Source organism: Ictalurus punctatus, chromosome 3, assembly GCF_001660625.3.
Source record: "Ictalurus punctatus breed USDA103 chromosome 3, Coco_2.0, whole genome shotgun sequence".
NCBI lineage: Eukaryota > Metazoa > Chordata > Actinopteri > Siluriformes > Ictaluridae > Ictalurus > Ictalurus punctatus.
In genome coordinates, this window is record NC_030418.2 from 36,764,932 (window position 1) to 36,837,020 (window position 72,089).

The 72,089-nt window shown below is 40.8% G+C and overlaps 6 protein-coding genes across 8 annotated transcripts; 1 reads left to right on the forward strand and 5 right to left on the reverse strand.

Annotated features, from left to right (window-relative positions):
* The first annotated feature begins 5,521 nt into the window (after positions 1 to 5,521).
* On the forward strand, positions 5,522 to 12,695 carry cdkn2a/b (cyclin-dependent kinase inhibitor 2A/B (p15, inhibits CDK4)). The gene is made up of 2 exons (XM_017464968.3): positions 5,522 to 5,933; positions 11,610 to 12,695. Exons 1-2 carry the CDS (start codon positions 5,793 to 5,795, stop codon positions 11,859 to 11,861), a joined length of 393 nt encoding a protein of 130 aa, XP_017320457.1. The 5' UTR covers positions 5,522 to 5,792; the 3' UTR covers positions 11,862 to 12,695.
* On the reverse strand, positions 12,460 to 23,463 carry mtap (methylthioadenosine phosphorylase). Its single transcript, NM_001201320.1, is given in 8 exon segments — positions 12,460 to 12,833; positions 14,102 to 14,224; positions 14,600 to 14,839; positions 15,021 to 15,123; positions 20,968 to 21,135; positions 21,248 to 21,306; positions 21,410 to 21,496; positions 23,436 to 23,463. Coding segments are annotated over 8 exon segments (843 nt in total). The 5' UTR covers positions 23,460 to 23,463; the 3' UTR covers positions 12,460 to 12,794.
* Positions 23,464 to 24,851: 1,388 nt separating this feature from the next.
* On the reverse strand, positions 24,852 to 31,548 carry toporsa (topoisomerase I binding, arginine/serine-rich a). Of its 2 annotated transcripts, none has more exons than XM_017464913.3 (2): positions 31,478 to 31,548; positions 24,852 to 27,509 (listed from the first exon to the last, which is right to left on the reverse strand). In XM_017464913.3, exon 2 carries the CDS (start codon positions 27,507 to 27,509, stop codon positions 25,245 to 25,247), a length of 2,265 nt encoding a protein of 754 aa, XP_017320402.2. In that variant the 5' UTR covers positions 31,478 to 31,548; the 3' UTR covers positions 24,852 to 25,244. The 2 variants fall into 2 exon arrangements, with proteins under 2 accessions (XP_017320402.2, XP_017320403.2); XM_017464914.3 differs by having other exon boundaries at positions 31,484 to 31,504.
* A 2,422-nt stretch (positions 31,549 to 33,970) lies between these two features.
* ndufb6 (NADH:ubiquinone oxidoreductase subunit B) lies at positions 33,971 to 36,372 on the reverse strand. Its single transcript, NM_001200616.1, is given in 4 exon segments — positions 33,971 to 34,112; positions 34,635 to 34,679; positions 34,854 to 34,946; positions 36,090 to 36,372. Coding segments are annotated over 4 exon segments (390 nt in total). The 5' UTR covers positions 36,270 to 36,372; the 3' UTR covers positions 33,971 to 34,040.
* Positions 36,373 to 39,208: 2,836 nt separating this feature from the next.
* mxd4 (MAX dimerization protein 4) lies at positions 39,209 to 50,795 on the reverse strand. The gene is made up of 6 exons (XM_017464964.3): positions 48,752 to 50,795; positions 47,008 to 47,137; positions 46,871 to 46,900; positions 44,638 to 44,752; positions 42,243 to 42,393; positions 39,209 to 42,033 (listed from the first exon to the last, which is right to left on the reverse strand). Exons 1-6 carry the CDS (start codon positions 48,813 to 48,815, stop codon positions 41,936 to 41,938), a joined length of 588 nt encoding a protein of 195 aa, XP_017320453.1. The 5' UTR covers positions 48,816 to 50,795; the 3' UTR covers positions 39,209 to 41,935.
* Positions 50,796 to 50,947: 152 nt separating this feature from the next.
* Positions 50,948 to 58,310, reverse strand: si:dkey-56e3.3 (zinc finger protein 271). Of its 2 annotated transcripts, none has more exons than XM_017464939.3 (6): positions 57,913 to 58,310; positions 55,868 to 55,968; positions 55,537 to 55,648; positions 55,358 to 55,404; positions 55,039 to 55,108; positions 50,948 to 53,737 (listed from the first exon to the last, which is right to left on the reverse strand). In XM_017464939.3, the coding sequence occupies exons 1-6, from the start codon at positions 58,145 to 58,147 to the stop codon at positions 53,046 to 53,048; spliced, it is 1,257 nt and encodes a 418-aa protein (XP_017320428.1). In that variant the 5' UTR covers positions 58,148 to 58,310; the 3' UTR covers positions 50,948 to 53,045. The 2 variants fall into 2 exon arrangements, with proteins under 2 accessions (XP_017320428.1, XP_017320427.1); XM_017464938.3 differs by having other exon boundaries at positions 50,948 to 53,797.
* Between the last annotated feature and the right edge of the window lie 13,779 nt (positions 58,311 to 72,089).

Below are 72,089 nucleotides of genomic sequence, written 5' to 3' on the forward strand. Positions count from 1 at the left end.
CCTAAAAATTGGGTGTTCTGATACAAAATGTGCCACGTTCTAAATCGTTTAACACGTCCAGATGTAAATATCAGATTATAGATATATCAAATTAAATATCAAACTAAAGATAAAGTTCTGATCTATCGTCTCATATTGTCTTCAGCCTACAGCACAAACAAAGAGCTGGCCTTACTGTTCCAGTACTTTCAGAGGGGACTGTATATAAAACATATAAACTCTTCACGCATCTGTGAAGCCTTGCTAATTACTCGCTATCGTACAAGTTCTGAGCTCTTTGTGCTATTGTCTGTTTTTCATGTATGACTCCTGCTTCCTGTTCCTCTAGTCCTGTTATCAGCGTATTTCCTGTAGACCGACTGCTGCCTGCTTTTGACTATTAGCTCATATTGAAGATATTTTCACTTGATAAGATATCATTTTCTGCAGTAATGATGTGATCTCAAAGCTTCAAATGTGTACATACTGTAGTTCTCTTTATGGCCAGGTTTTCTTAAAGACTGGTTTTTCAAAATTCTTTGGAATTTTCTTTTATCTTTTAATCAAAGTAAGATTGTTAATGCATTCTACTTTCATGTATGATGATGAAGTTCCTCCTGTTCCATAGTGGTCATTACTACTAACCATGTGTCTCAGACATACAAAAACATCTAAATATTTAGCTTCAGTGCTGGAATAAAATGCAGTATTAAAGCTAAACCTGTAGGTTTTATTATTTTAATAATCTCACACAGCGATAATAAGCAGTTTTGTAAATATCTAAATCATGAATCATTCGGTTTTACTAAATCTCGTCATACAAAAACATTATTGTGCTGAGGTACACCTGATGTACTGACTGCATTCCACGGTGTCTGAATCTAGTACTCACTCACAGAGAGAGAGAGAGAGAGAGAGAGAGAGAGAGAGAGAGAGAGAAGACATGAGGCGATCTGTCCATCCATTCCCAGAACAGAACAGTGAGAACGTCAGGAGATCACTCTAACCGTTTACTGCCATAATTACACCACACTGTTTCATACGTCCTTTTCCTCCATGGAAACTTCTGGAACTTAGTGTTTCCCATTCACTCATTTAGTACCTCATTGAGGGTCTAATGGTACTACCTCCTGACTGGTTACTGTCCACACACCTGGTGTGTCAAATATACAGGAGCGGCCTCATCATTTAAAGTGAAATTTTAAATAAATTTAGAATTTAAATTTAAATCGTCTTGTGTACTATAAGTGTGAAAGATCTGAAAAAAGAGCTCTCTGTTACTCCACTACAGGGCAAAACCCAGCGACAAACTCACACCTGCAAACTCGCAGCCGCAAACTCACCGCCGCAAACTCGCACCCGCAAACTCGCAGCCGCAAACTCGCACCCGCAAACTCGCAGCCGCAAACTCGCAGCCGCAAACTCGCACCCGCAAACTCGCAGCCGCAAACTCGCACCCGCAAACTCGCACCCGCAAACTCGCAGCCGCAAACTCGCAGCCGCAAACTCGCACCCGCAAACTCGCAGCCGCAAACTCGCACCCGCAAACTCGCACCCGCAAACTCGCAGCCGCAAACTCGCACCCGTAAACTCGCACCCGCAAACTCGCAGCCGCAAACTCGCAGCCGCAAACTCGCAGCCGCAAACTCGCAGCCGCAAACTCGCACCCGCAAACTCACAGCCGTAAACTCACAGCCGTAAACTCAGCTACTGATAAAATGTGCTAATGATGTCATTCTTCTTTAACTTGATAAAAAAAAAAAAAAACCTGACATAAAATTCCCAAAAAATCCATTTCACTTCCACTACAAAATAGGGGGGTAAATACTTATGCACAGCTTAAATACTTATGTATATATAAAAACCATCATTTAGGGAAATGGTGCTAAATGAACACTACATGTAAGAGGAGCTGTTCATGTGTTATTTGGTCACTAAACTGATTTTTTTGGTCTGAGGTTTACACCCTGAGTTAAACACTGACAAAAATAAAAACAAAGCATGAATGCATGAACGTTTTGGTTTGATTTCTTAATAATTATAGCAGAATGAACGACAAGTTTCACAACCCAAAGGCAAAAGTAAAACTGTTCACTGTTTAAAAATCTTTTATTAGTATTTCAAGTTGTGTGGAAATGTTTTTGGACTAAAATCTAAAGACCTAAAAAGTCCCACCAGAAACTCCACAGATTTTCTTCATACTCACAGCAAATGTTAATAAACAACAATCAGCGTAAATTACAGAGCACGTTCACAACATTTACATTTAGCCACACCCACAAAACTGCATAAAAGAGCCGAAAATGACAAAACAATGACTAAACGATAAAAAAGCTCCTAACTTTAACAAGAAGACTGTTCAAATGAGCAACCTGTATTCCAAATGTACTTATATTATATAATTTTATATATATATACAGTATAAGTTATATTATCTGTTTCATGTTTTATTTATGTATTCATTTACATCATTCTTTAGTGTGTGTGTGTGTGTGTGTGTGTGTGTGTGTGTGTGTGTGTGTGTGTGTGTGTGTAACCTCACCCTGGTGTTGATTTGTGTATACTGTTTACATTATTGTCCATATGGTGCACCTGAAAAAATTAGAATATCATGGAAAAGTATCTTTTCCGTTATTTAATTCAAAAAGTGGAACTTTGATATGTTCTAGATTCATTAAATATAAAGTGAAATATTTCGAGTCTTGTTTTGTTTTAATCTCGATGATTACGATTTACAGCTCACAGAAATCAAAAATCCAGAATCTCAAAATATCAGAATAAAGAATTTATAATACAGAAATGTGGACCCTGTGAAACGTATGTTAATTTATGCGCTGATACTTGGGCAGGGCTTTAGTCCGTCTGCAGGAATTACTCCATCAGTGCGGCGTGTCGTGGGTAATGTGTAATGAATTACCCAGTTAATCTAGAATATATGAAAGTTACACTTTTTAAATTAATTTACAGGAAAAATGAACTTTTCCACGATATTCTCATTTTTTGAGATGCACCTGTAGATATAAAAACACCTTGTTTTGTTATGCTTTGCTTTCATAAATAAAAATAGTCAAAATCACAGCCTACGCTAAATCTTACTAAAGCCACTGCAGAGTGTCGACTACCGTAGATACACACTACAGCTGCTGTTGTAGGGTGCCATTACTTTTTGAACTCGTTCCTGTTTGAACTGTTAGTATTATTTGTCTTAATGTATGGATTTGTTTTGAAATCACTTTGTTTCAGAGCATTAATACAAGATGACAAAATCAGATTTTCACAAAATGTTCATTAAATTGGTGTGTAACAAATAAATAAGTGATTTAAAAGTGACGGTGTAATACGTGTATAAATATAATTATATATATATATATATAATATAACATCACAGGAACTCCTCCTCTGTTATACGACATGAAGACGATCACGATGTTCACATTACTCTCTGTATACGCAAATTTACTCAACACTCAGGACACCAACATTTTCCCAACTACCATTTCCATGTGTAAAAATAACACAAACTTTGTTTATGTTTTGTAACTACGTCATTATAATCATCCACAATCTGCATGTTATAATTACAGATAAATTTATTTTTCTAATAAAAACATCAATTTCTCACTTCCAGTAAAATGACTTTCATTTAAATTCTGATTCTGCAGAATTTACAACCTTTTTAAACTGCCTGTGTGTGTGTGTGTGTGTGTGTGTGTGTGTGTGTGTGTGTGTGTGTGTGTGTGTGTGTGTGTGTGTGTGTTCATTCATGAGCAGCAGGAATATCAGGGGATTTCCATAGTCTCAAAGCTAAACACACACACACACACACACACACACACACACACGCATACACACTTACAAGTAAATGTACACAGTAAATTATAGATTTACAACATCATTTAAATAAAAAAATGAAAATAAAAAAGGTAAGACCGAAAAACCTGACTTCGCTCTAAAAACACCACACACACACACACACACACACACACACACACACATACACACACACACACACACACACACACACACACACACATACACATACACACACACACACACACACATACACACACCATCAGAATAACACACCATTTTGCAAAAAATACAGTGGTGTGTGCGTGTGAGTGCGTATTTGTTTAGAGAATAAGGGGTGAAGTTAAATAAATCAGGACAGTTTCTGAATTCTCACATTTTCTAAACTTTCTTGACATTAATGAAACAGGTGATATATTTGTGAACTCTTAAAGCGTTATCTCTGTAGCTGTGAAGTATAAATGTTCACCTGGAATCCTACAGAAGCAGCTCAGCATTCCGACTAGAACCTTGTTAAAGACACTCCGTAGTTCAGGCAGCATGTTTCCTCTGACGGCTTTAAAACATTATTCATTATAGAATACTTATTTATAGCATCGATAAATCACATTTCAGTAACAGGACTGTAAAACGTCATCTCCAGGTTCATCATCTCCAGACTGGAGCACTGTATGGACACAGAAGACTCAGTAAAACTGACTACACATGAAGATCAAGTCGTCCTGAGGAACATGCTATCATTCATCTCTTACAGCAATAACAACAATAACAGGGTTTATAAAATAACACATTCAAACTCTTCTAAACTTCAGTACAAAGAGAAGTGTAAATGAGTCAAATGTGTTCGAAATGTAGGGAACGTTTATCATTTATTTCCTGAAGTAACTCAGGATTTTAAAAATAAACGTTGACATCAGTGTGAAATTTAATATGAATATTATGATTTTGTTCTCTACCCCAATACTATGTAGAGCTTTGAGAGTCTAGAAAAGCAATATATATATATATATATATATATATATATATATATATATATATATATATATATATATATAAACTGTAAGTAGAGACAGAGCAACATGCAGCACCGACACACCTCTGAGCAAATACCATCTTTAATCAAATGCTCATTTACAGTTTTACCAGGTGCATACACACAATTCCCAAAACTGCACACATCTACCCAACATACACACACACCCAAAAAATTCCCGAGAATTGTGTGTAGTTATGAATTGAGTGTAGTTTTGGGATTTGTGTGTAGTTTTGGGATTTGTGTGTAGTTTTGAATTGTGTGTAGTTTTGAATTGTGTGTAGTTTTGAATTGTGTGTATATCCACCTGGGAAAACTGTAAGTGAACATTTGATTCCAGATCTGTTCAGAGTTGTGTAGGTGCTGCATGTTGCTCTGTCTCTGGTAATCTAACTAAAGAAAATAACCCACGCCCTCTGATTGAACTGCGCATGCGCCTTGCATTTATTTCCCTTATTACACCTCATGACTGATGACTCACTGATGATTAGCGCACTGCAAAATGATGATGAGTGCCCTTTATTACTTATAATTACACCTCAGATTGCTGTTATAATCACTGACCTACATTATTACTTTACTGTTTTATTCCTGCACCGGAATGATAATGAAACAGAGCGCAGCACTGAAACCGCTGAGTAAGTTAGTGTTCTGCGCATGCGCACTGTGCTACAGCTGGAGTGACGTAATGACACAAACACAAGACAAGTCCGAACATATATCCCGGGCACGCGCTGCTCGGGAGAGAGAGAGCGAGAGAGAGCGCGTATAAAGGCATCTATTCTGCATGCGACGACACACACACACACACACACACACAGACAGAGTATTTAATATAATATAGCACAGTGTCGCGCGATGCGCCTGGTGTAAAGTCCTCGCGCACACCTGTCCTGTCTGTGACTTACCTGTCAAACAGTACGCAGTCCGGGCTCGCGCACAGGTGAGAGCAGGTGAGGGAGACGGCAGGATGCGCGCGGCAGAAGCGGACAGACTGGCGAATGAACTCACGAGCGCGGCGGCGGCGGGAGACACGGCGCGCGCTGAACTCCTGCTGCAGAATGGAGCTGAGATCAACCGCGCGAACCGCTTCGGGAGAACACCTGTACAGGTAAAAGCGCTGTGTATTATATTATCATACTCCAGCTGTCTGTCTGTCTCCCTACCTGTCTGACTGCCTTTATATGCAGTGAGAGCACATTAACTATTATCATTAATAATTATATATATATATATATATATATATATATATATATATATATATATATATATATATATATATATATCATTGTTTAATGTAAAGGGTTTTTTTGTTTTAGTATTTATTTTGTCATTTATTTCAGTCTCAAAGTTTTAAAGGTTGTAAAAGTAGAATTTCGTTCGAAAGTCAAAATGTAAACTTTAATAAAACAGCTGATATTAAACTGATCCTCCTGCTCTGATCTCGAACCCAAACTGACATCATTTACCATCTAAAGCAGCAGGAAACATTCAGTAGATTCAGTAGATTCTACTGAAATAAACCAATTCATCAAATCAGTCTTGTGATGAAGCTGTAATGAAGCTGTAATGAAGCTGTAATGAAGCTGTAATGAAGCTGTGATGAAGCTGTAATGAAGCTGTAATGAAGCTGTAATGAAGCTGTAAGTGCTGATCAACTGTGATAAACCTGCAGTTTTATATCACGCTGGACTTTAAAATGTTTATAAACTAATAAAAATATATAATAATCTATAATCTCTCAGTAGTTTCATATAAACGAAAATGAAAGTGAACATTTCGTCAGAATAAACTCACACATTAAACACACACGAAAAAGATTTAAATAAAATAAAAACAACAACAAAACCAATTGAAAACACACTGGAGGATGAAAGTGTGAGAGTTTAATCTAAACACTGAATTTATCGGCTGCGTTAAAAAAGAGCCGGCAGCTAACCCAGCGGCTGGGTTACACAACACTACACAACACTACACTACACTACACAACACTACACAACACTACCACAAAACTACACAAAACTACAACAAAACTACACAAGACTGAGAAAATAACCTAATTAAGTGACCCAACGGCTCAACTCAGCGATTTTTGGAGTGTAGCAGGAAGTGTAATAATATCCGTTTTTATTAATATTATTATTATTATTATTATTATTATTATTATTATTATTATTATTATTATTGTTGTTGTTGTTGTTGTTGTTATTGTTATTATTTACGCAATCGTTTGTTCAGTCATGTTTCTGTTACACGGATTCAGAGCTGAGAGAAATAACCCGCAAATTAAAATGTTCTTTTATAAAATAAAATAAGTAGCTGGTGTTTTTCAACACACACACACACACACACACACACACACACACACACACACACACACACAAGTAAATTTACACGCACAATTTTAGATTTAAGAGATCATTTAAAGATGTAAAGTTTCATTTTAAAATGAAATCAATCAGTAAGGACCGAAAAACCTGACATCTCTCTGAACACACACACACACACACACACACACACACACACACACACACAATAAACAAGTTAAATAAATAAATGAATGATGACCGCGCGCTAATAACACGTCAGAGTTTATTATAAATCAGTAAATAACACTTACAGTTTATTTCTATTTCTATTCAGTAATAATGTTGACTGAAACTCACAGATTAAAATCTGTTCATTAAAACCCGGATTTATTAATAATCTAAACCGTGTTTTAGATTGAACAGATAATAAAGTTTATAATCACTTTATTTAAGTTTTATTTTAATTAATCAGGGCTTTGTTTCGGTTTAGTAGGTTTTAACTGAAAGAAGAAGCAGAAGTGTGTGTGTGTGTGTGTGTGTGTGTGTGTGTGTATGTGTGTGCGCGCGCGCGCGCGCGTATGTGTGTATGTATCTGAATTCTACACCGAATTATTTTTATATTGCAGAGAAAATAAAATAAGAGTTTACAAACCAGCGCGATCCTCGTGCGGATTAAAAAAGTGGGCGTGGCCTCGCGCGCTGATTTAAATAGAACAGAAATCAGCTTTAAATGAAATGAATATTTTACACTTTCCTCTAGAAATGAAAATAAACAGAAGCAGAGAACATGTTTAATGCATTTCAGAAAGATGAAAGCATTATTTAATGAATTCGCTTTGATCCTTCTGTAAAATTCACACACAAAATAAATACATTTAATGATCTAATAAAATAATATGTGTGTGTTTTGTACATTTTGAGGTATATTACATAATTATATAGGTCTACATTATTATATCAATATATTCTTAATTATTACAAATAATTAAAATAGTAAACATATTTATAATTTTACAGCTGCATTATATTACACAGACCTGTATGAGATGTATGTAAATATAGCTGTGCACACACTCACACACACACACACACACACACACACACACACACACACACACACACACACTCGTCAATAATATAATTTATAAAAAAGTGCTCTGTAGTTTTTAAATTAGTATTTGCGGTTATTTGCATAAATTATTACAATTATTATGCAACTATTTACAACAGTGATAAAAATAATAATAAAGTATTATAAACTTATTTTTTGTTGTTGTTGCTCTACTGAAGATATTTTCACAATACACACTATACACTCACCGACCACTTTATTACGAACACCTCTACGTTCAGGCGATGATCATGTGCCAGGTGCATGGTGTGTACAGTCCTGTAGATACGGGTGATCATGTGATCTCAGGACTGTTAACGTGGCCCGGTGTGTGTACAGTATCTCATCATATTTCCTTTGTTTTAATGCTGACGAGTGAAACAAAACATATAAAAGCTTTTACAAAAAAATATAGTATTACAGATATAAAAATATGACATTCCTCAAGGTAAAAGTACAATACTCAAGCTAATGTAAAAATATTACCAAAACAAGCAGCTGCTGAGTTTCAGTGGTGTGAGTCAGAGACGTACTGATCATAATCACATTAAAATATATCAGAACTTTTATCACACATCACATCACAGCCGCGGGTCGCGTCTCACATTCAGCCGGGTGAATATAACACTAATGTAACACTAACGTCAGTATACTTCAGAGTGAACTAAAATACCCCCCCCCCCCCCCCCACACACACACACACACACTGTGAGCTCTTTCTGCTCTTAAAACATTTTCATTCATAACGAGAAACTCTTAACATAAAGTAATATTTAGAATAATATTTACATATTTAAATGAGTTGAAGATGGTGGGTTTTTTTGTGGATGCTCTGAAATTAATCTCGATATCAGATACAAGAAAACATTAAACAATAAAAATCAGCCAGAAACATTAAAGCTGATGATATAATTCTGATTCATTAACATTTATATTTATCTTTTATATTATATGTGCACACACAAAATGCAGATTGCCACAGTGTCTATGTCTGGGTATATAACATACACTTATTAATATTCATTGCACACTTCAATATTCATAAAGCTATTTAAGTACTTAACATTATTTAAGAAGTAATTAAAATTCCAAATACCAAGTTTAAAGGAATTTGGCCGCTTGAGATAATTCTTTCACCAAAAATCTTTCATATTAAATGTTTAAATAAGATCGTGAGATTAATCAGGTGTTAAATATGCAAATGATTTTAAAAGAGATTTCTCTTTTGAACACATAAAAAATAACTGGAGAGTAAATAGTTGATTTTCCGACATGAATAACACGTGGTGTTCAGTTTCTGACATTTTCACCCAGAATTCAGCGCTGTGCATAGGGTTTAATACCGTACCATTTCTTAAGATTAGACCTCAGTGTGTCAAGAAATGATCTTAAACTGTTGATTTTATAATAACTGCAGTAAATTTGGGGTTGTTGGATATTCATGTCATGTTCTCAGCTCTGATATGAATAACACGTGCTGTATAAACACGTTTATTTCATCTGGATCACTTTTTCAAGTCGTTTTTAAAGTTTCTCAGTGAGAAGCTTTTTCCTCCGGAACAGCAGAGGGCGCTGTGGGGAGAGTCCGCACAACAGTGACGTGTTTCTGGTTTAAATTAAATTAATCAACAATGATTTAGATTACAGAGCACAGAGCGGCACGGGGATGACGTCACTGTGTACGAGTTAGTGTTTTAGCTCTTCTGGGTCCATCGTCCCGAATCAGTGGGTTTTTTAAAATGGGATTTTGGTTAAAAGCCTGAAATAAAGTCTGTGGTGAACACAAGCTCGAAATATTTTCACATTTTATTCTACGACACAAAATACACCAGTAAAACCCCACTCGTGATTCTCTGAAGGAGGCTCCACCAAAGACAAATAAGCATTGCAGACCATAACACAGAATTTTCTTAGCCACGTAACACACTCGTGTTGAGGCCACGGTTTACACCCTCTCACACCCTGTCACACTCTCTTCACCCTCTCACACCCTCTCACACTCTCTTCACCCTCTCACACCCTCTCACACCCTTATTAATCATCACTTTCTACAGATTTCTGCAGGTTATTTGTACATATAAGAAAAGAAACAATCAACTATTGCAGTTTTAACTAACATAAATAACATTAAAACTACTGTGCTGACGGCTACGTTTACTGAATGTCTATTTTTAATTATATACAGTACATAATAATAATAATAATAATAATAATAATAGAGTGTTACAGTTAAATGAATGGAAGTAGGTGTGTACTGATGGTTATGAAATATATTTAGTTTTAGTTTTCAACATTTTTGAATGGATTTCCTTTTTGATTTTTTAAATGATTTACTTTGTGATATTTATTTACTAATTACACTTCTATTGTCATCACTCCATCATCTCATCCTTCACAGTTAAAGAGTTTTAGAGTAAAACACTGCTACACACTCGTAGGCCGGTCATGATAACTTTTATTGTCCCATAAACAATATTAATGTCATTTTAACACCATTTTATGCCACTGATATAATAATAATAATAATAATAATAATAACACACGCACACCTTTCACAGAGCAACAAACTCTTCATTCTTATGAATATCCAGACGTTGGAATACAATATTGTGGAATTCTTTATGTTTTAATTATTTATTCACCGTAAAACATGATCGCCTCATGAAGTTATGTGAACTTATTTCTTCTGTTTAACTCTGTTATGAGAAGTTTTGAAAATTGAAGTTAAGTTTATACATTCTCACAAATTACATGTAAAATTTAATGTTGAAAAAAAGTTTATTTTAAGTTGAGTTTATTCACGTTTTTACAGAAGCAGGTAAACTTTCGTGTCCAAGTTTAACCGCCTGAAATGTTTTAGTGCGTTGTTACGGAAACAGCGTTTTCACAACCTGACACGTTCCCCTGTGCACTCGCGTCATCGTGTGCAGAAGCGGGTTGTAATATTAGATTAATGTTGTGTATAAGTCTGATTAATCTCATGTGTGTATAGGATGTGTTTGGCTGAGTTTATTAACCCGCTAGTAAAGTGCTTCAGTTTACCGCCGTTCACTCTTACATTTTTGTGCATTTTATCTTAAATTCGATGAATATTTGAAGTTTGGATTTTAATATAACAGCACTCGAGCAGACGAGAGGACCGACGCAGCCGAACGGCTAAAATGTTGTTGACGTTCATTCTTATGTAAACAAACACGCATGTAAACACAACGGGTGATATCATCAAGGTCAGAAAATATTATCGAACTCACGTCCATAAATATCGCACGATAAATCAATAACGTAATAATGTTGACGAGCCTAAACACTCGTTAATAAGGGTTTGGTTAATCCCTGTGTGTGTGTGTGTTTGTGTGTGTGTATGTAGGTGATGATGATGGGCAGCGAGCGCATGGCCAGCCTCCTGCTATTGCACGGTGCGAACCCGAACATACTGGACGCGAGTACGGGCGCGACGCCGCTACACGACGCAGCGCGTGAGGGTTTCCTCCTCACCGTACAGCTGTTAGTCAGAGCCGGAGCTGACGTCACCGCACTGGACTACAGTGGGCGGAGCCCGGCCAAGTACGCACTGCAGGCTGGCCACGCTCACATCGCCAAGTACTTACACACCCTCTGACCAACCTTATGAACTGCTGTTCCAGTGTTTTATTAGTCTCTAATAATGTTTATAAACATGATGACGACACAGACACTGAATGCACTTTACACCTTTTCTCTATTTTATTAAAATTATATGTGTGTGTGTGTTTGTGTGTGTGTGTGTGTAATACTACGATGTATTGTAGATCTGATGATTAATGTTTCTGTGCTGGAACACTGAAATATCAACCAGATTATTAAATAAAGATGAAATATCAGGATATTTAAATAAATAAATAATGAAATAATTATTCAGCATGTTTGTATTTGTTCAGATTTGTGTCATTTCTGCTGTGTTGATTTAAATATATTAATATAATAATATAATGTTAATAAATTATAGACATATATTATTATTTATTTATGTCCGTGTCTAAATTTGTTGTTGTAATATTTCCCATTACAAGTGAATTTATTTTAGAAACATTAATAATTTAGAAAATAAAAAATAAAATAAGAATAATTTAAATGAATACGATTATGAATATTAATAATGTTATATTAGTATTTCCTCTGTAATTCAGTGTACCAAAAAAAAACACTTTATATTTTATATAATCTGAGTAAACACACAATGAGAGAAAAGTTTTATTTGTTTATTGTTCTGATGACTGACACGACTGTAAATTATTAAACACAAATCATCCACAGGATTTACATTTTACTGCTATAAAAGTGAATACAGTAAAATTATGTAAAAACAAAACAAAAAACCAACAACACATGAACACACTCTTGTGCCACTTAGCTAGTGTGAATGTACCTTAAATGTTTGTGTGTGTGTGTGTGTGTGTGTGTGTGTGTGTGTGTGTGTGTGAAATGCTAAATGACCTTTTGTCCTTGCTGAAATGTGATCAGGCACTTTGCTCATTACAGAAGAGTGCAGTGTGTGGGTCCATCATCAGGAGATTCAGTGTTTGGGCAGCATCACGGAGGAGACAGCCATCGCCTACACGCACACACACACACACACACAGAGCAGGGAGATGAAACATACTCGAGGAATTCATTACTGAAGTGAAAGTGAAGGTCTGTTCACACCAGGACGTTTTTTAACGCCCCGTGTTTAAATTAATGGCCGTCACTGTGGGTGTGTGTGTGGGTGTGTGAGTTCACACAGGCGTAAAACACGTGGCGTTAAAGCGGCAATTTTTTTAATGTCAAGGGGTTCACTATTTTGGACACACCACGTTTAAAACGTTCAACCAATGAGACTTACGCTTTTGCTCACATGCTTGGAGCCGCTGAAGTTACAGAAAAATACGACTTGATGGCGCTCAAGTACAAAACTGTCTTACTGATGAAGATGAAGAAGAAGCAAGCGTCCACCATCTTAATGAGTGTATAAGTGACATGCCCATATATTATATTACACACACTAAAGTGTATTTAAAATGTTGTGGCTTTTTTTTGACGACACTAAAATGCAAGTATATATTCTAAGTGCTCCTACACTACACTACACTTTCTACACTAAATAGCAATATCATTTACCCCCCCCCCCCCCCCCCCCCCACCTTCAAATCATTACTTATTTAAAGAGAGTATACTGTTTAAAATTTACTGTAAGGAACTTTAACGATTTAGCCTTAAAGGAGTATTTGTTACTGTTGTGGATAAAAAATGTCATAAAATAAACATAAGGGAGACCTAGCATCCAGCAAAGGGAGAAGAAGAAAAAACGGGCACCTAGACACATGGAAGCAGGATTAGGCGGACATTGACAGATTGGAATTACGAGCAATTTAAGAGCAGTAATAGTCAAAAAAGTCAAAAAGAAGTGTACGAGCTGAGGAGTGCTAAAAACACACACACAGATGTGAGTATTGGCTTCTAAGTTGAGTTTTAAATGTTTTTGGGTAATAGGCTAAATTTGAGCCAACATTACAATTCACAAAAGTACATATGTGCTTTAGTGAGTTCACAAAAAGACGTAAATACTGACTCTCTTCTTCTCAGTGATAAGTAGGTGTCAGACACGGAAAGTCGTGCAACGACGTTGTGTACTGGAGTATTTCTGCTTTTCAATAAGCGCCACCTACTGTCAGGGAGTGAAATTACACTTTCATTCAGCGCGTCACTCGAAAAACATCCCCGCGTGAACGGGCCTTAAATGTGTGAGTGAGTTTCATGTCGATTTACATACACAGCCTTGTGTGTGTGTGTGTGTGTGTGTGTGTGTGTGTGTGTGTGTGTGTGTGTGTGTGTGTGTGTTACCCGGTGCTGGCTAATGGTCTCCTCCCAGTTCACTTGGCTGATCAGTGGGATGGTCGTCAGTAAGATGCTGCTCGCTTTGTTTGCATTTTCTTTCATGGTTTTCAGCACGTTGTCCACACACACCTGCAAACATCACACACAGAGTTATCATATATGTCCAAGTAAATAATCAACAGAGTGTGTGTGTGTGTGTGTGTGTGTGTATGTGTGTGTGAGAGAGAATGTTAAGTTTAATAATGGTGTATGTGTAATAACGACTGTGTAACTGCACATACTATAACTATAACTATTAAAACAATTATTATTAAATATTTACTACACATGAATAATACGAATACATCAGGATAGATTAATTAAACTAAATAAAAAAAATCGAATTAATAAAGAAATACATAATTTAATAAATAAAGCATATAAACAAGGTGCTGTTACACTGAAGGAGATAAACGTCAACCAAAGAACTGAGATCAACACTGGAACTCTGAACGACGCTCTCACCGCCTCCTCGTGCTGCTTCCAGCAATCGTAGTCGGTTGCCATGGCAACGGCGGCATAGCAGAGCCCCGCCTCCTTGGCGAGCATCACCTCGGGGACGGTGGTCATGTTGATGACGTCAGCGCCCCACTGACGAAACATCAAAGACTCGGCACGCGAGGAGAACCGCGGACCCTCGATACACATCATCGTGCCACTAGCATGGAAAGACACGCCCAGAGACCTCGCTGCCTCATTCAGAACCTGAAGACAGACAGACAGAGAGAGAGAGACCGACATAGAGAGAGAGAAAGACAGAGAGAGACAGAGAGAGTGATAAACATGGCTAGCAAACTCGCTAATCTACTCATATGAAACTGAACAGTATACAGGTGTTTATCAAACCTCCCTTCCGAACCTGTAAATAAAATGATAATGTTCTAACCTCTCTGGTTCTGGAGCAGAAGGGTTCCGCCATGGGAATGTGACTCACACCAGGAGGACTGCTGAGTTCACCATCATAAAACGTCTGCGCTCTCTTAGTTGTCCTTCAGTTCAAAGAAAAGAAGAAAAAGAAAGGAGAGAAGATGGATTCATACAGCTCTCAATGCACAGAGTTCTCTTTGGGGATAAATATCAAGTTTGTCTGAAGTTGTTGAACTTGCTCTTAGTGTCCTCCTCCAACTGGTTTTACCAGGACGCACTTTTAACATTCCGATAACAATATCATCCGTCTTCATTTAAACTCCAGCGGTGTTATGTTCTGGACTGTGATTGGTCAGAAGGTGTTGATGAGTTCTCTATAACAGCGGCTCTGACAGTAGCACAGGTTTATATTAATGCATCGCTCTAATACGTTATGGTTTCTATAGTAACGGCTCGTTCACAGGGACTCGTACAACATCACTGATAATAAAACAATTAAAAAACACGTGTGATCATTAATATGGTGACGTTTCCCGTAAGATGTTTATGTAACGTGTATGGGAGGAGTCTCCAGTGTCAGTGCTGTGCAACAATCGGAGGTAAAGCTGTAAGTTTAAGGTTTCCCACGTCTTCAGCACAGAGGAGTTCTTTTGTGTGGTTTCTGCTGTCATTTTTGTGTTTTATTAACTTCAAGACAGCGAATAAAGAGATGCTGCTGAAGGAGTGACTGTTTTAAGCTGCTATAACACACGTGAGAATGAAATAGAACAATAAACATACAAAAAATACAGCATGTCATTCTTTAATAAATAAAAAATACCTGTATGGTATAAGAGGATTAAACACCTGAGGACCTGGTACTACAGACAAATCAGCAACCTTGTGATGGTAACAGTAACTCGGCTTCACGCCGCCCTGCTGATTATTTTCCCGTAACAGCACGACCCCACTTGCTTTATTCCTTACAGAGCAGCCTGTTCTAAACTGCGGCCCCTTTCATGTGCTGATGTAAACGATGGGCCATCTTACTGCCTGGAGGTGCTCACTTCTGGCTAATGTTACTGTAACTAGTTTCAGCCATCACCTTTGGCACCTGGTTATGACACCAACAGGGGGGCATTCACTTCATGCTTTCTGGCACCTACTAAAGATTTGTTCTGAGATATCAGCATGCTCATTGACATTCTTGAGAGGGTGTTGGGTAGGTAGGTAGGTGGAAGATGGATGTACTTTATTGATCCCCAAGGGGAAATCTGGGGTTCTTGTACTGATCACAGAAGAACTTGCACTGGGTGTCTATCTACTAAAACTCCAAACATGTAATCTTCATGTTTATCTTGTCCTTGCCATTCCATTAATACATTGCGCCTCCAGTATGTATGCACTGGTTTATGGCGGTCCTTATCTAAGGCTTGTTGGGCCCAAACCTGCCCAAACCTGTCCTACTACAAGCAACTCCAACAATCATCCTTAAGCCTGTTTAACTACCACACCTAAACTCTAACTTCTACCATCCTCACACAGTTTATTCTTCTTCCCCTACAAAACAATGCTTCTGGAACATTCTAGAAGACCAAGCCACCATTAGAGGTAGCTAGCTGATCTTTATTAAAGCTCTCCACAATGCTAACTGGAATATCATAAATAAAAAAAGAGCAAAGGCTATTTCCAGGATGATGTCATCGTGGTAAATTCATACCATGACTTGCCTGGCAATTCAGATTTCTCTTCATCTTCTAATTTTTCTTATTCATCTTTAACGTCAACACCAGAGACCTTTAACCTGGTTGACTATCCATGCTTAGATGAGAAATCTCTAAATCCTGGGGATGATTTTAAAACGCTCTCCTGGAGGTCTGTCAGATACCTGACCTGGTCAAGTGTCCTCCAGACTCCACTTCCACTGACTCAAACAATATGTTAATGTCCACAGCACAGAGATCGAGTCAGTCCAATACAATTTTATGCATATACGTAGCACTTTAAACAATGGACATATTCACAAATAAACATTACAGAATTCTGGATATATAGTCTTCTTCTTCTTCCTTTGGAGAACCTAAAACCATAATAGGGTGTAATAACCAAGGATCATTACAGGTCCCTGATCTAACCTGGGAAAGTCCAAGTTATAAGGTATAGAGACAGACCCTCTATAATCAGCAGAATTATCATCCAAGTGGGTTTAATAAAGCCAGAAATGCTAGCAGCACCTTCCTTCTACACCAATCTCACGTCTATACTTTACCACGGACAGTAATGAAGCTTCTCTTTGATGGCAAAACAAAGCTTTGCAACTTCAGGGACCACAAATTTCACCTTTTTGGTCCATGATTTCTGGTACTTGGCCATCAGCCTCCAGGATAAACAATAATCACCATCATTGTTTAGACGTCCACACAGTCCTTCGGCTCTGCCTTGATCAGGTGAGGACATATCAGTAGTCCGGACACTCGAGACTAGATTTTGTGTCTGGAGTATTCCTCTTTCTTTCATAGTTCAACAAACAAAGAAAAAAGTAATCCCCACTTCCTTTTCACATTTTCAAAATAAAAAACCTCTCATTAGCTGTATATCTGAAGTTACAGGTTCACAGTGGTGTGATGCACCTCAACGCTGAAGCTATCAGAATCCCAACACCTGTGTTTACTAGGTGGATTAACTAACATGCATCGATGACGGAAGATCTTTTCAGAATCAGGCACGTGCAGGTGTGTAAACTGATGAAACCGAGCAAAACCTTTACATTTGAACGTGTATGTTTCATCTTGGCTTGGTGGACCATCAGACCATCTTTATACTATATTTATACTATATTTGTTTCCAAAATAACTCGGTACTAGTCTCTCTGTCTTCCTCCCTAAGGATTTCCCATAACCCTTTCACACCTGGCGTAGCATGCTGAGTCACGCTGAATGAATTCCTGAATCTCTGACTAAACCTGTTCAACAGAATGAACGTTTGAGTCCAGACGTTATTACACAAAAGAGGCAATATACGCTCGCTGAAACAGTGCCATTTTTGTATAATTTTTTTGGTGGCATCCCTAATATACATTCAGGTCCACAAATATTTGGACATCTAAATCATGTGTAGGATGTATCACCTACAGTACTTCTTATATGTGGTCCACCCTTTTTAACAGACTAAGTCATTGAACAAGTAGCTGCTCTGCTGTTCCATGGTCAAGTGTGTGATATTCCCCTTATTTCACCCACAAGATAAAAGGTTTAAAAGTGTGCATCTGCATTCTGTTGCTGTTAACTCTCAATATCAAGTCCAAAGAGCATCACTGCCGGTGAAATAAACCATCATTAGGCTAAAACAGTCTAAACAAACCCATCAGAGCGATACCAAAAAAAATTAGGTGTGGCCAAATCAATTATTTGGTACATTCTTAAAAAATTAAGAACACACTGATGAGTTCAGGAACACCAAAAGGTTCCATGAAAAACCATGAAAAACAACTGGGGTGGAAGACAGAAGAATTCCTTCCCCTTGGTGAGGAAAAACCCCTTCAGAACAGCTGGCCAGATGAACATCCTCCAAGAAGTAGGTGTACCTGCGTCAAAGTCAACAATCAGGAGAGTAATAAGGAGGGTTTACCACTGGGTGTGTGTACGGCTGGCAGTGGAACTGCTTCTCTTGTATTTCATGCTTCAAAACTCACTGGATGTCTCTGGGTTCCAGACTTTAGGAAGTCACTGACTGGAAAGCGTCAATTATGATTAATTTTTTCTGTCCAATTACTTTTGGTCCCTAAAAAAGGGGGGGTGGCATCGAAGATTCATTTGTTTCTACTCAAATGAAAGCTTTTTAAATTGAAGATTGGCAGACAGATCATCTGAAAAAACCTGAATGTTCCGGGAAATGGAAAAAGCAGCTGCGTAACGTGACTCTGAATACAAAGAACTTTTAAATATTGAAGTAACTTTTGAACTTATATTCTGAAGACGAGCTAAAATACAAAGAGCTAATGCAGGATAAGCTGAGAAATTAATTCATAAAGATGATAAAATCAAAGCCACAAACACTTGACTGCAGTCACGATCGAATATCACACACACCAACAGCAGAAACCGACATCATTCCATCTACATGATATACACTCGTCTAACCACATTATTCAGTTAGATAACAACAAGAACAAGATCCTGTTACTCTGCTATGAGGAAATGCAGACTTACATTTCAAAACGAAACTGAAACGCTGAGAAATGACGATGGTTTGGTGGTCGGAGCCCCACAGTGCCCCCTGCTGCCCCTCAGAGCCTCGCAGCGCCCCCTGCCACCCCGCAAAACACCCCTGCTGCCCCTCAGTGCCCCCTGCTGCCCCTTTAAGCCCTGCAGCACCCCCTGCCACCCCTCTGAGCCCCGCAGTGCCCCTGCTGCCCTTCAGAGTCTCGCAGTGCCCCCTGCTGCCCCTCAGAGCCCCCTGCTGCCCCACAGAGCCATGCAGCTCAGGTTTCCACCGTGGGTGCGTAGAAAAATAAACACAACACCCTACACATAAACCATCATAAACGATCACAGGCATAGAGGGGAGAAGGGAACAAAAAGAAAAACATCAGGATCATACAACAAATGCATCTGACATCACAATGGCTGAGTACCAATGTGTTTAACGCTCGTATAGCCATAGGAACAAAACTCCTACCATAGCTGGCCTTTCTGCACATGGGTAGGCTTAAATGACATAAATGTCATTGACGCTGATCTTCATTTCTAATTTAACATAACATTTTTACATTTTACAGGTACATTGAAATGAAATTTAGAGAATATAAGTGAATTTGAACTTTATTTAACGTACATGCGTACTTCAAGGCCTGCGTGCTTTGTGACAGTCAACAAACAGGTAATAATGGAGAGATCCGGGCAGTGGCACACAGACAAGAGGAAATTTAAAAAGGTTTAGCATGATGACTTTTTATTTACTGAAATCAATTCAAAGGCAGTGTGTCTAGTTTGCAAGCAGTCAGTTGCTGTTTTGAAAGAGTACAATATCCGTCGTCGTTATGAAACAAAACATTCTTCAGCTTTCTCAAAGGACAGCGGCGAGGCGCGAAAACAGAAGGCTAACGAGCTGCTTGCTAAACTTCGATCTGAGCAGAGCGCGCTGCTACGTCCTTCATCAGCTCAAGAAAGTGCCACACGGGCCAGCTATCAGATTTCCACACTAACTGCTAAAAGTGGAAGAGCCTTCACTGGAGAGTTTGTCAAAGAATGCCTTGCAGTGGCTGCAGAAGCAGTGTGCCCTTCTCAGACATGCATGTTCTCACAAATCAGCTTGTCAAGGAACACTGTTACCCGACGCATAGAGGACATGGCCCAAGACATCGGTGAGCAAATCAAGGCAAAAGCAGCTGCCTTTTCAATAGCTTGTGACGAGAGCACCGATATATCTGATTCCACACAGCTGCTGGTATTTCTGTGTGGAGTAAATGAACATTTTGAAGTGAAAGAGCTGGCTGGCACTGAGACTCTTTCTGGTACTACTAAAGGAGAGGATCTTTTTTTCACTGCTGAGAGAGTGTTAAAAAAGAATGAATTAAAGTGGGAGAATATGGCTGGCATTACAACTGATGGAGCCCCGGCGATGGTAGGGAGGAAATCTGGCCGTGCTACGTTGGTGTCTCAGAAAGTCACTGATCAGCGGTTCACATCTTGTGGTGTGTCCTCTATATTTCTGCTCCCGAAGTCTTCTTTGAACGCTGGATTGTGAGACCTTCACCCTGCCCTGTGGAGGATGTCGGTGATGTCACTGACTGGTGCTTTTGGGTTTTTCTTCACAGTTCTCACAATGTTTCTGTCATCAGCTGTTGTTGTTTTCCCGTTCTGTGTCTGTTCCTCAGTACACCAGCGGTTTCTTTCTTTTTCAGGACATTCCAGAGTGCTGTATTGACTTTACCCAGTGTTTGTGCATGTTTATGAAGTGTGTGTGTGTTGTTTATGAAGCGTGTGTACCTGTCGATGAACTGGTCGATGAGGACGATGTCCCCCGGTCTGATTTCGTCTCTCAGCGAGCCGCATGCCGTGGTGGCGAGGATGTGAGTACACTTCTCCTCCTTCAGAGCCCAGACATTCGCACGATAATTCACATTAGACGGCATGATGGTGTGTTTCCTGCCATGTCTTCACACACACACAAACACACACACACGATCAGAACTTTGTGTTCTCTTTATCTTTATTAAAGCACAAGTGTGTGTGTGTGTGTGTGTGTGTGTGTGTGTGTGTGTGTTACCTCGCGAGCAGCACACACTCCACGTCTCGGATCTTACCCAGAATCAGAGCATCTGAAGGCTGTTACATGAACCGTGTGTTTTATTAAAGCATTTAAATAATATTAATGTGGTATTACTAATTATTTATTGATCAACTCTCTCACTCACACACACACACACACCTTTCCAAATGGCGTCTCCACATAGCGCTCAGTTCGGTCCTCCAGGATGTCGGGATCATCAAGACCAGAACCACCAATGATCCCAATCTACACACACACACACACACACACACACACACACACACACACACACAATTATTTTAACAACTGGATTTGTCTCAATTCATGATTTTTGGTCTCAATTAATTCAGCAGTGGTTATTAATTTAAAACATAAATAAATAAATGTGACTAAAATAATATTCTGTTTTATCAGTCAAACAAATACGGGATTATTAAACAGTATAAAAATTTGAAAGAAAGAAAGAAAGAAAGAAAGAAAGAAAGAAAGAAAGATTATCAGATGGAGATACGGCCAGAAAGAGACAAAAAAGTAAAACATTAAAAAGTAAAATGCCAGGGTCGTCTAACATACAGGACCGGCCCAAAAAGGTTCTAATCATCCAGCAGCACCATCACATGGAGATAAATTTGTGCCAAAAGTAAACAATTAATTACCATTTCACAAACAAACACAATCTGCTTTGCAAAAGATAACTCGAGTCTCAAACAAACAGCAATTTGGGATAAAACGCAAAGGCGCAACCAATACATGTCCTATGTTTACATTATATATATATATATATATATATATATATATATATATATATATATATATATATATATATACATACATATACACACACACGAGCCTACATCATATTTCACAAATAAATACAATCCATTCTACAAATTTTTTGAACAAATAAAAAATCCAAGGCATTCAAATGCACACCTCTCCATTATGTTTGTGAGAAACCTCCAATTTTAACATTTTAACAAGGGTGTGTAAACTTTTTATATCTGCTGTAGGGTTGCTCACAAGCTCCAAGGAAAACCCCCGCTGAAAGACTTTCAGGTGCGTTGAGTATGAAGTCTTTACAAAGCCTCCATGTTTTTCAAGCGTTTATGAAGCGTTTATAAAACGTTTATGAAGTACATATTAAACATGTATGAAGCATAAATTCTGTATCACTTGTGTATAAAGTGTGTACAAAGCCTATATGAAGTGTGTATAAAGCGAACAGTATAAGTGTGTATTCTTTAATAAATGTGTATGAGGTGTGTGTGAAGCATGTACATATAGTGTGTGTGTGTGTGTGTGTGTGTGTGTGAAGTGTAAAGTCACCACCAAAAGTATTGGAACAGAAAGGTAGTTCTTTTGTTTGTGCTGTAGACCAAAGACATTTAGGTTTGAGATCAAAAGATGAATATGAGACAATAGATCAGAATTTCAGCTTTCATTCACATTACCATTTGTTACTCAAAGGGTCGGTGGTCTTAGTCTTTTTTTATTTTTGGAAGCATGTGAGATTTGATGCACAATAAATGATTACTCCAGTTTAAAATGTTCTGCTTCTGTTTAGGAACTGCACCTTCAGGGGCTTAACTGGGAGGATTGTAGGAACCCACAACATCTCACTGTTCCCACAGCTGACAACCTATTAAACCCTGAAGAACTAACAGCACTACAAGCAGCCAGTGATTCCATGAGACCTTCACCATCATCCATCCATCCACCCATCTCCCTCACTGCTTATCCTGCACAGGGGTGCACCTCCGAAATGATCTCCGGGCACAAGGTGGGAGACACCCTGGACAGGGTTACAATCCATTGCAGTGCACAATCACACACACAATATAATATATATATATATATATATATATAATGTAAACACAGGACATGTATTGGTTGCGCCTCTGCGTTTTATCCCAAATTTGTTTGAGACTCGAGTTTTCTTTTGCAAAGCACATTGTGTTTGTTTGTGAAATGTAAGTTTATTTGTGTACTTTTGGCACAAATTTATCTCCATATTATCACGTGACACTAAACATCTCGCCGCATTAGATGGCATCGCTCTGTATCAGACGAGATCAGGTCGTAAAAGTTCATCGCATAAAAATACAAATGTAAAAGCCGCAGATGAAGTGAAATCTCCGGATGTTAAACTACACACGCTATAAACACTAAAGAAACATAACTTTACCTTTACTGGAGCTCGCGTGGCCATTTTCACTCCTAATGAAATGATGAACGTTCAGCACCGCGTTTCCTACACGTGCGCGTGATGACGTCAAATGCGACAGGCGTTGCGTCATGACGTCAAACCCGGAAGTGAGTTATGCCGATTTATTGACGTTCGATATATATACACATACAGTACTGTGCAAAGGTTTTAGTATAAACTTTGTTATAGATTTTTATTTTATTTTATGACTTCTCCATTATCGTGATAGCACAAAAACATTTTAGATTCCCCAAACATTAGTTTTCCAGCACAAAATGAAATGTTACAGAAAAATGTACCTCAGTAAAGAAAGCGGGTATTGAGTAAGAGACACTTTTCAGACTGTTTTACTGCCAGAGGACCTGGACATTTTGTTAGGACACATGGCATCATGGACTCTATCAAATATCAACAGATATTAAATGAAAACCTGACTGCCCCTGCCAGAAAGATTCAAATGGGCCGTGGTTGGACCTTCCAGCAGGACAATGATCCAAAACATACATCAAAATCAATACAAAAATGGTTTACTGACCACAAAATCAAGGTCCTGCCATGACCATCCCAGTCCCCTGACCTGAACCCCATAGAAAACCTGTGGGGTGAACTGAAGAGGAGAGTCCACCAGCATGGACCTCGAAATGTGAAGGATCGGGAGAGGTTGTGTATGGAGGAACGCTCTCAGATCCCTCACCATGTATTCTCCAACCTTATCAGGCATTATAGGAAAAGACTCAGAGCTGTTATCTTGGCAAAGGGAGCTAGCACAATATCTTGACTAAAAGGGTGTCAATAATTAGTGCACACCTATATTTAACCAAAATTTTCTTTGGATAAACCTGTGTTGTGTTTGTAATTGTTTGATATCCATGAGAGCTGAGTATTTTTGTGAAGTTTTTGAACAAAAGATCAAAAGGTTAAACAATAAAGACCATTTTGACACCCTTCTTTGCTCATATTTACCAAGGGTGCCAATATTATTGAAGGGAACTGTATGTCTCTTTATCTGATGTAGTATACATGTAGATTTATGTTTCAGTATTTGAGCATGGTTTGTTGAGCAGGCAAACTATTTATCTCCTGTGGTGTGACTTAGATTTTTTTTACCTTCTCACTGCTCAGGTATAAATTCACATTCTGAATTTGCACTCGGGACATTTTTCATAAACCATAACATGACCTTCATAATGCTAAAATGAAGAAAAATGTAAAATACACAAACAGCTATAAGTCATTGTAACATGAAGTGATTTATACCAATTCCTCTTATAGGATACATGATATTTTGTGTTAATTATCCAGTGTTGATTTTAACTTTGGAATAAACTGCAGCGCTGCACAGCGCCCTCGTGTGGTTACACTGTGCAATCGCACCAACAACAATAAAACAAACTCTGAAATTCAAATCATCTTTAATATTTACAGGCAGTCTGAAAAATAAGTGCTTCATCCGACTTTAAAAACAGATTTCAACAGCACTGTAATGTTCGAAGTCTCAGTTTGAAAATAAGGCGATTTTAACACAGATCAGTCATTTGTTTGTTCACTTGTTTCCATAGAAACACATCAGAAAATACATGACGTCATTAGGATGATGTAATTAGCATATAAAATGGTTTGAACACTTTAATCTGGATTGTCCTGCCACAATTTATAGGATTTTATGCCTTAAATCTGTTTGACACAATAATGACGGCTCTGCAGGTATTAAAGGGGGAGCTCGGCTTGGCTGCTCTGTGCAGGTGCAGAGAGGTGACGCGGGGAGTCTGTGTTTGAGGCTCGGCTGGGTCATGGGGAATTATTTGGAGGCGTGATGTTTGATGGGCCGTATGGTGGTGACTCTTTCAAGGGAGTTTTATCACATGCACAGTTTAAAGCTGTGCTGTTATGAGTTGTGGTGTTGGCGCAGGTTGGACAGGAATTCAGAGGCTCGCTGTGTGGTGTTGCAGCATCTCTAAGGGACGTGGCCTCTTCAGCAGACTCTGGGTCAGTGTGGATTGTGAGGACAGTGGGGGAGCTCGCCCCGGAGCCCCGCCCCATCCTCTTACTCCTATTCCTCCTTTCTCTCTTGTGTTTTTTCTTATGACGATGCTGCTTCCTACGCTCAGCACCGACCACCATGCTGGAGCTCCGCCTTCTCTTCTTCTTCTTCTTGTGATGATGACGCTTCTCTCTGCTCCTCCTCCTCCTCCTCCTGCTCTCCCCATGCAGGGATTTATGCTGCTGCTTTCCACAGAGCTTGTCATGGCTCAACCTCCTGTGTGAGGAAGGGGAGGGGCTTACTGAGCATTTCCTGTTCTGGAGAGTAGCTTGCATTCTCCAACTTACACTGTAGAAGCGCGCGCGAGTTCTTGACCGTGAGCGCGCGCGAGTTCTTGACCGTGAGCGCGCGCGAGTTCTTGACCGTGAGCGCGCGCGAGTTCTTGACCGTGAGCGCGCGCGAGTTCTTGACCGTGAGCGCGCGCGAGTTCTTGACCGTGAGCGCGCGCGAGTTCTGGACCCCGAGCGCGCGCGAGTTCTGGACCCCGAGCGCGCGCGAGTTCTGGACCCCGAGCGTGTATAAGATCTTGACCGTGAGCATGCACGAGCACTAAACCTAGAGAATGGACGGGTTCTAGACCTTGAACGTGAATGAGTTCTAGATCGTGATCGTGCATGTGCCGGTAGCGGTGTGTCTCGGCTGTAGTGTGTATCGGTGTATCTGCTGTGTCTGTGGGGTGTGTGTGAGCACATGTGGGATGGAGAGCTGTGAGTGGTTTCTCTGCTTCTTCTTCTGTGCTTATAGCTGAGTGAGCGAGAGCGCCGCCTGTGGCTGCGTGAGGAACAGTCCCTGCCCCTGTGTTTACTCTTTGAGTTGTGTTTTGTACCAGAGTGGGCGGGGGCATCGTCTGTATTCTGGCTTCTCTGATTGGTCAGATCTCTGGAGGTAGCCGGTTCTGGCTCTTCCTGCACCGAGGCGTCAGAGTCAGAAGACAGCTGGACGAGCTCGGGAGTCCGCTGGGCGGAGGGTTTGATGAAGCCTATGATGACGCAGTCTCCATCGCTGCTGTGATCGTCCTCATCTACTGCAGCGTTAGCGACATTAATGTTAGCGGTAGCATTAGCATTAACACTTACAGTCTCCTCTTCGTCATCACTCACGCTGTCTACATCCGAGTCACTAACGGTTACGGTAAACATACTTTGCGTGGAGCTGGAATAGCTTGGACCTGGAGTTTCATCATCCCAGGGTGAAGGAGCGGAGCTAATGTCTGCATCATCCTCTGAAACTACAGACATGTGTAAGGGGGCGGGGCAATCGTAAACAGCGTGGTGATCGTACGCTTCCATGTTGAACGGTGACTTTGCGAAACTCAGGAACTCGTGCAGGAAGTGCTCGGTTCGTGATGACAGGAAGGGGCGGAGTTCCCGCAGGAAGGTCTCATCTTGCATATCGAGACGTGTGATCAGGGACAATATCACCTGAAGAACGACATCAGCAACTGAGTCATGTGACCCGTAGAGCACTGCCAGCTCCCGTTTCAGCCATGGAACTAGTCGGTGCAGACATGCCGGGTTTTTCCGGAAGAATTCAGCAGACGTGTCCCGGGAACGACCACCATCTCGCACGCCGCGCACCCGCACACCACGCCGGTACAGCCAGCGCCGGAAACGCATCACTTCCTGTCGGTGAGAGCTGCCGCGTGTCCATCCGTCCCTGCGGCGCTGGTGCGTTAGAGTGGTCCGGTAGCGGAACCTCTGACCCTGCACGCTGCCGAAGGAGCCGTTCTGGGACGGACGCAGCTGGTGGAGTTTGAAGTCGTCCTCGGAGCGGACAGAGTGGTACACGGAGCTGAAGGGCTGTTTACACAGCGGACACTCGGCTTTGTTCTTCCCCCACTCCAGGATGCAGCGGAAACAGAACCGGTGGAAGCACCTGTCCGCGTACGAAACGTTCCTGAAACGGTCCAGACAGATCGGACACTTAGAGTCCGGAGACGTTTCCTTACACGCCGCCTCTGCTGCAGCACCAACCTTCTGCAGCTCCACGTCCTGCTCTGAGGAGGCCATCATCTGGAACATCAAAGGGGAAAGGCATCAGCATCAGGTATAAAGGACCATTACACACACACACACACACACACACACACACACACACACACACACACACACACACAGACAGACATATACACACAGACAGTTACACACACACTACACAGAGACACACAGACATACACACACACAGTTACACACACTACACAGAGACACACAGACACACACACAGTTACACACACTACACAGAGACACACAGCCATACACACACACAGTTACACACACTACACAGAGACACACAGCCATACACACACACAGTTACACACACTACACAGAGACACACAGACACACACACAGTTACACACACTACACAGAGACACACAGCCATACACACACACACACACACACACACACACACACACACACACACACAGAGACAGTTACACACACACACAGACAGACAGTTACACACACACACACACACACACACACACACAGACAGACAGACAGTTACACACACACAGACAGACAGACAGTTACACACACAGACAGACAGTTACACACACAGACAGACAGTTACACACACACACACAGACACAGTTACACACACACACAGACACAGTTACACACACACACAGACAGTTACACACACACAGACAGTTACACACACACAGACAGTTACACACACACACAGACAGTTACACACACACACAAACAGTTACACACACACACACAGACAGTTACACACACACACAGACAGTTACACACACACACACAGACACACACAGACAGTTACACACACACACACAGACACACACAGACAGTTACACACACAGACAGTTACACACACACACACACAGACAGTTACACACACACAGACAGTTACACACACACAGGCAGTTACACACACACAGGCAGTTACACACACACACACAGACAGTTACACACACACACACAGACAGTTACACACACACACAGACACACACAGACACACACAGTCAGTTACACACACACACAGACAGTTACACACACACACACACAGACAGTTACACACACACACACACACACACAGACAGTTACACACACACACACAGACAGTTACACACACACACACACAGACAGTTACACACACACACACACAGACAGTTACACACACACACACACAGACAGTTACACACACACACACACAGACAGTTACACACACACACACACACAGACAGTTACACACACACACACACAGACAGTTACACACACACACACACAGACAGTTACACACACACACACACAGACAGTTACACACACACACAGACAGTTACACACACACACAGACAGTTACACACACACACAGACAGTTACACACACACAGTTACACACACACACAGACAGTTACACACACACAGTTACACACACACACAGACAGTTACACACACACACAGACAGTTACACACACACACACACAGACAGTTACACACACACACACACACACAGAGTTACACACACACACACACACAGTTACACACACACACACACACACACAGACAGTTACACACACACAGACAGTTACACACACACACAGACAGTTACACACACACACAGACAGTTACACACACACACAGACAGTTACACACACACACAGACAGTTACACACACACACAGTTACACACACAGACAGTTACACACACAGACAGTTACACACACAGACAGTTACACACACAGACAGTTACACACACACACACACACACACAGACAGTTACACACACACAGACAGTTACACACACACACAGACAATTACACACACACACAGACAATTACACACACACACAGACAATTACACACACACACACAGACAATTACACACACACACACAGACAATTACACACACACACACACAGACAATTACACACACACACACACAGACAGTTACACACACACACAGTTACACACACACACACACACACAGACAGTTACACACACACAGACAGTTACACACACACACAGACAATTACACACACACACACAGACAATTACACACACACACAGACAATTACACACACACACAGACAATTACACACACACACACAGACAGTTACACACACACACAGTTACACACACACACAGTTACACACACACACAGTTACACAGTTACACACAGTTACACAGTTACACAGTTACACACACACACACACACAGACAGTTACACACACACACACAGACAGTTACACACACACACACAGACAGTTACACACACACACACAGACAGTTACACACACACACACAGACAGTTACACACACACAGACAGTTACACACACACACAGACAATTACACACACACACACAGACAATTACACACACACACAGACAATTACACACACACACAGACAATTACACACACACACACAGACAGTTACACACACACACAGTTACACACACACACAGTTACACACACACACAGTTACACACACACACAGTTACACAGTTACACACAGTTACACAGTTACACAGTTACACACACACACACACACAGACAGTTACACACACACACACAGACAGTTACACACACACACACAGACAGTTACACACACACACACAGACAGTTACACACACACACACAGACAGTTACACACACACACACAGTTACACACACACACAGTTACACACACACACAGTTACACACACACACAGTTACACACACACACACACACACACAGTTACACACACACACACACACACACACAGACAGTTACACACACACACACACACACAGACAGTTACACACACACACACACACACAGACAGTTACACACACACACACACACACACAGACAGTTACACACACACACACACACACAGACAGTTACACACACACACACACACACAGACAGTTACACACACACACACACACAGACAGTTACACACACACACAGACAGTTACACACACACACAGACAGTTACACACACACACACACACAGACAGTTACACACACACACACAGACAGTTACACACACACACACAGACAGTTACACACACACACACAGACAGTTACACACACACACACAGACACAGACAGTTACACACACAGACACACAGACAGTTACACACACACACACACACACAGACAGTTACACACACACACACAGACAGTTACACACACACACACAGACACACAGACAGTTACACAGACACACAGACAGTTACACACACACACACACACAGTTACACACACACACACAGTTACACACACACACACACAGTTACACACACACACAGACACACAGTTACACACACACACAGACACACAGTTACACACACACACACACAGTTACACACACACACACACAGTTACACACACACACAGACAGTTACACACACACACAGACAGTTACACACACACACACACACACACACACAGACAGTTTTACACACGCAGACAGTTTTACACACGCAGACAGTTTTACACACACACACACACACACACACACACAGACAGACAGACAGTTACACACACACACACACAGACAGACAGACAGTTACACACACACAGACAGACAGACAGTTACACACACACAGACAGTTTTACACACGCAGACAGTTTTACACACGCAGACAGTTTTACACACACACACACACACACACAGACAGACAGTTTTACACACAGACAGACAGTTTTACACACAGACAGACAGTTTTACACACACACAGACAGACAGTTTTACACACACACAGACAGACAGTTTTACACACACACACACACACACACACACACACACACACACAGTTACACACACACACACACAGTTACACACACAACATACATATACACACACACGTTTTGTTAGCTAAACCAGCTAAAAACAACTCGCCGTCTTACTGACATAAACAATTTAAAGTGTATTTACAGATAAAAATGTTAAACATTAAACACGGATTTTAATTATAAACCCGAATAAAGTTCCGGACCGTAACGTAACAACAACAACTTATAACTTACACACACAATCTTATAGCTGTACTCGGCTCTCCTGGCCGGAAATGACTCCCTGGATATTTTTTCAATAATACTTCCGGTTTTGACGGCATGTCAAAATAAAAGTCATCAGGCTCTGCGTTGTTAAATTTGTACGACAAAAAATATCTTAAACATATTTTATTATTTTTTTATAAATGAATTGAAATGTTTTTAACAGAGTTACTACACGGTTTACTTTAACTCATTCCATTAGTGCTGTACATAAACCTAATTTTATATATCTACATTTACATCATAATTCTTTTTAACACAAAACATCTCATTTTATATAAGTATATATCACACTCTCTTGAACACAAACACTGCCTGTAAAAAGCTGTTTATGTACTTTTAAACAATTGGATGTGATAGAAATTCTATCCTACCGAATACTTTGCAACAGATATTTGTTTGTAAATGTATTGGTTAATATGAATTCAGACAAAAACATGGAGTTAAGAGTAGGTGTGTTAATCGGTAACTAAAAGGGAATAATAAATAAATGGGAATGCTAACACATACAAGCGATTTTAAGTATGATCCTTAATATTGGCAGCAAAAAGGAAATTTTCAATTAGACAAACACTTTAATTCTGCTCATATCATTATTATTATTATTATTATTATTATTATTATAGCCAGTATTATACGCTTATTATGGTAATCATTCTGTATCCAGTATAGAACACTATGAACACCATACACACTGTATTCTGTATGTACATAACTAAATGAATACATTTATTACACATTCTTATTAAGTTGTGCTTGTGTGATTCGGAATTCGGAATTCGATGGAGTAGGACGCGAAGTTGAAGGCTCCTGATGATTTCGATTAAAATTGTAATTAATTAGCACTTTTCAGTCATACAATATATTTTGACTTATTCTACTCTGTTTCCTTGTTTGCAATTTTAACTTTGTGGTACGTTAAAATGTGTGGAAAGAACACGAAAACCCGTGGTAGCATTCAGACACGACTGAGGCCAAGTGTGCGCACCGTGAGCGAGTCCCCTTCTCCCCCTGATTCCACATCGCCGAGCAGTGACCCTGATTTCGCCGCACTCAGGCTCAAGCTGCTGGCTTTACTGAGGAAGGACATCGCTGATATTTTTTAAAAGGAGCTCCAGAAGCTCCAGGAGACTCTCGGGGGTGCGCTGTCTACTATCCAGCTTGACCTGCAGGCCGTGAAGACACAGCTGGCTAGTGATAAAGTCGTTACCGAGGCTACCATATCAACACTGAAAGGTACTGTTGGGGAAATGGAGCACGCGCTCTGCGGTTGCACCGATGACATAGTTCACATGAAGACTACTATCGAGTCTCTCACTGCCACCGTGACTCAATTAGAGAATAAATGTGAGGATTTGGAATTCAGGTCACGGCTGCTGCTGTAGCGGCCTTGTTAAAAGAAGCGTTTGGTCTGGAGAAGGAGCCAGTTTTGGACCGGTCCCACCGGACCCTTCAGCCAAAGCCCAAGCCTGGTGAACGACCATGAGCTATTGTGTGCAGATTCCACTTTCACAGTGACTGTGTTGATATTTTACGCCGTGCGAGAGAGCTCATTAAAGTGAGGGATTTGACCATCTCCGTTTTCCCTGATTACTCAGCCAAGACCGCCCGGGCCCGGGCCGCATTTAACGATGTTCGGCGTCAACTTCGTGGTACTTCACCCAGCTCGGCTTCACATTACATATAACGGTGTCCAGAAGGACTTTATTTAAGCGGAGGCAGCAGGAGACTGTGTTAAACTCTTGATATCGGGGTGAAATGCATCACCTATATAGTGGAGTCTTTTTCGCTCTTCTGTTATTTTTATTTTTTGCACTCGGCCTTCCAGCTCTACAGAATTCTGATTTTTATTGAAGATATTGTCGTTGCATTACTCCACCTAGATTTTGTGGACTCACTTCTCTTAAATTTACTTCTGTATTAATGTGCTTCTGTTTTGATGCTTTGACCGGGTTAGAGTTTCTGTTTATTTAATTTTATTAGTGTTATCTCCTCGGCTTTATGTGCTAGACTGTTATATTATTTGTTACAAGTCTTTAAAAGGTAAGGACATTATATTTATTATTCCGTGCAGACTGTTTTTCAGTCTTGGTAATTTTGTTGGTTATTCCAGCTTACTCTCCGAGTTGTTTTGTTGACATTGTGGACAACGTTCGGTTTCTGTAGGATACACTGCTGTCTCATTTGTTCATGGAGACTTAAGGTTTGTGGGTGTTTGGAGGATTGTGAGAGTAAGCAGAACATGCCAGTGCTTTGAAGAGGATTTAAACCTAACATGGTGAACAAATTATATTATAGAATTCAGGCAATTTTACTGGGGTTATCTCATACAGTGTAGCAAGTAATAATCTGGAAAAACCTTTATAATATCACAGTCTAAAACTGGATTTAAAGAGAAGAAAATTAGTAAATGAAGATATGAACATGAGATAAATATTACAGTAATGACAGTGAGGACGTACAGCGTGTGTAAAGCTCTTTATTATCAGATACAGAAGTATGTACAGAGGTGTTCATGTTACAGGAGCACTGCTCAGTGGTGGGCGTGGCCGTGAGTCTCGGGCAGCTCAGGAACCACCTCTCCCGTCTCCAGAATGGTATCACCCTGTAAACACACACAAACTCATAAGCATAAAACCAGTCACTTTATTAGGAACACCTGTACACCTGCAGCTATCCAATCAGCCAATCACGAGGCAGTAGAACACATTGGGTTCCACAAACACACCAAGCACCTGAACACTATCAGAGCATCATTTATATGCTACAGGATATCTGAGTATTGCTGTCGTCTCAAACTGGTTCCACGGAAATGACGATGAGTTCAGGGTACTTCAACATCCTCTTCAGTGACCAGACCTGAACCCACTACAGCAGCTCTGAGATGTGGTACAGCACGGCTGTGCTGCTCACAAATTGTCATGTAATCATGTCAAGAAGCAGAATCTTTAAGCAATGTTTCCAACACCTTATGGAAACCATACCCTGAAGAATGAAAGCTGTTCTGAGAGTAAACATGGTTCTACTCAATATTAGTATTGTGTTCCTAATAAAATGGCATGTGAATGTATATTTGCACATGTATATACAGTACGTAAAATGAAAATATGTGTCCAAGCGTACTTACTGGGAACAGTCTGGGTTTCAGCTCCACCACACTGTACGGTTTTCTCTGTAACACACACACGTTAACACTTCTGTTCAGCACCGTGTGGGAAACTGACACAAGTACTCACATGCTTATAATGTTTTGATGTCATTATGTCGCTTTGATATCATTATAACACTTTGACTTTATTATGCTGCTTTGATGTCATTCTAATATGATGATGAAGTTTATACTCACACTGAGGTGGTATTTGACATAGTAGTGGACGACCCAGGCTGGAATGAGGACACGGGTCAGCGCAAACGCACCCACATTATACGCCTTAAATGCCTGTGCGTGCGCACACACACACACACACACACACACACACACACACACACACACACACACATACATTCAGGATCCAAGAAGATAATCTCATTTATAAAAACCTTTACTAGTAGATTAGCAGACAGATGGGGCGGAGCCTGTGAGTTGACAATCTAGTTATAATGCATGGACTTTAACACACTTCAGCACTGTACACTGATCACGTACAACTCTAACGTATGTTTATAATATTTACACAAGGTTATCTTTACTAAACCAGTGCAGGAAAAGTGCACAAGACCAGTCCTCTCATTAGTGTGCAGAGCTGCAGATACACACACTCTCTCAAACACACTCTCTTTCAAACACAGACACACACTCAACATCATCATTACATGTGGAAGTATAAAGAACCCTTGTGATGTGTGTTGTAGTTTTTTATATGATATACAGTGAGCTCCAAAATTCTGAGAGCACTAGTGAAAATGCTTCTATTTTCTATTTGTTTCTAATTTAATGCAACAGTTTTCATTACAAATGATTTCACTGACATCGACCTGAGTGCAAACTAGAATTTAAGAACTATTTACGCGTATAAATATTTTTTGCTTTAAAGACCGTGTGCACTCGAGCTGGCACGGACTCCACTCAAAGTGTGTGTAAAACCTGATGATCCAATTTAGATCAAATCCATCAGTGTCCTTTGTCTGATCACATGCTTCAATAGAAGAGATTAGACATGACCTAAGATTTGAATGAAGTTAACAACATGGGTCAATATCACACATTAATTACAGGATACAGTGCAAAATCTTATTATTAAATATACAAGACATTAAACATTTAATTTCTTTGTATTAAATATAAAATCCCAGATTTTCAACATAGTCTCAGAATTTAGGACCCCACATTTTATTGTATATCGCATTATATATATATATATATATATATATATAATATATATATATATATATATATATATATATATATATTTCAACGTGGTCTCAGACTGTAGGACCCCACATTTTATTATTATTATTATGAATTATTATTGTGTGTGTGTGATGAATTATCGCTGGTGTGACTCGCATACATGCTCCAAAGTGTTTGTATTTAGAGATAATTGGGTAATATAAAGTGTATTAATGTAATTAAAACACTCACGTAGATCCTCCAGAGGGACTGAGGCTGGAGGAAGGAGCTCCAGAAGGCCTGCACTCGGCCCGGAGCCGCGGGTTTAGTCGCCGGCTCCCGGGCGCTGAGCTCCTGATCTTTCAGCCAGCGGCGCCGCAGAGACGTTAACTGCTGCAGCCGGAGCTTCTCCTCCGCCGTGTAGCCCGACATCACTCACTCACTCACTCACTCACTCACTCTCACACACACTCACTCACTATAACAATAATAACTAATAATACAGTATAATAACTCTAACACCAAACCAGCTCACAATGACATCTGAGAGAGGACAACGATCCCACAATGCACCGCGTCATGAACCGGAAGTACAAAAAATACACAGCGCCATTTTGTTCTTCTTTTCGGTTATTAAAATAATAATAATAATAATAATAATAATAATAATAATAATAATAATAATAATAATAATACAAAATAGGTCTTACAGTAACAACACTTCAATAATCACAACCAAAACAACGCATTAACAGAATAAAGTCAAAAAGAAAGAAAATATAACATACACGGAGTTAACATTCACAGAAAACTTACAATAAAGCAATTAAACGCAGAGTATTGTTATTACAGATATTCTTTATAGATTTGAGAAGCAACTCGTTTTGGAGAGACAAAAAAAAATCTGGGGGCGTATATTTATCCATCCATCCATTTAAGTCTAAGCTTAAAACGTATTTGTTTACTCAAGCCTACCCTGACTAGATTCTGTTCTACTTTCTCCCTCTCTCCTTTCGCCGAGCCCCACACGAATTTATGGAGATACTAGAGATCCAGATCCTTTCTGCCTCTGGATGGAGCTCAAATCTTCTTTAATTCCAGACTGCTGGGACTACGGCTGCTCTTAACGCCATACAGACTTCATATAAATCCATAATTAACTTTTTCACAATATCTGTTGTTACCCAGATGAGGATGGGTTCCCTTCTGAGTCGGGTTCCTCTCAAGGTTTCTTCCTCTTAAAACATCTTAGGGAGTTTTTCCTTGCCACCGTCGCCACTCAGTGGCTTGCTCAGTTGGGATAAATTCACACCTTTAATATCTGTATACCATGTTGATATTTCTGTAAAGCTGCTTTGAGACAATGTCTATTGTAAAAAGCGCTATACAAATAAAATTGAATTGAATTGAATCCATCCATCCATCTTCTATACCGCTTATCCTTTTCAGGGTCACGGGGAAACCTGGAGTGTATTCCAGGGAGCATCGGGCACAAGGCGGGGTACACCCTGGAGAGGGTGCCAATATATATTTATTTATATATTTATTTAGAAAACTTAAATTTATGATTATAATATTATTATTATTTACCATAAATCCAATTCTAAAGCATTATCATGGCATTATTAATACCATATTTTGCATTTTATATCCACAGGCAGGTGTTAAATATGTATCTTTACCTCAAGTTGGAGTAATCACCAAGTTTATTTAATTAATTAATTCATTAATTAATTTGTTTGTTTGTTTGTTTGTTTATTTTTACATTTGCAGGAATAAAACGTTAATAAAATGTTTTTATTAGAGCTTCACAAAAAGTGCAAATACTAGAATTCATATTACATCTGTGTCTTAAGAACTCACTACAAGGGTAGATATTACAATTAACTTCCTCAGCCTTGCGTAAGATCGGAAAAGAGGGATATTTTGTTCTGATGTTTTCACCTTATCCACAGAACAGTCAAATACAAGATATTTCATTTCTGTGCTTTGTCAAACTGGATGATAATCTGATGCAGGCAGATTTCTTCTCTTTTACCAGTTTGATGGACCACATCCACCTCCTCTTCCATCTCCCAATGGCACTATGGAGCAATCTTCCTGAGTAGAGAGATTACCTCCTCTCTAATGTTCTCCTTCTTGATGCGTAATTTTCACCGTCTTTAGTAACGATCATATTTGGCAAACTTCAATCTCAATTCTTCATCCTTGAGTTCTGAAACTTGCATTTCGAGGCCAGTCCAAAGATCCTCCAAAGATCATCCAGCTTTTTTCCTGTTTATAAAATCTTCTGCCAGGTGAGTTCATAAGGTTCTAATATGGTTGCATTGGAAATCTCGTTTTCCTCTGGGTGATCTTTCTTTAAAGTGTGACCTTTACTAGGAGAAACAGGTGGGGAATCCACATCACTCTCCTCCATGAGATGCTTGTTATTCGCAGTCATTAGCTCCATTGGTACGGCGTAATGATGTCAGTTTTTACTGCACACTGGCGTGTGATAATTGACATGTTTACAGCACCAGTTAGGTCTTGAAATTTGCCCAGAACCGCAGTTAAATAAAGATTAAGATTTTGTTGTTTCAAAACTGCCAATCAAATGATCTTCTTTTCACCAACAGATCTTGCGCTGTTGGGAGATATCATATTAGGCTATATAATCACATCTTTACTACAGGTGCATATGGTGCATCTCAATAAATTTGAATATCATGGAAAAGTATTGTGGAAAAAGTTTTCCCCCCATAATTGAATTAAAAATTTAGAACTTCCATATATTCTAGATTCATTACACATAAAGTGAAATATTTCAAGGCTTTTTTGTTTTAATCCCGATGATTACGGCTTACAGCTCACGGAAGTAAAAAATCCACTATCTCAAAATATTAGAATAAAAAAATTATATATATATATATATATATATATATATATATATATATATATATATATATATATATATTATAATTTTTTTATTCTAATATTTTATATATATATCTATATCTATATCTATATATATATATATATATATATATATATATATATATATATATATATATATATATAACATACACAGAAATGTCAACCTTCCGAGAAAAAAAAAAAAAAAAATTCCACTGTATGAAGACAAAACCTTATTTCTCTGTATTTAAAAGAGATTTTGCTTGTAGTCATTGTACATCATTAAAATGTACGAGGAAAAAACAGGCCTGCAGATGTGCTGGGATGATAAGGGGCTTCGGTCTGTTGTAAGGTGAATGAACATAAATAAATACTATCTTATAATAATTATAAATTAAATAAAAATGATATGTATAATTGTGAGTGGCAGCAGGTGGTTCTCTAACACACCGAATAATAACACACTGAGGCACGCGTATATAAAATCAGGTTTATTTCTGTATATTACACTGTTCAGTACACAAGCACCAGTGTGTGTGTGTGTGTGTGTGTGTGTGTGTGTAAACAAACAAAAATAAATTTGAATGTATGTTACACATCCTGTATTAACAGGTCTCTGGCACAGAACACTCCTGACCTCTGACCCTGGTGTTATCACACTGACAAGCCGCACAAAGACGATGCGTTAGAATTAAAATAATAATAAAAAAAATTAAAAACTTTAAAAGGCATGAAAGTAAAAGTGCAGTGACATAAAGCGGGAAGTGCTGAGACTACAGGAATGTATTAGAACGGTCTCACTCTCTGTCTCATTGTCTAACTCTCTGTCTCGTCCCACTCTCTATCTCGTTTCTTCAGTATAAACACTACTCTGGTCTCAGCTGATTGGCTACATCGGAGCTGCTCCTGTCCCTTTAAGATTTGAAACAACCTCTTATAACATCACTGAAGCCCCGCCTACACTCCCAATAGGTTCTACTTGAGAGAGGGGTGTGTGTGTGTGTGTGTGTGTGTGTGTGTGTGTGTGTGTGTGTTCCTCGTGATGAAAGCTGCCTGTTCACACTGATCTCAGACCAGTCTGTCACATACTACCTTCACTATGCTCATCAGAGGGACTACATTACCCACAATCCCCCTGGGCAGGAGTTTAACACTACTTAACACTACTACTACTACTACTACTACTACTACTACTATTACTACTACTATCGGGAAGTGCACGAAGAGAAGGTGAGAGAGGGCAGAAGAGCCCGAGCTGCCATGATCGATCTTCTCCCAGTGTCTTCCTCAGCACTAAGAGTAAAGACCATAACCACAGGAGTGAGTATGAAAGGGACGAGGATGTAGGAGGCGCCCTGAAGCGTACAGGTTTGTTGTCGGATTAGGACACACACCAGCCGCATATCCTCACTTAGTTCCTTCTGAGCAAGTAACCGAGTGTGTACCGGAAGGAGACCTGAGTAGGGCTTGAGGGTAAGGGGGAGTCAGCAGGGAGAGCAATGAGACATGACCACTGGAGGGATGCGACCCAGCCACACCTTGTTTTAAAAAGTCTGTGTTGAGGGGTGTTAGTGAGTGTGTACATGAGGAAGCAGACCTGAGGAGAGACAGTAAGGGGGTAGGGAGCAAGGGGATGTCAGCAGGAAGTGGTATGTGGGCTCTCCTTAAAGAGAAGTCTACTTGTTGGATCGGGACAGGCCCAGGCCGCGCCCTTCAAAGTAGACCAGAGTAGGTAGTAGAGAGTAGGGTGTAGGGAGTAAGTGGAAGTGTACAGGGAGAGGAATAGGACATGACGAAGGCACAGAAAGATGGCGGAGGTCGGCCTCTTGTATATAATTATATATGTATGTATTTAATATTTTTATTTATATTTTCTTTTTTTGGTCTTTTGCATTTTAGGAAAATATAATAAAAAAAATTCTGACAGAAATATAGAGCTAAAGTCACTCGGTGACCTACACACTTTTATACACTTCTATTTAATATACACTTTTTTTTGTTTGTTTGAATCCACCTAGCAGGTGGAGGGGGTGTGGCCATCCTGATGATGTCATACACACTGCACCTCTACAGCCAGTTAGCTGGAATTACGCCAGCAGCTAAAAGTAGCTAAGCAGTGTAGCCAAGATAACTGTATAAAATATGAGTATGAAATCACAGCACAGGCCACGCCCACTACACCAGTGTTTACGGGATTTTTAAAAAATTAATTTTTCTGTAAAATATTTTTGCTAAAATTTTGGGACGACGTACGCTAAAGATAGGTCTCTGTGTGTGTGTGTGTGTGTCCACAATGAATACTGCAAATTAACTCACTGTGTTGTAGCTGCATGCTAATCTAAACTCTGCTACAAGCTAGCATCCGGCTCTGACGTGTCACTGTGTGAGGAGTGTGTGTGTACGCTGCGTCGAGTGTGTGTGCGCGATTGTGTTAGTGAATTATACATATACACACACACACACACAGCGTCGTTATTGCTACATCACGTTGCTACTGAGAGGGGAAAAAAGGCTGGATCCTGATTGGCTGGGAGCTAGGACACACTTCTTATACATATTTTTTTTGAGTGACATGCCTCAGGCTTAAGTCAGTGGGGATCGGGGCTTAAGGTACATTTGATCAGCCAATCATTGAATATAGAAGAGGTAACGTTAACGTTAGCTGTGCTAAGTAGTTAGAAGTCTAGCTTTTAGCTAACTATTAAGTCAAGCGAAAGAAGTAAAAGAAATGTTACTTGTGAGGTCACATGATCAAGATTGCCATTGGCTGATGCAATGAAATGTAATGTAAGTCCCGCCCCTTGTTGACTGATCCATCCTCAAGTTGCTGTTTTTTGCTAGCTGTCACACTGCTAATTCACACAGCGATGAATAATTATAAGTGATGCTAATTTATTCGAGTGCTAATTTATTTTGGGGGGAAAAAAACGTTTTGTTTGTTTAGTGTGAGAAGTGCGTGAGGTGTAGTGTGCTAAATGCTACTTCGTTCGCCTCACGGATCCAGCCTGGTTTAATATGGCAGCGTCTCAAATACACACTCGCTCACTTGGTGGGTGTAGAGACGGGTCAGAGCCGAAATGATCGGACCACAGGTTGTTCTTCAGAGCCGGATATAGGAAACAGGACGTACAGGAAGAACAGGAAGTACAGAACAGCCCACTTCCTGTTTGAGAGGGCAGGGAGGTTGGACAGAGGGGCGTGGCCTAAAAGCTGCATGGGCTGTAGTGATCCTCGGTGTCGCTTACTCCGTCCACGCTGTCTCCATCACCGGGGGTGAACTCCATCCCCTCAATGTCCACCTCTACACACACACACACACACACACACACACACACACACACACAGTGTGTACTCTTTAATAATAACGTAAAGACACTGAGATATTAAACACTTGTTCCTCGTTCTGATGTTTTATGTGAACATAAACTAAAGCTCTTGTCCTGCCACATGATTGGCTGATTGATAACTGTGAGTGTGTGTGTGTGTGTGTGTGTGTGTGTGTGTGTGTACCCTGCTCTGAGTCAGTAGAGATGGTAGAGCCCATGCTGTCAGTGCGAATACGCTGCAGTGAGAGCTGTTCGAGGCGACGCTTTAAGTAGCGATGCTCCCTCTGCAGCTGCTCCTTCACATTCACCGCCTTCTTATCCTGTTCTTCTAACTTCTACACACATGCACACACGTGCACACGCGCGCACACGGGCACACACACACACACACACACACACACACACACACACACACACACCACCACTAAGTTGCTGTGAATGTCTGCTGTGGTTATTCTGTTCTGACCCTGTGCACAAACACCTGGATTTACACCTTATTTGTATTTTTATTCCTCATCACCGTGTTATTTACTAACATGTATTTAATCCCAAAGACCCCCAATACCCCGCCCTGAACTCCTCTCAGGGCAACAAGAAAACAGGGCACAGACATGTTCACAAGTCTGTTCTATTTTCAGCAATAATTATTTGAGCTAGAAATATTAAAACTGATTACTTCTACCGAATGTCTTGTTCATTTATTTAAAATTGTCTAATAAAGCACACAAGGTTTTATTTACATCATTCATTCAAAATGAAATAATTTAAAAAATACTTTCAAACTATTACATTTGATACAAAAGTTCTCCCTTTAATTACAATAAAACAGAACATTCATAGAAAATTCAGGAAAGATTATATATTTGTCATTTAGTGCAAAGTTACCATAGTTCTGATGGGAAGTGATGGGTGGTGATGGGAAGTGATGGGCGGTGAGAAGTGACAGGTGGTGATGGGAAGTGATGGGTGGTGATGGGAAGTGATGAGCGGTGATGGGAAGTGATGGGCAGTGATGGGAAGTGATGGGAAGTGATGGGCGGTGAGAAGTGACGGGTGGTGATGGGAAGTGATGGTCGGTGATGGGAAGTGATGGGTGGTGATGGGTGGTGAGAAGTGATGGGTGGTGATGGGCAGTGATGGGAAATGATGGACGGTGATGGGAAGTGATGGGCGGTGACAAGTGACGGGTGGTGATGGGAAGTGATGGGCGGTGATGGGAAGTGATGGGAAGTGATGGGTGGTGACGGGTGGTGATGGGAAGTGATGGGCAGTGATGGGAAGTGATGAGTGGTGATGTGCAATGATGTGTAATGATGGGTAATGTGTGATGATGTGTGATGATGTGTGATGATGTGTAGTGATGTGAGATGATGGGTGGTGATAGTAAGTGATGGGTGGTGATGGGCGGTGAGAAGTGATGGGCGGTGATGGGAAGTGATGGGTGGTGAGAAGTGATGGGCGGTGATGGGAAGTGATGGGTGGTGAGAAGTGATGGGTGGTAGTGGGAAGTGATGGGTGGTGAGAAGTGATGGGTGGTGGTGGGAAGTGATGGGTGGTGAGAAGTGATGGGTGGTAGTGGGAAGTGATGGGTGGTGAGAAGTGATGGGTGGTGGTGGGAAGTGATGAGTGGTGATGTGCAATGATGTGTAATGATGGGTAATGTGTGATGATGGGTGGTGATGTGTAGTGATGTGTGATGATGGGTGGTGATGGGTAATGATGTGTAGTGATGTGTGGTGATGGGTAATGATGTGTAGTGATGTGTGATGTCTGATGATGGGTGGTGATGGGTAATGATGTGTAGTGATGTGTGATGATGGGTGGTGATGGGTAATGATGTGTAGTGATGGGTAATGATGTGTAGTGATGGGTAATGATGTGTGATGATGGGTGGTGATGGGTGGTGATGGGTAATGATGTGTAGTGATGTGTGGTGATGGGTAATGATGTGTAGTGATGTGTGATGTGTGATGATGGGTGGTGATGGGTAATGATGTGTAGTGATGTGTGATGATGGGTGGTGATGGGTAATGTGTAGTGATGTGTGATGATGGGTGGTGATGGGTAATGATGTGTAGTGATGCGTGGTGATGGGTAATGATGTGTAGTGATGGGTAATGATGTGTGATGATGGGTGGTGATGGGTAATGATGTGTAGTGATGTGTGATGATGGGTGGTGATGGGTAATGATGTGTAATGATGTGTGATGATGGGTGGCGATGGGTAGTCATGAACACGCGCCCGAAGATGCGTCACACGTCTGTATAAAAACACTGGCTCTGTGTGTTTAGAAACTAACTGTTATCAACACATACTGATGGGGAATGAATGAATGAATGAGGGATGAATAAAAAAATCTGGAAAACCAAACCAATCTGGAATCTGGAAAACCGAACCAAAACGATGTGTTTTTCACCAGTTTCTGTCTTCAAGTCCAAGTCAAGTCTCGAGTCAGTTGTACACGAGTCCAAGTCATTATTTTGCAACTTCAGTAGACTTTCAGTAGAGATCTATAATAGAGGTTATAACAGTGGACTGTTGGGATATGGGGGTATTCCGAAGGAGTGTGTGTGTGTACCTTGATGTGCATCCTGGCCCGTTTGAGCAGACTCAGTGTTGTGTGTCGCGTACTGTCAGGTCCTAAAGGCACGAGCTGCTTCAGCTGCTCCAGATAGAGACGCAACTTAGCACGTCTACACACACACACACACACACACAGTCAGCACATTACAGTCTGTTTATAGAAACACATCAACTGATGACAGATACACTGCAGTCAGAATCTGTGGACCTTTTGCATTTACTGTGTGTGTGTGTGTGTCTGTGTACCCTGTGTGTGTGTGTGTGTGTGTGTGTCTGTATGCATGTTGGATCTCTACCTGCAGCCATATGAAGTAATTGGCAACAAGCCAGAGGAAGCAGGAAGGAAATATTTGGGGTACTTGAGAGTGTAGAAAGACACACACACAAAATAACCAGGCACACCCTGAACCACATTCAGCGCACAATCTTTCACTTCAGCAGTGTTTATATAGAGAGGCCCGACCCTCACACACCTGTATTTCACACACACACAGTTTTTATATAGAAGGGCCCATATACACCTGGAAACACACAGAGGCTGACCTGTCTGTAAGGTGGAGCTGTATTCAAACCTCTTGTATGCAAGTTATCTGTTTAGCCCCGCCCACTCAGCCCCACCCACTCAGCACTGTAGGGTCATCCCCGCTCAGGTCACCACTTAGCTCTGCCCACTCAACACTATAGCGCCACTACTCAGCTCCGCCCACCTCCTGCACACAGATGCATTATGGGAAAAAGCCCAGGTTTAGGAGAAGTCTCAGGGGGAGGAGTCAGCAAGGAGGAAGCGCAGTATTAAAGAAATACTGAGTAATAAAAACAAGGCATGTGCTGGGAATTCCCTGCTGACTTCTCACACAGCTGTGATTAATCTCTACATCATGTGTTTAACTCCCACACGTCAGCAGTTTTGGTACACATATTCGCTCACTGCGAGCATTGCTTATTTTACATGTGAGTCTGTGTGTGTGTATGTAACTGTCTGTATTTGTGGTGTGTGTCTGTGTGTGTGTGTCTGTGTGTGTGCTCCAGTAAAATCAGTAATAGTTACATCACAGGTGTGCACCCTTAAGCAACCCCTCCAGGTGATAATCGATGCTAAACTGCTGGCTATAGACTTCAATTACTTGTTAGCTACATTAGCCCTGTAGCTTATAGGTTTTAATATTGTTCATAAGAAAGCCTCACCCGAGTCATATCTCCCTGCAGTTCTCACCTGGTATCCCACTTAAGATAAGCAGGGTTGAGTCTGGTGAGTACCTGGATGGAAGACTTCCTGGGGAAATTAAGGTTGCTGCTGGAAGTAGTATTAGTGAGGCCAGCAGGGGGCGCTCACCCTGTGGTCTGTGTGGGCCTAATGCCCCAGTATAGTGACGGGGACACTAGACTGTAAAAATAGCAGCGTCTTTCAGATGAGACGTTAAACCGAGGTCCTGACTCTCTGTGGTCATTAAAAATCCCAGGACACGTAGGGGTATAACCCCGGGGTCCTGCCCAAATTCCCCCATTGACCCTTCGCCATCTCTGAATTTGCCATATCTCTCTCTCCTCTCCACTAATAGCTGGTGTGTGGTGGGAGTTCTGGAGCACTATGGCTGCCGTCGCTTCATCCAGGTGGAGAATACACATTGGTGGTGGTTGAGGAGACCCCCCCCCGCATACAATGTAAAGCACTTTGAGTGTCTAGAAAACCACTGTATACATGTAACTGTAACTAACTAAAAAAACCAGGAAGTTGTAGACTGTAGATCCTGAAAAAAATCTAATAAAATACCGTGCTATTTTAACTCGCTCTCAGGATGTTGGTAAACAAGGGCTTTTCCTTCCCTGACACCAACAGGAAGTGATATCACGCTGACTGAAAAAGTGTCTGTTGCAGCTTCCTGTCTCGAGAGTTCAAAGAAGCTGAGGAGGTGTTTTTCAGAAGCGTGCAGTCTTACTGCTGGTAAAAAACATCTCCTCCTCCGACACACACACACACACACACACACACACACACACATCTCATTCAGGATCCTCCCTTATCAGGAGAGTGACCTCGTGCCCTACCTATACAGCCTGCTCCTCAGTGGAGTGTATTGGAGCGCACCCGGGCTGCAGCTGTGTGAGGAGCAACGTGTGTGTACATGTTTGTAAGCAAGCACACACACACATACACACACACACACATACACACACACACACATACACACACACACACACACACACACACACACACACACATCACTCACCTGTGTTTCTCCAGTTCATTGTGCGACGATCTGAAAATTAAACGCATAAAGTTCAAGTATCAGATTTGATCAGAAAGAGATCAGTGAATAAGTGTGTGTAGGAGTGATGATGATGATGATGATGGTGATGATGATACCTGTTGTTGTTGCTGTTGTTATTGTTGATGTTGTTGCTGTTGCTGGGTCTGCGTGAGAGCAGCTGTGTTTTTTTCTTCCTGTTGAAGTCGGAGCTGTAGGGTAACACTGACGCATAACCATGTTCAGCCTCTGTACACACACACACACACACACACACACAAAGATAAAGAGAACCCAATTAAACAAATGAGACAATAATATTATACTTGGTCATTTATTGAGGAAAATGATGCAGTGAGTGCAAGGCTTTCTCCTTGCAGCCCTGCCATGCACACCATTGTTGTTCAGTGTTCTCCTGATGATGGACTCATGAACATTAGCCAATGTGTGAGAGGCCTTTAGATGCTTAGAAGTTACCCTGGTGTTCTTGAGTGATCATTGTTGGTCATTGTTGGTCTCCACTCCTCCGGAGGGGAACAATGGTGTTGAATTTCCTCCATGATGAGCTACCTGATGAGCTTCAACAACTATTTTTCTGAGATCCTCAGAAATCTCATTTGTTCGTGCCATGATACACTTCCACAAACATGTGTTGTGAAGATCAGATGCTGATAGATCCCTGTTCTTTAAATAAAACAGCACACTCACTCACTCACACCTGATCATCATCCCACTCACTGAAAACTCCTGACTCTAATCTGACCTTCAGATTAACTGTTAATCCTAGAGGTGCACATACTTTTGCCACTCACAGATATGTAAGACTGGATCATTTTCCTCAATAAATAAATGACCAAGTATTATATTTTATGATCCCATAGATCATTAGATGATATCAGGGACAGTGTCTTAAATCACACCCTACTCACTACTCGGTGCACTACACCCTACACCCTACACGGTGCACTACACCCTACTCACTACACGTGCACTACACTCTACTCACTACACAGTGCACTACACTCTACTCACTACATGGTGCACTACACCCTACTCACTACACGTGCACTACACTCTACTCACTACACAGTGCACTACACCCTACTCACTACTCGGTGCACTACACCCTACTCACTACACGTGCACTACACTCTACTCACTACACGGTGCACTACACCCTACTCACTACACGGTGCACTACACTCTACTCACTACACGTGCACTACACTCTACTCACTACACAGTGCACTACACCCTACTCACTACTCGGTGCACTACACCCTACTCACTACACGTGCACTACACTCTACTCACTACACGGTGCACTACACCCTACTCACTACACGGTGCACTACACCCTACTCACTACACAGTGCACTACACCCTACACACTACACGGTGCACTACACTGCGTGGGGAATAGGGGGTAGGGAATAGGAAATAGGGGGTAGGGAGTAAGGGGTAGCAGATAGGGAGTAAGGGGTAGGGAGTAGGGACTAGTGACTAGGGAGTAAGGGGTAGGGAATAGGGGGTACGGAGCAAGGGGTAGGGACTAGCGATTAGGGAGTAAGGGGTAGGGAATAGGGGGTAGGGAATAGGGAACTAGGGGATGAAGAATGTGATTTAATAGTAATTTGCTCCATTTGATGATCATGAAGGAAATAAACACACTCATCACATTTCACACACTTGAATGAGTTTATGAAGTGAAATGTTTACATTAATAAAGAGTTTGTGACTATAACACCAGAGGGTAGTTTAGAGTAAATAAAGTGAGATAAAGTTAGCGCTGTGCAGTTTTGCAGTAAAGTCGGAGATATAAGAGATATATAAGAGAATAAAGAGAAATATTGCAGTAAATACCTCTGTCTCTTCTCTCCAGATACTCTGCAGCCTCGAGCAGGATTAACAGAGAATTCAGCTCCATCCCGACTCAACTGGTACAAAATCGGAGAAAATATTTACAAAGTACAAAAATCGAAACCGATTCTGTGTGGGGAAAAAAATATACGAAAAAAAAATAAAAGAAAAACAAAAAAGTTGGTAACGCCCCGTTATGGCCAGGCAGCTCTGTGTAGTGAAGCGAGTCGCCAAATTCACATCAACGGAACATAGTGAACCTTCACCGTGATTGACAGCTCAACCGTCCAATCCCAGCGCACCATGAGGCGAAGGGTGGGGATAAGCGACGCTTCGCGCCCAATCCGGTGCAGTTCGCGTGAGAGAATTTTGATACCTCACGAGCTGGCATTTCATTGGCCAGGCAGTGATAGTAACAAAGTAGAAGCTTTAGCCCTAGCAACAGCACTCGTGACTCCGCCTCGAACTTCTCTCATTGGTGGGACGGATTCAGTGCAGGCTTCTGATTGGGTGACGCACCGACCGGGGTGTGGCTTTGCTTTAACTTCCTCTCAAACTCTGAACCTGACTACGTGTTGTCAGAGCGGCTGGGAGCCGAGTCGTGGCGGAAGTCGCGTTTGTTCCTCAGACAATGCTGCGAAAACTGTCAAACAACTCAGGGAAAGTTAGAGAAGCAATACAAATAACTGTCTTTGCAAACTGGAAAATTTGTTTTTAAGTAATAAGACTCCCAAACAAACTCAAAAACATTACAAAAGCTGGAGAATGAGGACATGGAATGAGACCATCTCTACCATCACGTTTATAAACAACAGCCATTTTATAACGAGCTCTTTTAATCCACCTCCTTCCCCTCAGCTCGAAGAAGCTTAAAAATCGTCTCACTGAAAAAATATCAGAGTTTTAAAAGTGATGGCTCCAAAGTGTGTGTCCAGGTGTTTATTTGAGGTTCATTAGTTGAGTATCTGAGCTGCAGGTTTAATGTACACAGAACACTGAACAACAACAACAACAACAACAATAATAATAATCATTGAATAATCTGTGGTTGTGGCCTGTCAATTTAACGAGAGGTTATTTATGACAGGATTAGATTTATTCCCCCATGTTTGTGTCAAACACTAATTTCAGGTAGGAACTCAAGTAGTGAGAAGGGAACTGAAGAAACATTGGACCACATACATCGCAGAACCGGTTCTGAGGAATCGTTCAACCCAATCGTTTGGATTTGTCGCTTTACAGCAGTGGTCACCAACTCTCTTCCACGAGATCTACCTTCCTGTAGGTTTCATATCCATCTGAAATCTAACACACCTGATCAAGAACTTCTTAAGGCTTCTAATGATTAGATGGTCAGATGGGCAGTGTTATTGTTGGAGAGAAAGTCTTCAGAAAGGTAGCTCTCCAGGAACAGGGTTGGTGACCACCGCTTTACAGCATCATACATAATTTACATAGAAGTGAATAAATGGATTGACGCCACTTGTTGCTGAAATTGCTGGACAGTTGCCTCTTGTTTTGCAGCTCAGTAGTGTGATGGTAGGGTGACAGGCAATTGCACCCCTATGACACCCTGCCCCATGTGGCCACGCCCTTAGTGTATCATGTTCATAAGAGAAACTAAGCCGAGCACATAACGCTCCATGCTTGAAATATAAAACACCTTTATGCCTTCATTTCCCTTCAGTGAGAATGTTTAGTGTGTGGAAGTAGTTAATGTCCCATATTCAAGTCAGCACTTGATCATTACATAGTGAATAATGATTTGTGCTAAGGCCCAGTCATGCTCAGGAGCAGGGATAATCGCTAAGTCTGTATTTTATTTTTGTTTTTTACTGTTTATGGTCAGTGAGTTAGCACTTTAGCTCTGTTTGTTAGTGATAAATCATATCTAAAATGCTCAATGCACCAAAATGAAGTATTTTAAAAAAACAACAAAAAACAAAACAAAACAAAACTTCTTCACCAAACTTCTAGCCCCAACTCAGTCAGTTAGTTTTGGAAGGAAGATGTGAACAACTGTCATAAGGTCTTGGTGTACTTCAGACGAACTGCAGCAATGCATTCTGGGTAAATTCTGCCACTGACATTTACAGTGAAATCTACTGCACTAAATACAGAATGAGGGACTGATTTGAGACACCGCAAATGTTTTTATCCCAAATGAAAAACAAAAAAGGTAATGGACCTTGAGGGGACTTAAGTGTAAAAATAGAAATAATGAAATTTATTAGAAAAAATAGACATGTAGATGTGATGACATGGCAACCCAAATATGGAGACTGGAGTAAAAAAAACAATAAACTGAAAGTCATGCATGTCACTTCCTGTTTCCTGTATCAAAGTGCTGAGCAATAACACACACACACACACACAATTTTGCTAAGAGGAGCTGTACAATTGTATTACAATAACAACAACATACAGTGAATAAATAAAACGATGAAACTTTTGTGTATTTATAATCCAGACAAATAAAAGTTATGTTTCGTTGCTGAAGCACGAAGCTGAGTCTCTGTGGCAAATTAATCAGTAAATTATTGAGTAATATGTAAAATGATGATGATATCTTATTTTGTTTCAGGCCGAAGTGAAACGTGTATAAAACCCAGTGTTGTTTATTCAATCCTGCTGTGCTACAGATGACTTTAATATAAAAGTGACTCAGATTAGAGACGGAGGAAGCTGAGCATGTGACTGTTCAGGGTTATGTTCCGAGCTTTAAACACATACCCTCCTGCTATACAATTAAAGTTTACTCTCAGTTTCTAAATTTAGGTCATAATCACATCTGTGGAAATTATATTTCTTAACAAAAACTGATTGAGTTTAAGATACAAATAAGCTCTTCCCCCAAGAAAAAAAAGAAAGTAGCTCAGATTTATATATATATATATATATATATATATATATATATATATATATATATATATATATATATAGCCATCATGTTAGAAACTGATATGTCTCTCTCTCTCTGTGTGTGTTTTGTCATGATGAGAAATGTTTAGTCACTCAATTTCCCCACTTCCTGTCTATGTTCAGGTTCACAGGAGAGGGTGTGTGCATGTATGTTAGCATACTAATGCATTCTCTCTCGGTCTCATACACAAACTCACACACACACACACACGTTTCTAATCAGTAACTCAAAACCACTGACCTACATAATGTCGAACCAGAGACACCAGTCTAACATAGAGAGAGAGAGAGAGAGAGAGAGAGAGAGAGACAGACAGAGAGATATTAAGAGAGAAACAGAGAGACAGATATATAAAGACATATAATGAGACAGACAGATAGAGACAGACAGATATAAAGAGACAGAGACAGACAAAGAGTGGCAGACAAATATAAAGAGATATACAGATATAAAGAGACAGACAATGACAGATGTAATCCAGTTTTTTCCCCTCCACTACTCAGGAACCACAGACGAAGCAGAAATCCTTCACAGGGAAAAGAGAGAGAGAGAGATCGTTTGTGTGTATAATAAGGGCAATGTGGACAACGTTCCACCAGAAACACACACACACACACACACACACACACACACACACACACACACACACACACACACACACACACACAAACTTCCCTGTAAGGTTAGTAGTGGTGCTGCCTCCCTGTGGATGCAGTCAGTATTACAGCGAGCATCTATCCGTCTCTCAGTCTGTTTCATCCAGATTCCTAAATGTAATAAGTGAACTTGGTATTTAAGTTTTGTAATACTTTATTTTTACACAAGAGGGGACTTTCATAATAATAATAATAATAATAATAATAATAATAATAATAAAGCACTGTACGCAGCTCTCTGTTCATTTCAGTCTTACAGGAGTGTGACTGCGTTCATTCAGAATTAAAAAAATAATTCTTCTACAGGCATGAAACTGAAAAACGAAACCATCTCACTGCAAGTTATTTACACTACACGTTCCAGTGGCCACTTTCATGATTTTAATACTGAATCCTATCATCTTATACACACACAGTTGGGTATTTATTAAAAGAGAAACCCTGATTTGCAGTGAAATTCTTTTTTATTTCCTCTGTATTTACCGCTTCACTTGGGAAATGGACCATAACCTAAAGAAATCATCCCGAGAGTGTCTGTATCAGGCAGGAGACCGGAACACTTCAGAGATGTGTTCTCCTGGAAGTATCTGCGCAGGAATGTTCTCTGGAAAAGCGGGAAGAACGCGGAGATCCAGAGCAGGGCAGACAGACCCTCACTGTGTATAGTATATTTATAAAACTGCTGGATGCAGAACATGACTTCCAGGTTCAGAAAGGTCTAAAACTGTGGAAGTGGGTTCTGCAGCGGGTTCTGCAGAGTAAGGCAGTTCCTCTGCTGATGTTTCACCAGACTGCTCTTGTAGGCGAAGATCTGTCCACAGTGCTCGCAGCTAAATGGTTTCTCCCGCGTGTGGATCTTCATGTGTGTCTTCAGGTTGGACGACTGGTTGAAGGTTTTGCCGCACTGCACGCAGCCGTAGGGTTTCTCGCCCGTGTGCACATTAACGTGCTTCTTCAGGTTGCTCTGATCTGAGAAGAGTTTTCCGCAGTGCAGGCAGCTGAAGGGTTTCTCTCCTCGGTGCATGCCGTAGTGTTTCTTCAGACTGGACGCCTGACTGAAGCGTTTCCCACAGAGAGCGCAGTAGTACGGCTTCTCGCCCGTGTGGACACGCTGGTGCAGGACTAGAGCGCTAGCATGAGGGAAGTGTTTCCCACAATATTTACACACCACGAACCTGTCGGGTTTAAATGGGCCGGCGTGGGACTGAGAGACCATTCGCTTGTCAGCGTGTGGGAAGTGAGTCTCAGGAAAAGACGCGTTACTAACAGAGCTGACCTCGGTGCCGTAGGAACACACAGCGTCTCTGTGCAGGAAATAATCGTTAACGGACGTTCCTGCACTGATGTCAGCTCCAGAGTACGGGAGGTTGTGTGGGGAGGAGTCGAACATGCTGCCTTCCCATGATGCATCTGTAACAGTGACGTCATTGTCAGCTTCTATACTTGAAGTGCCTTCATCAGGACAACTTCCTAAAAATAAAATGTAAAGATAAACACCTAAGACAAGTTGGTTTTGCTTCTTTAGTGTTGCACTGGAGCTATGAGGCTAAGGTTGCTAACAAGCAGTGGAAGCGTATAGCCACCAGTTTAGCATTGTGCACTAATAATCTGCATCCCACAATGTTGTGGAGGTGTTCAGTGTCTCAAACAGATTCGCTGATGTGGTTTCGGACTCTTTCTTTTTTGGTTTCAGGCCGATATCAAATCTCCCTAAGATCCCTAAATCTACAAGATCTTAGAAAAGGTTGTAGCACAGCAGCTGGTACCTACACAGAGACAGAGCTGGTTAAAGTGGTAAATGACCTTCTACTGACCTCTGATCAGGGTTGTGTCTCGCTGCTTGTGTTGCTTGACCTTAGTGCAGCTTTTGATACTATAGATCATACTATTCTCCTTGATAGACTAGAAAATGTTGTTGTTCAAGGTTCTTTACCTTGTTTTAAAGTTTGCACTCGACTACTCTTCCAATCTCGTAGCTCCGGTGCTCCACGTTCACACTAGCGAGCGACAGACTCACTCTTCATTTTCTATGTACGCTCAATACGGATCCACGATTTGCACGGAGATTGTCTGAATTCTATGCAAACTGATCGTGACGCATCAACTCCAATCGATCATCTTGAATGATTTCTATGGTGCGTGTGGTCTGATGTTTCTTTAGTTCCGACCTGCAATTGCTTCCCTCTTAAGGTTTCATCTTCTGATGTCATATACGACCTCTCATTAAGTGTGTACAGAGACGTTAGGAAGAAAAATCAGTCCGTACAGGATTTTGCAGAGTTTTTTGTTACTGTTCCGTCCAAAAAGTTTGATTTTGCTGTGACTTTTTAAAAAATTTGCGGAGATTTTTGTGCTTTTTTTGCAGAAAACTACTCGAGTTGGCGAGATCGCAATCGCATGAAATTGTTAAGCATGCTTTCACAGTGATTGATGGTAAATGAGACCTTTTACCTGCACTCATGTTCGACACGCAGGAATCCAAGTGTGCTTTGGCTGAATATAATACGCTCCTCCGAATATTGCGGAGTTTCTTTGATTTTGCGTCAATTTCTGCGATCGCAAAATCCTGGAGGGCCTGTACTGTGCTGCGTGCTAGTGTGGACGCAGGGTAAAGAACACGGCTCAGCCTTCCTTTTACTGCTGTTCTTTATTTGAAGCCCTGGTGAATGATGATGTGTATTTGGTGCCGTTTGTATTTTCTCTGTTGTTACCGTCGTGTGCTTCTGCGTCTCCTCGCTCCTCTCGTTGCTCCTCCTTCAGAAAGTCACGTTCTTCATCGGACTGAAAACACACAGAGCGTTTATTACCTGCTGAGGGGAACCTTTAGTAATGCTCAGTTTAAGCTAGGGGCGGAGTCAAGCTCGTTGCTATGGACAACAAAAAATGTTTAATGAATGAATATCAACATCAGTTGATGATGCACTAAGGTAAACTCGCAGTGTATTATGGGTAACATACACTTTATAAATACTCCAACATCCAATAACCACCAGAAGAAGAACTGTGTGCGTGTGTGTGTGTGTGTGTAACCTCCTGTTGTTGGAGCGAGTCGTGCTGCAGGACGTTTTCTCTGCCCGCTGCACACACACAGAAAAACGCACTCTTTAACAGCCTGGCTGTAACGTTCAGTCTAAACACACAGTGATTGGAAGATAAAAGTGTGTGTGTGTGTGTGTGTGTGTGTGTGTGTGTGCGTGCTTGTGCTGTACTTGTGTCTCTGGTCTCTGTGTCTCGCTCTTTACTGAGGCTCTCTGTTGTCTCCTGTTTCAGCATGAGAATGTCCGACTGTCTGTCCTGCTCCACACACTCCATCACACTCTCCTATTCCCTCACACACACACACACACACACACACACACACACACACACACAGAATGAATCACACTCCTACACGAGACTTCTCAGATATTTAGAGAGAAAGTGTCATGGAGTAATAGCAGTACATGAGTGTGTTTATTATATATATATATATATATATATATATATATATATATATATATATATTTCTTTTCATCTGTGCATATGTGCGTGTGTGTGTACCTCTTGAGCAGGTGTGTGTATTACAGGATCATGTGGTGTTGTTTCCTCAGTGGGGCGCCGTTCACTCTGTATTGTGCCGATCTTCACCCGCACCCTTCCACCTACAACACACACTTCACCTTTTAGTTCACGGTTTAGTGGGTGGGGTCAACATCTGAATAAATTTTTTTTTTACTTCTTGAATCCCGTTCGTGTTCACAAAGCTCCGCCCACAGGACCTAACAGCTGCTGGAAAAAAAAAAATAGAAACCCTCATACAATGTGTAATGGTTAGAATGGGAATTGTGTTGGTTTTAATGGAAACTGTAATGGTCCCTGTGGGTCTCTACTGGTAATTTGTTGCCTTCTATTGCTGGCATGTTATATCTAGGACCAATGATTTCAAAATTTCAGTCCTGGTTACTGATTTATAAATGTAACTTTTCACCTCACCGATGGTATATTTGGAATAATATAGAAAATGTTATTTACAAAAATAAACTGTTTTTAAAAATAATGTTTATACCTTTAGCCAGCTGATAACCATGGCCAATTATATTCATTTTAAGAATTTCTCCAGAAAATTTTATTTTGGGGCGTAAAGTATAAAACTGTAGTAAATACCGTTCCTAGTGATGTTTAAACTCTTATTAAAGGAGAACAAACCTGTAATCTGACCTTTTTGAATAACACTATTTCAATAGAAGGAATTCTTATTACTTACGACAAATTTAATAATTATTACAGCTCGACCGATTGATCAGCGATATTTTTTCCAGGTTGCGGCTGATAAGGGTCCGCTGTCGTTATACGGTACGAAAGCATAGAGGTGAAATAAAAACTATCGCTGACTAATTTTGTTGTGTTATTTGAAGTGTTTTTGATTCATTTTGGCCGTCTCTAATTTGACTCGTTATTTGGAGTGCTAGTTGGACTTATTAAGTTCGGTTTGGATGTATATCTTTTATTTACTTTAATATTTATCAATAGTTTATATTTTAAAAAGTACAGTACATTTTTCATGGTACAGTCAGTACTGTTTAGTTTTGTAATAAAATGTTTTCATTTATTCCAGCTTCTTCTTTGTAGTGGACGGCATATTATTATTCAGTACAGTCTGGTCATTTCCCCACAATTATATACTAACAAATAAGATTTTTTTTTTGGTAAAAAGTTACTTTTAAAATATTAAATAAATAAATGTTACCCGTGTAATAGCACACTTTCTAAATGTATACAAAGCATCTAAGGAAAAAAAATACTTTAGAAGAGACAACTAAACATGTTTACGAATGTGTTTATGTTAAAACACTTTGGAAGGAGTTATGTACCTATCTCAGGATATGTATAACATTTTCAATATTATTTTTCTGTATACAACTCTCAGATTCAGTATGTTTTTAATCTATTTATTAATCTTGGTAAAAAAAAAAAGTTCAACAAAAAAATCTTTCAAATGTTAAAAATTACTGTGAATGTATGTATAACCTTGTAAATTGACTCTGTTTAAAAAAAACCCCAACATTTTTTAATTGTCTTATTTATTTAAACTTATTCCACGGACACGTTACTTAAAAGGTAGAGTAAGAATTTGTTAAACAAAAAACCCATTTCAGACATAATTCAGCAAACAAGAGCAATAATATCTATAAATAAAAAACAAAAAAAGGCAAGGAGTCGTTTGGAAGCCGAAGAGTCGACTCCTATTGGTGAGCCGAGCCAAACGATATGACTCACGGAACAGAGCCGCGTGTTTGTGTCAGTGTCGGTCAAGAAGAAATTTTTAGGTGAACATATTGCGAGTCGACTCTAATATGATTCCGATTTTTTTTTTCTTTTTTGGGGGCGGAAAGAATCGACTCATATTGGTGAGCTGAGCTAATTGGTCTGACTAACTAAAAAAGAGCCGAACGCCGCGAGTCGACTCGCATATAATATTAGTCGGATTTTTACTTTCGTTCTTCTGTTATAGGAGCTGAATAAGTCGACTCATATCGGTGAGCCGAGCTAAAAGATCTGACTCGCTAAAAAGAGCCGCGCGTGTGCGTGCGCGTAAGTTCACTCACCCTCTCCCCCCGCCGAGTCCTTCAGCCTGTTGGCTCTTTTATAAAACGACTCGCGCATTTCGACCATCTTTAGCCTCCGTTTGAGCAGAGTGTTCTCCTTCTGGCTCTTCAGCATCTCCATCTGCAACTCGGTGTAACTCACCTCCACAACTTTACAAATCTCCGCCACAGCGGCGTTAGCGAACACCTCCATCACTGAGGCGATCTGAGTCTGAAACGCTAAAACACTCGACATGCTGCTCACCTCCACTGCCACCACGAACCCTCTCACCTCTAATAAGCCCTTAATAACACCGTTATTAACCTTTGATTAACGCTTACAGGAGCGAATCAGACTTCTGTTTTACTACACAAATAATAAACGGGCTGACGCTGTGACGTCATCAATACTGAAAGGACCCCTGAGGACCAATGACTAAAAAAATAAAAACACAAGCAAGGGCCACGTTACTAAATTAAACAATTTCAGCTTAAGAAATGTTATTCATAATGAGTATCCATTAATAAAACCGAAAATATGTTATTTAATTATCATACGTGAAATCAAGTCATTTCACTCAGGCACGTAAAACAGCCGCGTGCCTAATTTAAGCCAATAATAACGCTCTAAACGGATTACGTCACAGGAACAGTTCTGCAGATGAGGCCGCCTCGGTTACCACACCTTAATTTCCACCCACTGTACATCATGCACCCCAAGGACCCTTTTGGTGGCTTTCATATCCGCCTGATTTCAAATCACACTAACGATGAACAATTCAAACCAGCACTCTAAAATGTATAAGTGCAACGCTATGAACACTAAATAAGAGAAAATACAGAGTGTTTTCCACACGGGGGCTCGAAGCGTTGTCCATGTAACATCATTTGAATGTTTTGCGCTGAAAATAACAGGATTTATGCCCTCTGTTGGTCACTCCAAATCGTACTGTTACAGGAAAATCAAGATCTTCTGGCTGTTTTTAAATTAAAAATGAATAAATAATCACGTCACTCAAGCCATTGTCAAATCAAGTCAGATTTTTAAAAAATTATATATTGTGGACAAACATTTAAATGAGCCATGATTAATGAAATGCAATACAGTAAAAGAATATATATATATATATATATATATATATATATATATATATATATATATATATATATATATATATATATATATAAACACTATAAAACATTGATATATCAATTACTGTTATTTGTTATTTTCTCGATGTTTCTTTGAGACAATTATGGATCAAAATGATATTAAAATTCATTTAATATTTGCTTGCTACCGGTTTCAAATTCTACCTTTTAATATTGCCAGGTGTAATAGCTTTGAGAGACCACAGGAGGGAGATATAACATATTGATGTCCGTCACTCCTCTGACACGTAATCCTAATAACCCTAGCTCCATCTAGTGGCTGTTCTTGATATGAAACCATCTGTGTGGTTTTAATAGTGTACGTCAGAGCTTCCCGACCTTTTGTAACTAAACCGTACCAACGCTCCCCTATCATGTGGCAGGCCCATCCCCCCCCCCCCCCCCCCCCCCATTGGAGCAGACCAGGTATAATGATAATACTATATAGAATCTACATATATATAACCTGAGATAGATAGATTATTTTTTGCTTTTGTGTTTTGTACTTTTTTTTTTAAAATTAATTTTAAATTAAATTAAGTTTTATGACATTTGAAATAACTTTTATGACTTTTATAAAACTATATTTTATTCAATTTTATTTTATTTGTACAGCCCTTTTAACAATGGACATTGTATCAAAGCAGCTTTACAGAAAAATATAAACACAGGATGAGGAAGAAACCTTGAGAGGAACCAGACTCAGAAGGGAACCTGTTGTGTCTTTGTGTTAGACTACAACTTGAGAAAAATAAAGTAGACAGTCGGAGGTAAAGTTAACTTGTGTATTAACTAGAGCAAGAGAGTGAAACATATCAATGCGCATGGCTAATTACCAATCAGAAAACAATGCTAAGGGGAGTGATTCCACTTAAAGAAATAGATCCACTCTATACACTACACTCCTCTACTTTTAGATTTATGCAACACATATGAATAGAAAATAAAACATTATAATTTACTCTCTGCAAATCTTGTTTTTAAACAGTCTATAACTATAACAGTCTATGATACAAACTATAATGACTATGGTTATAACTATAAAACCAAGTTAGTTCTTTAAAGATCCAGTCTTTTGGGTGGCGCCCTGTTCCTTTCAGGGTAGCACCTCTGTATCTGTGGAGTAACATGAGGGTTCTTTTCAAGGGAGACTGTTACTGTTACAAGTGATAAGTCTGGTGGACGCAGTGTGTCTGTTTTAATGAATGCAGACTGTTCAGGGGTGTTCTTTGGCTGAGCATCCAGTATTTGATCAATGTAACGTCTCCACGTATACTCTCCAACATCCACTTCGTACATCAGTGGTCCAGCTCTTGTGGCTATCCGCCCAGGTGTCCACTTGTTCTCTTCACAATACAGTTCAACCCTTTCAATATACGCTTCCCAGTCTTCATTATCGCTGTCGAACTCATCTATTTTCCCGACAAATGCCTTTGCATTATTTCCACTTTAGCATTTTAGCATCTTTTACTGTGTGTCATGCACAGTTAACGTTACTCACGCAACCCTTTTGCTAGCAGTGACTGCCTGCCGTGTTTCACTATTCCTCTCCTCTTTTCCTCTGGAGACCATCTGGCATCGCATAACTGTGCATCCAACAATATCCAGGTTCGTAATTTACCTGTCACCAATTTGTTGTGTCTTTGTGTTACATTTACATTTACAATTATTCACTTAGCAGACGCTTTTATCCAAAGCGACTTACAAATGAGAAAGATACAAGCAAAGCGATAGCAAGCAGAGAACAATACAAGAAGTGCTACCATACGAGATCTATTAATTGAATTCCAGAAGAAGCAAAGTGCAGAGTAGAGGTGTAAGTGCATTTTTTTATTATTTTATTTATTTATTTTTATTATGAGTTTGTTAGGTGTTCATTGAAGAGGTGGGTCTTTAGTTGTTTTTTTGAAGATGGTGAGAGATTCTGTGGTCCGGATTGATATTGGAAGTGCATTCCACCACTGAGGAACAGTTAGTGTGAAGGTTTTGGAAAGGGACCTTGCGCCACGCTGAGTTGGAACTGCTAAACGTCGGTCGCTAATCGATCGCAGATTGCGAGAGGGAACGTAGGCCTTCAGGAGAAAGTTGCGGTAGGAAGGTGCTGGGTGTTAGAGGGTGTTAGACTACAACTTGAGAAAAATAAAGTAGACACTCGGAGGTAAAGTTAACTTGTGTATTAACCAGAGGAAAAGAGCGAAACATATCAATGCGCATGGCTAATTACCAATCAGAAATAAATACTAAGGCGAGTGATTCCACTTAAAGAAATAGATCCACTCTATACACTACAGAACCCATCCTCATCTGGGTAACAATGGATAGTGTGAAAGTAAAAGAAAATTTATTATGGCTTTTATATGAAGTCTGTTTTGTTGAACTAGTCAACTGTTCACTAAAGGAGAACTGAGTGTATAACTGCATGTTGTAATTGCGGATTTAAGGCCATAGTAGCAACCGTAGTCCCAGCAACCACAGCGATAATGTAATTTACTACTTTAACCAGCGCTGTCTCCGTGCTATGATGAGGCCAAAATCCTGACTGATATGTTTCACGAATGTTATTTCTATGTAGGTACACGCATAGCTGCTGTGCTATAACCTTTTCTAAGATCTTCAAAATAAAGGGAAGATTTGATATTGGCCTATAGTTGGACACTTGACAAGGGTCAAGGTCAGGTTTTTTAATTAGAGGTTGGATAACCACTTATTTAAATGATTTAGGTATATAGCCAGTGCTAAGGGAAAAATGTATTCTTTTTACAAGGGGTTTGATTGCTTCTGGAATAATCTGTTTAAAGAAACACGAAAGTAAGGGATCTAGTATAAGAGTTGAGATTTTGATGAAAAAATGAATGAAAGTTTGGTCTCTCTAAGGGGAGTAAAACATTTTAATCATTGAGCTGATATTGTTATATTATCATGTCATATCAAGCAATATATATTTCTCATCCTGCACTGCAGCCTTCAAACATGGCCGCCATGGACCACAATTCCGAGAACACTACCTTTCATTCTAATCACACACACCTGCTTCCAAGCTCACATACAATCACACCACAAATAATAGAACCTGTTTGAACACTAGTTTTTTTTTTTTACATGTGTTTTCCATATACCAAGCTGTTGTTCATCGTGTTTTGTGTCCTAGTTTTGATCTTGTCCTAGCCCACATTTTGGATTCTTGTTTTGCCTCATTTATGCCTGTTTTCCGATCGCCTGATCTATTGCCTAGTTTATGACCATGTCTATGTTTCACGATTTAGATTTGTCTGCCTGTCTCTCATATAATAAAGCTCTCATCTGCATTTCCATCCGTTCTCAACTCCATTACTTGGCAAAATACTTCGCCCGCAACATGGAAGCAGCAGGAGAGCAAGGAGAGTGTCATGCCAGAGTACATGGGGATGTCTGGCCACCCTTCATGTCAGTACAGTTTCCCCAGTGGACTGATATAGACCTCCCAATGGACATAGACCTCCCGAATTATGGATTGTGTGACTACCCGAGGCAGTTCATGTTCCACTGCCAAATGTAATTTTCAAGCCTGACAAACCCTAAGATGGACAAAGGGCAGCAACTTGGGTTCATTGTGTCCCCGCTTTATGGCCTGGCCTCCCAAAGGTCACAGCATCTAGCCAGTACAGGGTCCAGTGCCCTCACCCAAGTAACTCAGTTTGCTTTACTATTTTTAAAGGGGTTTGGGAATCCAGAGCAGAACTGCAACCTGGATGAACTCTTGAGAGAAGTCAGCATAGTGGGCCAGCATGATCTGCCATTCCATACTTACTATGAGTGGATTGACAGTGTGGTCTAAATAGCTCAGCTTCAGCCCCCAGCCAACAGGGCAGTGGTGGGGGTGATGCAGACCTGCAAGACCGAGGGCTGCTGTAAAGTAGCCCAGCTACAATAAAAACCAGTAGTAAACTTGGGATACCCGGATCATATTTCAGGAATGTTCCAAGGGCAACTGGTGTGCCCACAAATGGCTCCACCTGAAAGCAAGTGCAGAGCTCCCGCTTGAGACCCATGAGGTGGTCTCACCTGCCGAGCTTCTGCCAGAGGTCAACATTGCGAGCTCATTTCCAGAGCTCCAACGTGAGACCTACGAGGTGGTCTCACCCACAGAGCTCCAGCTGATGGTCAACGTAGCGACCTCATCTCCAGAGCTCCAATCTGAGACCCATGAAGTGGTTTCACCTGCCGAGCTCCAGTAGGAGGTCAATGTGGCGACCACCTCCCCAGAGTTCCATCATGAGACCTATGAGGTGATCTCACCGTCTGAACACTCATCTGAGGTCAATGTGGTGACCTCAGCTCCAGAGCCCCAGTTGGAGGTCAACAGGGCGACCTCCTCTTCAGAGCTCCAACACAAGACCCGTGAGGTTGTCTCATTTCCAGAGCTCCAGGATAAAGTCAAGTTCTTGTCCGAGGTTGAGGACATGGCCTTCCATGCCAAATTCTGGTCCCAGGTCGACGAGTCGACCTCCCAGGCCAAGTTTCTGTCCGAGGTCGAGGTGACGGCCTCTCAAGCCAAGTTCCAGCTCCAGGTTGATGAGGTGACCTCCCATGCAAAGTTCCAATCCGAGGTCGACGAGGTGACCTCCCAGGCCAAATTCCAGTCCACGGTCGACAAGACGGCCTCTCAAGCCAGTTTGCTGTATGAAGTTGAGGAGACGGCCTCTCAAGTCAAGTTCCAGTCTGAGGTTGACGATTCAACTGCTCACGCCAAGTTCCAGTCCGAGGTCAAAGACACAACCTCCCATGCCATGTTCCAGTCCGAGGTTGATGAGGCGATCTCCAGGGCCAAGTTCCAGTCCCAGGTCTATGAAGTGACCTCCCAGGCCAAGTTCCAGTCCCAGGTCGAAGAGGCGACCTCCCAGGCCATGTTCCAGTCCCAGGTTGAAGAGGTGACCTCCCACACCAATTTTCAGTCCCAGGTCGACAAGGTGACCTCCCAGGCCAAATTCCAGTCCCAGGTTGACGAGGCGACCTCACTGGTGAAGTTCCAGTCTCAGGTCAACGAGGCGAACTTCCAGGCCCTGTCCCAGTCCCAGATCGACGAGGCGACCTCCCTCGCCAAGTTCCAGTCCCAGGTCGATGAAGCAACCTCCCATGCCAAGTTCCAGTCCCAGGTCGACGAGGCGACCTTCCACGCCACGTTCCAGTCCCAGGTTGATGAGGCGACCTCCCAGGCCAAGTTCCAGTCCCAGTTTGATGAGGCGACCTCCCAGGCCAAATTCCAGTCTCAGGTCGAGAAGGCTACCTCCCACACCATGTTCCAGTCACAGGTCTATGATACAGCCTCTCAAACCAAGTTCCTGTCTGAGGTCGAGGTGACGGCCTCTAAAGCCAAGTTCCAATCCTAGGTCGAGAAGGTGACCTCCCAGGCCAAGTTCCACTCTCAGGTCGATGAGGTGAACTCTCACACCACATTCCTGCCTGAGGTCAAAGAGACGGCCTCCCAAGCCAAGATCCTGTCCCAGGTCGACGGGGCGAAATCTCACGCCACATTTCTGTCAGAAGTCAAAGAGACAACCTCCCAAGCCACGTTCCTGTCTGAGGTGGAAGAGACGGCCTCCCAAGCCATGTTCCTGTCCGAGGTCAAAGTGCCAGCCTCCCAAGCCATGTCACTGTCCCAGGTCGAAGAGATGGCCTCCTAAGCTACATTCCTGTCGAGGTTGAAGAGACGACCTCTCAAGCCAAGTTCCTGTCACAGGTCGACGAGGCGGCCTCCCATGCCATGTTCCTGTCCCAGGACGAAGAGATGGCCTACCAAACAAAGATCTTGTCCCAGGTCGACGTGGCGAGCTCTCACACCACATTCCTGTCAGAAGTCAAAGAGACAGCCTCCTTTGAGGGACATTACTCATTTTTACTTTGTAATAAGTTTGTTCTTGTTCTATTTCATCCTCATCAGAGGATAACGCCTAAGAAGGCCATGTCATGTCACTGAGATCAGTACAGAATGTTTATCTGCTTACAGAGACACAAACATGTTCTTCTGTTCAAGGTTCGTCTAAACATCTTCCAAGATCCTAACACAAAGCCTGTTTGAACTGCCTCAAACTGCTTCTTATCCGTACACAGAATTATGTCATGCACTGCGTTTCATATATAGTAGTGGTTTAGTACAAGGGCTTCAGAGTGCTCTCATTATTCTATCCTGCTTTATTCTATCCTGTATTAACCATCTTTCTGTAATAAACCTTTTTACCTTCAGAGGACGAGTCTGCAAATGTTGTCTAATTTCCACCACAATTTGGCATCTCGTGACTGGGCTGCGAGAGTCTTCTCAGCTTTTCTGGACAACAAGCAAACGAGAGGACGCCCGTGGAAAAGTTTTCACCCTGAACTCCATGCTGATACAAGCGGATTGCCCTTTATTGTGCAGAGTGAAAGATCGATGCAGCCTAGAAATCATAAAAAAAACAGCCTTAAGGTAAATTAGAATTTTATAAAGTCATTTATACACTCCTCTCTGTGTGTGTGTGTGTGTGTGTGTGTGTGTGTGTGTGCGTGTGTGTGTGTGTCTGCACGTGCCTCTCTGTCTGTACTCCCCAGTTCCTAGGTTTCATTGTGCATAATAAATCTTACTGTTAATCTTAAAGTTAATCTTAATCTTATGGTGTAATCTTAAACTTAATTATCTTCTATGTGTCCTAGGTGCCCGTCACTTGTTCTTATCTCCTTTACTGGAGGGGCTGGATTTGGATCTGAACACTCGCTATCAGCTTGCACATCTCACTGCTGACTTCACTATGTTCTTCGCACCCCCTCTGGAGATGCAGGGTTCCCCCCATCTCTCAGATATATAATCCGCCCAGCAAATGTGTGTGTTGACGCGTCTACACAGACAGACCCTCTGCCTGACTCTTCCTCCAGCTATCAGACTGATGATGATGTGGCCTTCTCTGCCCTTCTCTGCACGTGGGCTCTGATCACTCTCCCACTTTCTCATCTACCAGTCCTGAGTACTCTCCCCGTATACCTCAGGTGGCTATCCCACGTCCCCAGTACGTACCGCATTTTATCACCCGTTTTCTCCCTACCGCTCTGCCCTGCTCTCGGATTACCTACCCACCAGCCCAGTGAATTCTCAATAAAGTTACTTACTACTTATCCTTGGTCTCCCTTATGTTTATTTCATGTCTGTTTTATATACAACATATCCCCCTCTGAGGCTGTAAACCCTCACAAACTGCCTCAATTAAGCGGGTATCTGTGGAGAAATCGGGTCTGCCGCACCCCTTGGCCGTCCCCCATTAACTGTCGGAGGATTACTCTAACGAAGCCATAATTATGGCGGTCATATGCAACATCGGATGGGTCTCTGACTGTAACTACTTCCACACTACACTGATCAGGATGGGAGCTGAGGAGGGTTTGCAGAGCTGGTGGGAGAGGCTCTAGTGTCGTGTGCCCAGGGGCCTCAAAGTCGATTGGCAGCTGCAGAATGGGCCTTAGGGCCCCTCTGCATCTATTCTGATCTTAACCCATATAGATGTACTTAGCCATAAAGCCATAGATTATCCATAGATTATAGCCATAGATTATGCTATGTACTCTGTCGTCAGTACGAGTGACTATAACGAGTGAACACTTGACTGGATTCTACATGTCCCTAACTTTCTCAACTGGGCCTATTAGCCCTCAGTTTTGTATTTGTCGGGACCGCGCAGTGTGTTGCTTCTCCTCAATAATCAAATCTCGCACTCAGGGGTGGGCAAAAAAACCTCCTATGAGGAAAAATTCCCACCCTGCCAGCACTATGTGCTCGATAGCACCATTTACACTTTTCTTGTGCCTGATTGCGTGCACACTTCTTTGCACATTACATGTCTCATCACAAACATTATATATCATTATATAACATTCCAATTAACCAGTTGTTTCAAGTTAATGTCCATCTTTCACGCCTCGGCATCCTTCAGTCTGCTGGTTGTCTTCAGCACCGGCACTTTACATAAGGATCACCCGTGGGGAGAGGCTAGGCTAGCACTTACACCCAGGGCATGGCTCATCGCATCGTCTTCTCATCCTGGTGGACTGGTGGAAGGTAACAGTAATGTCTCTTGAGGCCAGACCCCCCCGTTGACAGCTGCTGGTCCACACAGGACCTCCTTGTCATCAGACGCAAACCTCGGGGGTCGGGGGTCTCATGTCCTCATAGTCAGTTGCTTCAGCCATTCTCTCGCTGCTCATGGTCTCGCTGCTCATGGTGACCACCACCCCCCGTTGAGGTGGTAACGCCTCACCCATAACAACGAATTAGTACGGCCCTTCACTCCTGGGCTGGAACACCCCTAGGTACACAAGCTGGGGGTCACTGGACAAAGAACTTCTTTCTGCTCTCTCGGTCCCCAGCTCTGGTCCTGTAGATAGCTTAGATAGATAGATAGATAGCTTCATACATAGCAGTTAGTTATCGCATATTTTCTCTTAGTTCCATCTGCAATTACTCCAGCGGCGGTCCCTCATAAGGACCTCTCAGATGTGACACAGCCATGGGTCGACCCGTAAGTATTTCATGCGGTGTTATGCATATTTCTGTTAGTCTACATGCGATAGGTCATTAGTTTAGTTAGATAAATTTAGTGTCAGCATAAATTGCGTTAAGCTTGAGATGGTATGCCAAATCTTAGGAACTACCTCTCTGGTCAAAAATTGAATCACTGTTCCCGATGGCATAGCCTCCCACCATCTGCTAAACCTGTCTATCACCAAGTGCTTATATGGCCCTTCGGGCATTGATATGTGCCCTATCAGTACCGATTTTCCTTTTCTGACCTTGTTTTGAGCACAAATTTGCACACTCAGATAAAAACAAAAACAATATCCATCATTGCCTGTAAGTACAGAGACCAGTCCTCTTGCTGTTTTATCTTTCCCATAACTTCCCCCTCACGCACTGGTCAAAACCCTGCACATCTGAATTCCATACAGTGAGAAGTGCATTTGGTACAACTGGAATTCAATTAAACTATTTGCTCGGTATGTTAAAGTGGCGTTCCAACGTTTTTTCTAAAACCTTTTTGCATTCAAACAGCTCCAAACTGATGACACAATCCATGGGCATAAGCAGAGTCAGTATTTATATATATATTATCAATTCTACCCTTAACCAGTTCACACTCTGTAGCGATAGCTTTTAATTCAGCCAATTGGGCAGATCAGAGTGCTCATACTGTTTATGAAATTTCAGACACAAAATCTTTCAGATGGAAGGTCTAAAAAGTTCAAACTTAGGCTCGAGGAAATATGAATTTCGACTAGGCAATCATGAGTGTTCTCAGTGACTGGCTCCACAGAATTAATTAGGCAATACAATAATATAGTTGGTGTATTAGACACACTACTAGGTTTAAGAGTTACATTTTGGGTGGCACATAGAATAACCTCATATCCTGTTCTTTGTTGAGATGTCATGTGTTCATGCGGATATAATTCAAAATAGAAGTGACCTGGTGTGATGAATGTATGAGATCAATGTGTAAGAGAGCAATTTTCCCAGTGATCTGCACTAAGAGAGCAGCTCCAGCTCTGGCAATCCTTGTGCCACCAACTCCAATGTTTCCGATAAATAAACTAAAGACCTTAAGTCTACTCATGTCACAAACTACACTTCCCATCCTGCACTGCGGCCCACAAACATGGCTGCCATGTACTGCAATTCCCAGATCTCACACATCTGCATCCAATTCACAGAACATTCACAGCTACAGTATAAAGACTTTCAATTGCTTCACAGATTGTGCAGTATACGCTCCATTCCTCATGTTTGTGACCATTTCACTGTATTTTTTTTTAAATAATGAGACTTGTGTTTCGTATACATTGTATTACATATCCATAGCACACCGTATATAATATACATATTTGTATATTCACACACTACTTTATTCTGTTCTATTCAACAGTCCACGGTTCAGAAAAGAAACAAATCTCTCAAACTACACTGTTGTAAAAAGACTGTAATTGAACTAAACTAACAAACATGTCACTGCAGTGAGACCCACATCAGCACAACATGTCACACCAACAGCAAAAGAAACCCCCATGTAACATGCAATGCTGCCCGATCCAGACACATGTAATCCATGCAATTCAACATTAACTATTCACCATCTTATTCTAATGTGAAGGACTCAGATAACACATCTGTAATAGGTGTATTTTGTAAAATACGTTACAAAAAATTTGAAAATAAGTGCAGACTTATATTACCATAAAATCTTCCTTATTCATCACTGGACATAGGCAATGTTTAAAAGAAATATGCAGCAAATTATCAATCACTGTGCAACACGAATACCTCATGCCAAAAGAACTTACTACACTGCTTGACTTAATAAAATAGGAGTTACATTATTATTATTATTATTATTATTATTATTATTATTATTATTATTATTATTATTATTATTAATTTATTTATTTATTTATTTGTTTATTTATTTTTCACTTTGAGTTCATCTCGATCGGGACGTGAGTGACCAGTTGTCCTGACAACGTCAGGGCACGTAAAGTTTTATAGACATGTACACGTATAGGAATCAAAGATTCACAAATTAGTTATGGTTAGTCCAGCTCTTTTTAGTGAGTCAGTTCATTTGGCTCAGCAATAAGCTCCCAAAGGACTCTTCATTCAGTATGACTAATGGCTTTTATAATTCAGCCAAATTTAGCAATATCTAGACCTATGATTAGTATGTGTACACATATATCACTTAAATTGTTCAGTTCAAGGTAATTATACTAAATCTTTAATCGTATATAATTTTGGATTATGTTCAGCATAAAACTTTAAATAATATAAAAACATCAAACATTATTACCCATGGGTATTGAGCATTTTATTGGATAGTTTGATCTATCCAAAACTCAACCTATTCCAAACAAATCGCACTCACTACACTGCTGGACTACAGGTCTAATACGGCTGTGAAGGTTGTCATTAATCTCTTAAAACAAATGTTTAGGCTCAACATTAACGGAACTGGGGGAATGTTTTGACTTAGCCTGATAAGGAACACATTGCACATGTCCCACTTCGGTCCTTGTGATCTGGCTACAGAGAGTTAGGCAGAGACTGTAACCTTGGGTCTGATTTACTTTTCAGTTTTATCATCTTTGGTATTAAGTTATTAAGTACATCACTCACAAGGAACAGGTTCAAGTGTTAGCTGATCAATTTTATCGTTGGTCAGGCAAAAATGTTGATATGCCTGAGCAGAAGAAACAACGTGGCACAAAACACAAACTGCCATAAAAGTTCTCTCCGGACTAATAAAATCAAGGATACTGATTGATTTTAGCTTTTACAGAAATATGTTTAAATGTGTATTTATATATTGAGTCACTTTGACTTTAATGTGTAGTGTGAAGTTTGATAACTAAAGGATTGTAAAAAGAAAAAAAAAAATCTCTTGCACACGCTCTCTCGCTCTCTCGTGCGCTCTGTGTTTAGATGAACGTCATAATGGAATTCAAAACACTTTCATTCAGTTTCCAAACAGGGAAACACACGGAATTCAAATTAAAATGAAAAGAATGATTTGGAGCTCCGGCGTGCATGCTTCTGACCAAAATATGGAACTGTATACAATCCGCCCAACACAGTCTCAATCCAGTCTCCTGCTGTCATGCCAGGAGATGGAAGAGCCGGGCTGGACGGAGACCTTCCCCCATAACTTGGAACACAACACACACAGTAACACCATAATACTTAACAAACAATAAACACACATAACACTCTCTTAGGCAAACCACACAGACAGTTTTACAAAACACCAATCATTTTGAGTTATGGCAACTTTAAATTAATTTCAACCAACGAACTACACTGAGTTGGAGAAATCACCTTTTCCTCTACAATCAAATGTATTTTCCATTAAAACTCATGTAATAATCTATATAATAAACACAAGTTTTTAACTTGATTACTCATAAAAATCATGTTGTTCCAACTAGTTTTTCCACATTATTTAAAAGGAATTTAAGTGTTATGTACTTAATTACCATAATTATGAACACAATTTTTTATAACTTACTAACTTCAAGTTGTATAACAGTAGTTACTAAAATACTTCAAATATTATACCTAACATCTCTGCAGGGATTTATCGACAAGGCACTGCATGAAATGAGCAATATAGACAAAAAAGAAACACTCTGTGTCGACTACTTTTTATCTACCATAGAACTATCCACAGTCCAAAGGCTGCTAAAAGAGCAAGTTGACTCCAATTGAGCTATTGAGATTATAAGGCTGTATGTGTGAATGACAAACCAAACCATGTATTCTATAATCTGGGCTAAGACCTCCTTTTAGGCCAACAGAAAACTATTCCTTTTTATCTCTCTGCTCACAAGTCATAAAAGAGAAACCCCTTATTATCACTTAATTTATGGAATAAATAAAATAAATAAAAGGGTCCAAATGGACTTTCTCCTCCACATTTCGAGCGTCTGACTCACTCATTTCTCAACAATGGCTTCTGGGGCCTGAAAATGCACACTTTTTTCACCTTCAGTCTTCCTTTTCCCCTGGATCACACAATCTGGGAATATGTTATATATTACAGGTCTAGAAGTTCTGATTTACACAACGGGCAATCTGGCAGATGTCTAAAATATTTCCAATGTTCTTGACTGCTCCCCAATTTTTAAAACATTCATACAGCAGTTATTGATACCAAAGTAATTATTATAATACAAACAGTCCCACCAGACTCACACCCCAAAGTCTGTACCAGGTTCAAATATTCAATGAAAAAGCAGAAATATCTCTCTATTAGTTCTGTTTTACCCATCTCAATCTGAAGATCACAAACACTTTTTTTTCCCTTTCACACAGAAGCTGGCCTGCCTGTGCAGATAAGAACACACACATACACTCACACTGAGGGAGGCCTTTACTCACACTTGTCTCCAAAACTAATTTTTAGAGCTTATCAAACATACCTATCTCCTTATGTATGGAGCTCATGTTCATACACTAATTAATGCAACATTTATACTTGTCTCCAAACCTAATTTTCAGAGCT

Bases quoted from the DNA above. Each gene is read 5' to 3' on its own strand.
- cdkn2a/b (XM_017464968.3), top strand. From the start codon at position 5,793: ATGCGCGCGGCAGAAGCGGACAGACTGGCGAATGAACTCACGAGCGCG. The intron at 5,934-11,609 runs GTAAAAGCGCTG...GTGTGTATGTAG, and splicing joins TCGGGAGAACACCTGTACAG to GTGATGATGATGGGCAGCGA.
- toporsa (XM_017464913.3), bottom strand. From the start codon at position 27,509: ATGATGGCCTCCTCAGAGCAGGACGTGGAGCTGCAGAAGGTTGGTGCT.
- mxd4 (XM_017464964.3), bottom strand. From the start codon at position 48,815: ATGGAGCTGAATTCTCTGTTAATCCTGCTCGAGGCTGCAGAGTATCTG. The intron at 44,753-46,870 runs GTGAGTGATGTG...GTGTGTGTGTAG, and splicing joins AATGAACTGGAGAAACACAG to ACGTGCTAAGTTGCGTCTCT. The intron at 42,394-44,637 runs GTACACACACAC...GCATGTGTGTAG, and splicing joins GGGCCAGGATGCACATCAAG to AAGTTAGAAGAACAGGATAA.
- si:dkey-56e3.3 (XM_017464938.3), bottom strand. From the start codon at position 58,147: ATGTCGAGTGTTTTAGCGTTTCAGACTCAGATCGCCTCAGTGATGGAG. The intron at 55,969-57,912 runs GTGAGTGAACTT...TGTGTGTTGTAG, and splicing joins GGACTCGGCGGGGGGAGAGG to GTGGAAGGGTGCGGGTGAAG. The intron at 55,649-55,867 runs GTACACACACAC...GTGAGGGAATAG, and splicing joins TACACACACCTGCTCAAGAG to GAGAGTGTGATGGAGTGTGT.